The sequence below is a fragment of the Lactuca virosa genome, chromosome 5, assembly GCF_052849685.1.
Source record: "Lactuca virosa cultivar CGN04683 chromosome 5, Lactuca_virosa_CGN04683_v6, whole genome shotgun sequence".
Taxonomy (NCBI): Eukaryota; Viridiplantae; Streptophyta; class Magnoliopsida; order Asterales; family Asteraceae; genus Lactuca; species Lactuca virosa.
In genome coordinates, this window is record NC_136430.1 from 29,896,197 (window position 1) to 29,968,285 (window position 72,089).

A 72,089-nucleotide genomic window follows, 5' to 3' on the forward strand; every position below is an offset into this window, starting at 1 on the left:
ACGAAGAACGACGACCGAAAACCCAAAAGTTCTGTCGAGCTCCACCATCTTCTACTATGGAGGCAGATCCCGTTTTTCCAAATTTCCATTAGATATCTCATTTTTCTGGTGGGGGTGCTAGGTCGTTTGGGTAAGTGATCGTGACAATGGTGGTCTTGTCTTTCGGCAGGTGGTCTCCGACACAATGGAGAGAGAGAGAGAGAGAGAGAGAGAGAGAGAGAGAGAGTTATTGTCTTTAAGAGTGACGAAATTTTTATTTTTTGTTTGTTTTTAAATTAAATATTAAGAATACAATTAAAAGAAATCAAAAAAAGAATCAATTGAGTGTATTTTCGTCATTTCAGGTAGGATATGGACCAAAATCACATAAAAATATTGTAACATCCGGATTCCCAGGTATCTTATTTTAAGTATTTATGTTGAATTTTAGAAAGGGACTCGGCGAGTAGGCGCTCAGACTCGCCGAGTGGGATCGCGCACTTTGGTCTGATTTAATGAAGGACTCGGCGAGTCCATACGTGGACTCGGCGAGTCCACGCTGTTTAATGAAACCCTAATTCTCGGGGCCTGAGCCCTATTTAAGGACCTTTATAGCCACCATTTGCGGCTACCAGACCCTTGAGAGAAACCCTAAGAGTGCTTGAGCGTTTGTGAGAGGGAAGAAGCCATTATTTGATCTTTGTGGGTTGGTTTTGCAAGAAGAAGGTGGTTCCAGCTTAGAGGAGGCCAAGGAGGTTGCATATCTGTGGATTTCAAGCAAAGGACATCATCCTTGAGGTAGCATATCGATCCTTTTTCTGTTTTGTTAAAGAACCCATGGATCTAGGGTTTTAAATACCCTTTATTGGGTTGATTTGTTGGGAATATGGTCCCTTATCATGTTTAGACTTCAGATGTGGACCCATAGTGGTCCAGAGAACTCTATCCACCTTGCTTTATGATGAGTTATGGAAGAAATGGACTTAGGATGTTGTATTTGGGGCTAATTCATCAAGTAGGGTTATTTGGACATTGCATGAGTATCAAGATCGAACCTTTACGTGTTTATTGAGCTTGGGAAGGTCAAATCTATGGATTAGAGGAACAGATCTGACCTCAGAAGGTCATTTGAGTATGAGCATGGCGGCAACTCGCCGAGTCCATAAGTGGACTGGACGAGTCGAGTCGGGGTTGCCCCGCGATTCGTGTCAGGTGTAACTCGTCGAGTGGAAGGATGACTCGACGAGCCAAGAGAGGCTGAAAGGATTCATAGGACCCACATGGACTCGCCGAGTCGCCCATGTGCACTCGACGAGTCGGGTCAAAGTTTGACCGTTGACTTTCGTTGACTTTAGGGTTCTGGTCAAGACTGATTCAGGAGAGTTCAGGGAAGGGTAGAATGGCCTTCTACCCAGTTTGTAGAGATGAGATCATGAGAGAATATTGATCAGGATGTTATTTGAATAATAGGAGGAGGCAAAGTCGGGACGTTGAGCACGAGAGTTTATCCGACTTCATTGAGGTGAGTCTTCTCACTATACTGCACCTGGAAGGGTACTTATGTGTGACCGGAAGGTCTTGTATGCTATGATGTATGTGCTGTATGCGGTTATGTGATATGTATGTGCTATGTATGATTATGTATGATATGGACTGGAAGGTCAAGAGGTTACGGATCGGAAGGTCTACCGGGATTTGGGACGGGAGTCCCCTAAGACACATGGATCAGAAGATCCTACAGAGTTGTGGCCTGGAAAGGCGTATGTGTGGCATGTGGTATTTTGGGGAACTCACTAAGCATTTATGCTTACAGTTGTTATGATATGTGTTTCAGGTACTAGCGAGGACCGTGGGAAGGCGCCGGCATGATCCGTACACACTTATGGAGTTTATGTTATTGAGATTATGGGACATGTTTTTGTTATGACACAGTGACACATTATGTTTTGTGATTATCATGTGAATGAAAGTATGATTTAAAAATGAAAAATTGTTTTGAAAATTTACGTTGTTACAAATATCAACCATAGGAACCAAAAGCACAATCATTAATTTTTTTTTGAACAAAAGTCACAGATTTTTGACAAACATAAGGATCATTTTTTGCAATTTTGTCTTAAATATATTATAAAATGTTAAAAGGTTTTTTATTTACTTGTTTTTGGAAAAAAATATAATATTTTGAAGCTTATGAAAGATAAATATGATATTTAGATTTTTGGCTGAATAAATATGATATTTTAAAGTTAAAAAAAATAAATATGATAGATTTTTAACTATGTAATATTTGAATGTTTAACCATCGATTTTACCTAATGTTAGGCTCATTTTGCAATACAACATAGGAAATAAGTTTATTAACGGAATTTTATTTAATTTTTTTTAAAATAATTAAGAGCTGTTTTGTATGTTATTTATTAAAAAACGAAGAGTAAATTACACGAACGGTCCCTATGGTTTAGGGTAATTTGTGTGTTTGGTCTCTCTAACTTACTTTTTTAACTCGGAGAGTCTCTACTGTTTGTTTTTGTTACGCACTTGGTCCCTACTGTTTGTTTTTGTTACGCGATTGGTCCCTGTCTTACCTAAAAAGACTATTATTTAAATAGGAAAAAATTATGGAATAGGTAAGGTAAGGTGAGGGCGTTGGGGTTGGGGTGTGTTTATTTAAATATTTTAAAAAATCAAGGGCAAAATAGTTTTTTTAGGTAAGACAGGGACCAAGCGTGTACCAAAAACAAACAGTAGGGATCTTCCGAGTTAAAAAAATAAGTTATGGACCAAACGTGAAAATTACCCTAAACCATAGGGACCATTCGTGTAATTTACTCAAAAACGAATTAAGAATGATAAATAATTAAAGGAGCAATTACTAATCTAGCCAAATTAAGGAAGTCATTAGCAATTTATAGCCAAAAATTAGTAAATGTCCAATTATAGCCCACGAAACCGTAGGTTTCGATATTCGTCTAATGTTTCGCCAAATCGTCTACTGTTTCGTGTTTTGTATAAAAAAAATTCATTTTTAGGATACAAAACCGTAGGTTTTTTAAAACCTACGGTTTCCTCTCGAAACCTACGATTTCCCAAACCGTAGCTACGGTTTTGGGTGAAAAAATACGTTTTTTTTTTTTTTTTTTAAATCTACTGTTTTGGGGGTTTTAACTACGGTTTTGGGGAAACCGTAGGTTTTCGAGAGGAAACCGTAGGTTTTAAAAAACCTACGGTTTTGTATCCTAAAAATGAAAAAAAAAATTTATACAAAAACGAAACAGTAGACGATTTGGCGAAACAGTAGTCAACCTACAGTTGACTACTCTTTTGTGGGCTATTTTTGACAAAGTGGTTTTTTTTAGCTAATTTTTGTTAAGTAATTAAGGATTTTGGCTAGATTTGTATTTTCCCATGCTTAAATATGTTGTTTACATGATGCAAGTTGTGATGTGGAACGAGCCAAAAAGTTGACCCGACTACTTTTGAAGAAAAAGGGTGAAACGCCAAAGCACCTCTGCTACTAAAACCCTCCAATCACTCGCTAGAATCGTGTATAATCAAATCGACAGACACGTGATCGAAGAAGATGGCCGGCAGGTGTCCTCCGATACCTCTCCGGCCGACACGTAACGTCGGTGGTTTGCTGTTTATCACTCTCCTGCACTCCACTCTGTTTTTGTTTTGTAGCAGTTCTTCAATTCCAGACTGCCGTCTATCTTCAACTGGAGCCTCTGCGAATAGCCCAATATGGTACTCTTTCTCCCTATATTTATATATATGTATGTATATATAACTCATTGATAGCTTTGTGAATTTTACAACTGAATCGTCTCTTCAAATTTCCGTTTAGATTTCATATATCGTGGTTGTTTTTGCTATTGCTGTTGTAGATCGTATTTTATTACGGTGTTTATGTTCCCAATTGATTTAGAATCAGCTTTGGCATGATTAGTCAACCAAACTGTTCTGAATTCACCACAGTGTTCGTTGTTAGAGAGCTAGCAGCAATAGTTTCTGCATATCACATTATTGTTCCCAAAATGATCTATTGTCAAATTGTCCTTGCTTTTCATGCCTTTTTCGTTGCAGTTAACTAGTTTTGGTCTCGATTTTATTTTGGAGTTGATTCCAAAGCGCCTTTGTCATTTGGGCATAGTACTTCCTTGTATTTTTTATGCCAATTTTTACGTATTAATTATACTTTTTTTGAACGAAACTTACTCAAAACTTTCAACAGTCTTTAGATCAACTAGAATCATACTCAAAAGTTATTAACACTTGCTAATTGCTACCAATGACCTTAAGAAGCCTTCATTTTACACGATCACAAGTTCATGACAATGTGAGCTGATATCTCAATTTTTCTTACATAGCGATTGATCTGTTTTTGGTAGTGTACGTACGTATACAGATTGCTGTGGTCTCCTTCTCTCTACTATATTTCTGAATTTGTTCTTGAAACTTCTTATTAGTGCAGTTTTTTCCTTTATACATGACTACCTAAACTCCCACAACAGTTTAATACTGTTAAAGTTAGTATAACTACTAAGATTTACAAGAAAACATGAATAAACTCTCATCATTATTGCAAAAAGGACTCATGAACACGTATTATAACTTCCAGATAGATGAAAGAGACCTTTGAGAGAGTTATTCGTGTTTAACAGATGTATATCATGTAAAACGGAATTTGTGTTTGTTTTTATTATTATTTACACTGCAGCTCCTCAAGTCTTCAACTTCTAGTTCTTCTCAACTTCATTCTTTCAGAAAACAAGACACCATCCACAAGAACGAATTAGTTAGATTTTAGCCCCTGAATTTATGAAAATATCTCTAGTTAATCCTTAAATACTAACAATTTAATTATTCTACTCCAAGATTGACATACCAATGTTAAACTATACAAACTCCTGGTTCATATCATTTTTTCAATTTCATGTTGATCTTTTCCTTTATCCTTCTCATTTCCAACATCCCTTTTAATTGCATTGCTAAATTGTAAATTTACAGCATTAAAGTTAACCAGTTTGGGTGCCTTATGGAATCTTTATATACATCATGTCTTTCCACCATGTTTTGAGTTAATTTTATTTTAATAAATGTGCAGTCTCTCTCTCTCTTCCTTGTATTTTCTAATTCTCACCATAAATGAACACCTGTACTCCTGTTTATGATACGTCCCATACTCCATGTCACTAAATTCCCTGCATCAGAATTGACCAGTTTTTGGTATACTACAAGTACAGGTGAGTACCTATAATAAAATAGGAAAAATGTTGTTTCAAAAAGCTCCAAGTCTATCTAGAACCATTTTATCCAGGTAATAAATGCATCCGATAGGCTGCTGTCACATATTTCATACTTTTCCACTAAATTTGATTATCTTTCAATCAGGACAGTGCAAGTCCTGAGTTATCTATCCAAGACAAAAAATCCAAAAACACGGATGATGCTTCATGCCTTAAACGTGGTTTTAGTATGTTGGATGCAGAGTTCTTTAATAACAACAAGGTAATGTTTACCTTTTTGTGTGTAATGTGTTGCGCCTTTTTTCAATACTAAAAACGTTTGCTATTTTTTCAAATTTAGATGCTTGAAATCGAGAAGGGTGCCAAAGAGCTCAACATTCCTATAATTAAAGCCAATAGGAAAATAGTTGCTACCACCAATGGTGGATTGCACTACCCTTCTTCATTGGTTTTCAATTCCAAATGGGAACACGAAGAAACACAAGATGATGCTAAAAAATTCAGTTATCCTTCGGTTTCTGGTGTCATGAGGCCTGAAAATGAAGAAGATATCGCCTTCATGACTGTAAGTTGACTGTCACTAAAGTACATTCAACTGTTGCTAAATATCATACTACCTTTGCTTATCGTTTCTTGTTTTGTGGAAAATGTGGGATAATATAGATTCTTGAACTCGGACATCTTATAAGAACAAAACAAGTCACCTCAGAGGAGCTCGTCCGGGTTTTTCTTAAGAGGCTTAAAAGGTAATTTTGTGCCTTATGAGTTGTTTCTTTATTCTTTTCTCATCATGTATGAGTAAATTAGTTTCTGAACCCATTAAGCTCATTATTAAAAAAGAAACAACCCCTTATGTAATGGTGTGCAGGTATAATCCAGTGTTAGAAGCAGTGGTGACCATCACAGAGGATCTTGCCTACAAACAGGCAAAGGAAGCTGATGAACTACTAGCACAAGGCATAGACTTAGGTATTGCTAAGATGATTGAATTTACTTATGTAGCCCTTTATTTATGAGAAGATAAATTTATGAAACAATATATATATATATATATATATATATATATATATATAGGTCCGCTTCATGGGATACCATATGGGCTAAAGGACATCATCGCGGTTCCTGAATATAAAACCACTTGGGGCTCAACCGCATTCAAAAATCAAGTCCTTGACATTGAGGCTTGGGTGTACAAGAGGTATGATCCAATGTGGCCAGTTGCACCATAAATGTTGATGCACTTGAGTTGAGTTGATGATTTCTCTGTGACTATGAATGCAGATTGAAGGCAGCAGGTGCGGTTCTTGTTGGGAAACTGGTTACAGGGTCATTAGCATATGATGATATCTGGTTTGGTGGTCGAACCAGAAACCCATGGAACATTGAGGAGTTTACCACCGGTTCATCAGCTGGACCCGCTGCCTGCATCTCAGCCGGCATGGTTCCATTTGCAATCGGGTCTGAGACAGCCGGTTCCATAACTTACCCTGCGGCTCGGTGCGGTGTGACCGCATTGAGACCGACTTTCGGTGCAGTTGGTCGGACAGGTGTCATGAGTGTGTCCGAGAGCCTGGTAATGATCAAACCTTTGCTTGATGCTTGATTTTTTGTGTTGTTTTCTTTTATTAATAATGAAGTCGTTATTTATTTATTTATTTTTCCTATGAAAGGACAAACTTGGCCCATTTTGTAGAAGTGCAGTTGATTGTGCGATTGTTCTAGATGTTATTCGGGGTAAAGATCCGGATGACAGGTCGTCAAGAAAGATCTTTCTTGATGACCCGTTTTCTGTAGACATCACGAAACTTACCGTTGGATATCTAGAGGATGCTGAGATGGAGGTGGGATTATAAATTACAGAAAAATCATTATATTTTGGGCAATGATTGATTTTGTGGTGATGTGAAATTGGCAGGTGGTGGATGTGCTTAAATCAAAAGGAGTGAAGATGGTAGCGTTTAATCTGAGCTACAGTGTTGAATCTGCTCAAGGGATCTTAAATTTCACAATGGATGTGGATATGCTTGCTCACTTTGACAAGTGGCAACGATCTGGTGAAGATGACGAGTACGAGGCCCAGGATCAATGGCCCACAGAGCTTCGCCGTACACGCATAATACCAGCTGTCGATTACATACAGGTATCTACCTTACCATATGTTTTTGCATTACACATAATTTGTATAATTGAGAAATGAATAAAAAAATGTCAAACAGTCGCAAAGGGCACGTGGGAAGTTGATTGGAGAAGTAAAGGAGAGTTTCACGGTGGATGCATTCGTAGGAAATGCGACCGATTGGGAGAAAGTCTGTGTTGGTAATCTTGTTGGGATGCCGGTTATGGTTGTTCCTGTTGGTTTTCAGAAGATTCCGGATCCACCAACTAATGATACCCGAAGAAGAAGCACTGTCACAACTGGCATCTATGCTCCACCCGATCATGACCACATTGTAAGTTGTCTTTCTTTGATCCCATGGTTTTCAATTCATACAGTTTTAGAGTTGACTTCTCACATCTGTTTGTAGGCACTGGCGTTGACAATGGCATACCAAACTGTTACCAATCATCATAAACAACGACCACCTATAGACAATCTTGGTCCCGATGATGTCATCCCAAATCCACCCAAGGCAATGATACCTCCCAGGATACTCAAAGCTTAATCAATCATATACTTTATGTGTGGTAGACTCGATTCTCTTCCATTGCTGGTCTATTTGATCTTCCTTAGGTTGGTCAACATCTACAACATATGTACGTGTGCATCTAATGTAAAAGTGCATCTATTCGCTAAATGAATAGAAAGCTTCAAATTTTTGGTCTACTTTTAGTTCATGATCTTGTTGCACAACTTTCCACATCTTCATGCATGCCAGAATCTTCCACGTGATCTTTTATTTTCTGCTTTTGAATCCAGTCACACAGATCCTCATCTTGTGGGGATAATGATGTTTGTATGGACTATGGATAAAACCTTATTTACATAAGGTTTGTTTGAATGAGACTAACATTTAGATTCCGAGTCTTATATAAAAAGAGAAGTGAAAGGAAGTGGATGGAACCGGGAAGAAATGAGAAAAAGTTGATATTCTTTGAGTTTTTTAATGGAATGAACTGGAAACAAGAGAAAGGTTTCCTTCAAATTTAGAAGGGTTTGGAGAGAAAGAAATTCGACATCAAAATAATACTTGAATTTAATTTCTTCTCTCTTTCTTTTCTAGATCATGAAAAATAGATTTGAATTTAATTTATTTTGTTCCTTTTTTTTTCACTTATGTTAAAATGTTTGTTCCTCTTTCATTTTTTTCAAACTTAGGAACATAAAAATATAATTTTTTTTTAGTCGTACCATTGAAAGAAAAGCTAAATTATCATTTTAAAAATTATAATCATGAGTTTTTCAAGTTTAAATATTATTAAATAAGAATTAAAGTTTTTTCGTAAAACATTGAAACAATCTAAAAAATTTCTTTTAAATTTAAAAATAAATTCTAACATATCAATAATTAATTGTATATCCAATATTGAAGCAATACATATAATAAATAATAGTATAAATTGGAAACAAGAAAAAAATAAAAAATCTAGAAGATAAAATAACAAAACTAATCTGTTAAATATGTCTCAAGAAATAGAAAATTCACCAATCATTATTAATAACGAAGAAAATAAATCTGGATACATTTTTGATGCTTTAATTAACAAAAATAATATTAATAAAGATGCTATAAAAAAATCAAATTTTACACTATCAGAAAAACATAATTTTAGAAATAACCCATTAAAAATTTTCTTTTCTAGAAAAAATATTATATATTATGGAAAAATTATAGGAGAAGAACCAATACCTATAGAATCAACTCAAGGAAATATTATTATACCCATAATAAATAAACAACAAATTAGAAATAGATTATCTAATATTAAAGAAGTAGATAGAATAAAAATTGCTTATATTCATATATCAACTATTCAAGTAATTTTAAAAAGTACTTTTAGCGATTTAGATACACCAATAGAATTAGAAATCAGAGATGATCGTATAATTAATAATCAAGAAAGTATTATTGCAAAAGGAAAATGTAATTTAATTGAAGGAAAAATAAAATTTAATATTAATATTCAACTAGGATTAAGTCTTAAAGATAAAATCTAAGTAATAGTATTACTGTACGATATAAATTATTAAGACAAAATTTTATGTTAAAAGGTAATCATCCGTTTACTATTACATATCAAATAAATTACAAATTCTAATCATAGTATTACATTTAAACAAAAGATAGAATTTATATAGATAAATTATTTAACCCTTTATTGTCACTTGAATCACCAAATATAACTAATAATAGAATATTTAATGAAACTAATTTTCAACCAATAATAACTACTCCGTTAATAAAAAGAAATCCAATTATAGAACCTCCAATTTCAACTATAACAAGTAGATTCTCCATCTTGGAATGTCAACCTACAACATCTACTGAAAATCAAAATGAAAAATTAGAAGATATTAAAGAAATGATTAGATCATTAAGTTTAAGAATATGACAGAATCATCTAGTAATTCTTTAAAATATTTTAAAACACTTGAAGGTTCATATCAAAATACAAAACCATGCATACCAGATAAAGAAATGATTATAGAAATACCGCAAAATTTACCACAAGGAACAATATATAATATTGGCCTTAGTTCTGAAGAAGATAAATCAATAGGAGATAAATTAAACATAATTAGTCAAAAATTAAATAATATTATAGAAGTAGAAAGTTTACTTGTATTAAAACAAATTCTTGAACTATTACAAAGTTTAACTCAACAGAAAATATTACTTGAAAAATATTTAAAAATAAAAACTATTAAAGAAGAACCACTTAAAAATGAACCACTTAAACAAAAATCACTCACTATTAAACCACCTTTTACATGGTAAAAATAAATTATGAGCAATAAAACCCAAATATATTGTAATTTCGATAATAAATATAAATTTAATTTACTTAAAAAATTATGGAAAGATTTAGAAAATTCCACAAAACATTTAAAAGAAAAAGAATGTGAAGCACACGAACTAATTTCTAAAAGCAAGAATTATATTGCATATCAATTAATTAAAATTGGAAGATTAAGAACTCAAATTAATCATTTTAAAATAGTAATAAAAAACATTAACAATTCAATTAATTTTCTTTCAGACGCTTTAATAATTTGTTAAAATGAATTCAAAAGTACAAATTAATTCTTCAAAAGATAACGTGTTTTGGACTAATATATTAAAAACCATTGGAAAATAAACTCTAATATCTCTAAAACTATTCAATATTTAGAAAATACTTTATTATATGAAGAAAACTACTTATTAAAATTACAACCAGAGAAAGAAGAGTATAAAAAGCAGCAAAAAAAGATATCTCGATTAAAAGAAGGGATTAAGAAATATAAAAAATCACAAAATCGTAATTTAGAAACAATACACAATGTTTCAACTATCCTAACAAACACAACTTGTTAATATAAAAACATTAAAAGTAGAAACATTAATAAAATACAGATATAGAAATTTATAAACTAACTTTAATGAGTAAAAGAAAAACAAATATTAACCCAAACAGTACCTTTATTACAACTAAAATACAAGATAAAGAACTAGTTTCGTATATAGATACAGGAGCTACTTTATGTTTTGGAAGAAGAAAGATATTAAAAAATTGGGAAAAATTAGAAAAACCATTAAAAATTACAATTGTTAATAAATCAATTCACAAAATTTGGTTCGTAGGAAGAGACATAGATATAGTAATTGAAAAAGCACCATTTAAAACTCCAACTATATATCAACATCATTCAGGAATATATTTAGTAATAGGAAATAATTTCCTTAAATTATATCAATCATTTATACAAATAAATGATCATATAAGTCTCAATCATCCGACAAAATGTATTATAAAAACTGCAATTATCAAACATTATGATCTTATTAAAATAATCAAACAAGAAGTTGGTTTTCAACTACGTATATTACTAACGTTCGCTAAAGAAATTGCTGAAAAACAACTTGAAGAAGTATGTAGTGAAAACCCGCTAGATCATTTGAAAAGTAGAAATAATCAAGAAATAATAATATTATTAAAAAATTCTAATGATGAAGTTAATATTCCAAATAAAATTCTATATAGTATAAAAGATGTTTCTGAATTTAAACAAGAATGCACTGAACTACTAGAAAAAGGAATCATTCGACCTAGCACAAGTCCCCATTCTGCACTTGCATTCTATGTAGAAAATAATAATGAAATAAAACGGGGAAAACGAAGAATGATGATTAATTATAAAAAAATGAACGATGCTACTATAGGAGACTCATATGAATTACCACGAAAAGAATATATTTTAGAAAAAATAAAAGGAAATACACATTTTAGTATATTTGATGCAAAATCCGGATATTGGCAATTACGCTTACATGAAAATACGAAACCACTAACCGCTTTTTCATGTCCTCCTCAGAAGCATTATGAATGGAATGTCCTTCCATTCGGTTTAAAACAGGCACCAGCAATATATCAGCGATTAATGGATGAAACTTTAAATGGTTTAGATCATATTTGTCTTGCATATATTGATGATATAATTGTTTTTACAAAAGGAAATGAACAAACACACATTGATACAGTCATCAAGGTTTTACAAAGAATTAAAGAAAAGGGTTTAGTTTTATCAAAAAAGAAATCAAAACTTTTTCAATCTACAGTTGAATATCTCGGTTTAAAAATTGGAGAAAATGGTCAATTATCGTTAACAGACAATATACGAGAAAAATTAAATATGTTTCCTGATAAACTTGAAAATAGAAAACAAATACAACAATTTCTTGGTTGTTTAAATTATATTGCAGAACAAGGATTTTTGAAAAACTTAGCAAAAGAAAGAAAAGTTTTACAAAAGAAAATATCAAAAAAAATACATTGGTCTTGGACCAATACGGATACTATTTTGGTACAAAGTATAAAACAAAAAATTCAAGTTCTCCCCACTTTATATAATGCAAAAATCGACGATTTTCTAATTGTGGAGACAGATGCATCACAAGACACTTGGGTAGGATGCCTAAAGGCAATTATACGTGGAAAAGTATTATTGGGATTAGATAGTGAGGGAAACCTCATATCTAACTCATCAAAAGTAAACAATGATAAAGTATACAGTGATATGAAAATATCACCAAAAGCATACACTGATACGGATGTATCATTTGAAGTATTAAAAACAGATAAATGTGAGCAAAAACTATGCAAGTATATATCGGGAACATTTTCCCAAACGGAGCAAAATTACAGCACACATGAACGAGAAACACTAGCATGTCTCAGAACATTGAAAAAATTGAAAGTCGAGCTTCTTCAAACCAGATTCGAATTACGCACAGATTCCAAGTATCTACTTGGCTTTTGGCGATATAAATTACAAGAAGATTATTGTCGAGGACGATTGATTCGTTGGCAATTACAATTACATCAATTTCATCCATACCTCAAGTATATCAAAAGCGCCAACAATCATATAGCAGACACATTGACAAGAGAATGGAAGCCATCATAGAGAAACAACTAAAAACATCCCAACTCGTATATGGAAGAAACACCGTTCATGGAAAACTAACGCCAGCAATGACCAAAGCACACATCATTCAGAAATATCTGTCCTTTCGGTGGCGGGAGGAATGACGAAAGCAATGACGTATTAAAGACATTATTGAAGGCACACATCCTTTCATTGTGGAAGGAATTATAATTATTTGTCATTGTAATTATTTGTCATTTGTCTTTTATAATTATTATTGTCAATGTAATATAAAGTAGTGTAAGTGTCGGTAGAATAAAGTATAAGACCCTCAATAGTCTAGGGGGATATATTGTAAATATATATGTCGTATTGCAATCAAACGATTGCAACTCAATTATGTAACTGGCTCTCTTGAGCCTATAAATAGGGCCTTTGCCCATATGAAATAAACAAGTTAAGTTTGAGTGTCTAAGACTTGAGTTGATCTCAAAGTTCTTCCTCTGTTGAAATAGTTGTTCTATTTCTGAATAGCAGAGCCCTATCCAAACATACCCAAGATTATTCATATAATCATTCATACAATTTAAACAATCCATCATCAATCCATCCCGACGCATCATTCATGTATAATCTTATCCTAATCTTTTTATTAATTCCGTCATGTCGTTAATTTTGGAGGAATGACGGAATGACGAAAGCAATGACATATTAAAAACATTATTAAAGACAAGCGTCCTTTCATTGTGGAAGGAATTGTAAATTAAGTGTCGGTAGAATAAAGTATAAGACTCTCAATAGTCTAGGGGGCTATATTGTAAATATATATGTTTTTCGTATTTCAATCATACGATTGCAACTCAATTATGTAACCGGCTCTCTGTGTCGGTAGAATAAAGTATAAGACCCTCAATAGTCTAGGGGGCTATATTGTAAATATATATGTTTGTCGTATTGCAATCATACGATTGCAACTCAATTATGTAACCGGCTCTCTTGAGTCTATAAATAGGGCCTTTGCCCGTATGGAATAAACAAGTTAAGTTTGAGTGTCTAAGACTTGAGTTGATCTCAAAGTTCTTCCTCTGTTGAAATAGTTGTTCTATTTCTGAATAGCAGAGCCCTATCCAAACATACCCAAGATTATTCATATAATCATTCATACAATTTAAACAATCCATCATCAATCCATCCCGACGCATCATTCAGGTATAATCTTATCTTAATCTTTTTATTAATTCCGTCATGTCGTTAATTTTGGTATCAGAGCTAAGTATCGTTCTTATTATGAATATTCATCTTTTTATAAATATATGTTCATCATGCATCATCATATATATTACTATGAATATTCATCGTTACAAACATTCATCGTTATAAGTTATCATCATAAACTCATTATTAAAATCAAATACTACTATCCACCTACAATTTAAACATATGTCGTCAGAAGGTTTTTTACAATTATTACTATGTACCAAGAAGTTAGAAACACATTTCATATGTCAAAAAAGTTTTTAATTCTCTGTATGAAAAACTGTAAGTATCATAAATATAATAGTAATAACAAACCCAACCATCAAAATCTTATTAGAATTTATAAATCGTAACTTTGAAAGAAAAAATAAATTATCATTTTGTTTCTAAAAATTATAATCATGAGTTTTTCAAGTTTAAATATTATTAAACAAGAATTAAAGTTTTTTCGTAAAACATTGAAACAATCTAAAAAATTTCTTTTAAATTTAAAAATAGATTCTAACATATCAATAATTAATTGTATATCCAATATTGAAGCAATACATATAATAAATAATAATATAAATTGGAAACAAGAAAAAATAAAAAAATCTAGAAGATAAAATAACAAAACTAATCTGTAAAATATGTCTCAAGAAATAGAAAATTCACCAATCATTATTAATAACGAAGAAAATGAATCTGGATACATTTTTGATGCTTTAATTAACAAAAATAATATTAATAAAGATGCTATAAAAAAATCAAATTTTACACTATCAGAAAAACATAATTTTAGAAATAACCCATTAAAAATTTTCTTTTCTAGAAAAAATATTATATATTATGGAAAAATTATAGGAGAAGAACCAATACCTATAGAATCAACTCAAGGAAATATTATTATACCCATAATAAATAAACAACAAATTAGAAATAGATTATCTAATATTAAAGAAGTAGATAGAATAAAAATTGCTTATATTCATATATCAACTATTCAAGTAATTTTAAAAAGTACTTTTAGCGATTTAGATACACCAATAGAATTAGAAATCAGAGATGATCGTATAATTAATAATCAAGAAAGTATTATTGCAAAAGGAAAATGTAATTTAATTGAAGGAAAAATAAAATTTAATATTAATATTCAACTAGGATTAAGTCTTAAAGATAAAATCTAAGTAATAGTATTACTGTACGATATAAATTATTAAGACAAAATTTTATGTTAAAAGGTAATCATCCGTTTACTATTACATATCAAATAAATTATGCATTAACAAATTCTAATCATAGTATTACATTTAAAACAGAAGATAGAATTTATATAGATAAATTATTTACCCATTTATTATCACTTGAATCACCAAATATGACTAATAACAGAATATTTAATGAAACTAATTTTCAACCAATAATAACTACTCCATTAATAAAAAGAAACTAAAAGATTTGTTTTCAAAAAATTAGTACCAACAAATCTTATTAATATGGAAACTTTATAAGAAAAAGTAGAAACACTAACTAAATTATTCGCAGCACTAGAAATTCCATCCGAAATTCAAGAAAATAATACAGAAATAGAAAATAATTCGGATAATAATGATGTAGAGGTAATATATGATTTTTCATCCGATGATGAAAACCCTTATTCAAATCCATATAAAGAATCACAAAATAATTTTGGATTAAAACGAAAACAATCGTATGTTGAAGATGATTATCAAAATCAATATATTTATGGACCACCTTCATTAGAGGAAAATTTTTTATATAGACAAGGAATGGTTAAAAATAAACAAAACAAATGTGAAAAAATACCTCCACAATACATACCCAAATTATTTACTTTTCCAACAAATTCATATATTCTTTTTATTGATTGTGAACAAAATCCCGAAGCAAAAATTCAAGAATGGAGTAATCAAATGGGAATTCAAATTCAATTAACTGAAGAGTTAAGAAATCTACATCCAAAAAAATTTTCTTAATTATATTATACATAAAACACAAGGTAATGCATATCGTTTCCTTTCATCTCTCGATGAAACAGAAACAATGATGATAGCTACCACTGACGCTATGGAAACATTTAAAAATGTATTAAATCGGCTTATTCAAGAATTCATAGGAAAACAAATAGAAGATAAAACATCCCAGGAAGCCTTTCAATTAGAATCATTATGGCATTTAACTAACCTACGAATTTGTAACATGTGTTATCTAGACCCATTTATATGTGAATATTCTGAACATTATTATAATCTAGATTTCACTAGAAAAGATAGCATTAGACATGTTTTACCAAAAATTACCATCATTAGTAAGTCAAAGTGTAATAAAAGATTTCCAAGAAGCATTACAACAAAATAAAATTGCAGATACTTTAGGAGTTTAGGAGCACGAATAAGTATATTAAAAGCATGGATGCGGAAAAAATGTTTAGAACAAAAAACAACACAAGATGCAAAAATTGATTTATGTTGTGATACCCTTTGTAACAAAGTTAATCAATATGGTTGTAAAGACAATAAAAAACAACAATATAAAAAGAAAACTTGGAAAAAACAAACTTATAAACCTAAATATAAACAATATTATGTGAAATAAAATATTTTCGAAATAGAAAACAATATAAACAAAAATATCAATCTAAAACAAATTATTGCCCATCGAATAAAAAAGATTGTAAATGTTGGATAATTCAAGAGGACGGACATAAATCTTATGAATGTCCAAAAAAGACTGAAAGAGAAAAAGAAACAAGTTTATTAAAAATTGCATATGATCTAGGATATAAACCTATAGAAGATTCAAATATAGATTCAGATATAGATATTTATGCATATACAACTGATTCTGATTCAGATGCAGATAGATAATCCTATGGAGAAAGCATTTAGAACGTGAGAGAAACCTTATATCTAACTCATCCGAAGTATACATTACCAAAGCATACAATGGTATGAAAATACCACCAAAAGCATAGAAAAATCAAGTATACAGTGATATAAAATATATCACCAAAGCATACATTGATATGAAAATTCTCATATCATCATTTGAAATATTAAAAACAAACAAATATCATCAATCATTCAGGTACCCAAGAGACGCAAATATTTAATCAGCATATATATTGAAATGGAAGCAATCATGAAGCAAATCAAACACCAGTTCAAACAAAAAGAGGAGCAAGAAGCATCATTAATCAGACAACTTGAAGTAGTCAGACGTGAAAAAGAACAACTACAACAAACATTACAAATTTTATCATCCCATTCGGTACCTAAAGAAAAAACAGCTAGTAGTTCAACAACGAAGCAACCAAAGGAAGAAATTCAAGAAATATCATCCGATGATAGTCAGCCACAAATAATACTCAAAACAGAAAAACAACCTATGACGCCAAACCAGGAAGAATATCCACCACTTCAAGCCGATCATAAAAACATAAAGAAATGGTATGTGATTTTCAATGGAGAAAACAAAGGAATCTACGACGATTGGGGAATTGCCAATTCATATATTCTTGGAAAAAACGTCATTCACAAAAGTTACAAAATAAAAAATGAAGCAGAAGCCGCATACAACGAAGCATACAAAGCAGTCATAAACAATAATGTCGAATGTTCGAAAACAGTTCTCCTTACACCACAAAAACCCATATCCAGCTTTACCCCACAAAAACTTGTATCCATCCCAAAATCCCTTAACTAACTAAACGCAAAAATTGCCCTTGAAGCCATTCCATCAACTAAAGAAAAAGAAGCTATGAAAAAACCATCTGCTCAAAAATTTGCCAGATTATGGGACAGCCTCATTAAATACACCGAAGTCCATTCTTTAATGGGCTTTTACCCAGTAGCCAGGCGACCAAGCCCAAAAGCAGTATTCCTAGCAGATCTCACTGACCCCATGACTTTATGGGACTATTTCAGCCATGGATTCATAGACACTATCTATCTTGATGGAACAAATTTACATTGCATCAGCGAATTCCCATCAGCTGTTCAAACAGTAATCAGAAGCTAACACGATTTGCAAAACAAGAAAGAGGGTTATTTATCAAGATGCATTCAAGTTACCCAATTTTTGATGAAAATTCTCAATTACTTGTTCCAAGCATTACTTTCGCAAATATGAGGATAAGCAACGGCTCAAAACCAACAAGAGATGACCTACCCCATGAAATACCTACACAAGACCATTTGATTTTCGCACTTGCCGGTGTCTATTTAGCATCATCTCGCGTAGGCAATGGTAAAGATCAAAAGTCAAGAATCATAGTAAATTATGCCAGTAAAACCTTCGTTATCTATTCTCTAATAGACAGTGAAATAACCCCGGAAGCATTAAAAGCAATTGAAACTTTCGAACAGCCGTTCGAAAAATTTTCACATCATTTAGCTGAATTACCCGCTGATTTAAAAAAAACAGCTTTGTAAACATATCATGGATGCACCACGACATAATTGCAGCCATTATAAAGACAATATGGAAGAAACACCGTTCATGGAAGACTAACGTCAGCAATGAACAAAGCACACATCATTCAGAAATATCTGTCCTTTCGGTGGCGAGAGGAATGACGGAATGACGAAAGCAATGACATATTAAAAACATTATTAAAGACACACGTCCTTTCATTGTGGAAGGAATTGTAATTATTTGTCATTTGTTTTTTATAATTATTGTCAATGTAATATAAAGTAGTGTAAGTGTCGGTAGAATAAAGTATAAGACCCTCAATAGTCTAGGGGGCTATATTGTAAATATATATGTCGTATTGCAATCAAACGATTACAACTCAATTATGTAATCGGCTCTCTTGAGCCTATAAATAGGACCTTTGACCATATGAAATAAACAAGTTAAGTTTGAGTGTCTAAGACCTGAGTTGATCTCAAAATTTTTCAACAGTAATAAACAAGTTAAGTTTGAATGTCTAAGACTTGAGTTGATCTCAAAATTCTTCCTCCGTTGAAATTTGTTTTATTTCTGAATAGTAAAGCCCTATAAACATCCCAAGATTAAACAATCCATCATCCTCGTCATCCTGTATAATCTTATCCTAATGTCTTTATTAATTGCGTGTCCTTAATTTTTGCGTTCATCGGCTTCTTCTTCTCCGCATCTGCCGCCGCCATGACGTACTCTGAGGCTTATTCTTCTTCACCGTTTTGCTTATTCCTCAACCGCCTCATCACCGCAATCTCCGGTGACACCGCCTCTACCACAGCCTCCGTCGGTTGGTTGGTACTTACATATATATGGTTTCCGGATTCCTTTCGTGGAAAACATGTATCGGAGGATCACTTGTAGAGAGAAACCGGAAGAAATTGGAATGTTTGTCGCTGATAGTAAGTTAAAGATCGAAAGAAGCGGTGTATTACAGATTTCTGATTCTTTAACTACTTATAGCATCAACACGTTTCAGGTCAGTGAGGTTCTCCTTTTGCTTTGAATTTTTCATACGCTATGAGTACATCCCTAAACGGGATGACGTTTATCCTTGAAAACACAATTTCGTAATTGTATTTGGCGAAAAGCTTCCTATTCCTCAGATTGTAAACATTGGAGGTCAGTCTGATGGAAAGAGCTCGCTTCTCGAAGCACTTCTGGGATTCCGATTTAACGTTCATTAACGAATCAGTAGAGTGTCACTACCTTCCTTAAGTCCTTTTCCTTTCTATCAGGTTCCTTTGCTACATGTTTTCACTTATACAATTTCATGTCGTATCTTTCTTCATTTGTTCTTTTGTAATGTTATCAGGAAATGTTTTCTCTTACAAACTGCTTCTCTAAATAACCTTACAACCGCTTGCAGGATGTTTATGAATGGGAAATTCTTTCCTTGAATTTCAGCTTACCAATTGAGAACACAGACAATTCTACTGAGGATTTATAAAGCTACTATTTTCTTGCTTTAGGGGGAAATGATAAAATGATACATCTTTCTGATGTAAACAGGTTTGACTTGTGGCAGTAAGTTTTTCATGGATTTTCTTTCATATTTCTATATCCCAACTGTTGGATTAATACCTATAAGACTTCACTATATGTTTATCACAGGTATGTTTTGATTTTTGAAGGATTTTCAAGACAAAGTGATAGGGAGTAGGTTGAAGCCCAAGTTGAGGCTGATTTCAAGTCAGCAACCGTGTTGATTTTAATATGTAGGAGCAATGATGGCTTGCAATTATACAGCAGGATACAGCTACTTGATTTTCATCTTTTTGTGATTGCAATTTATCGTTATATTAAAGGTTAATAGTGTGTGCTCATCATGTGTTTGATGAAATGTGTCAAAGAATGTTGGATGTATATTGTGTTGTTTTTTTTGAATTTTTTTGGTTAATTGATGTCCGGTTATGAATTCTAATGTAATCACCAGGTTGAAGTGGTTAGTAAGGTGATAGAGGTAGAGGTTGGTATTTTATGGATATTGCAAGGTATGTGACGTTCCCATCTTTGGTTAGTATTTTTTAAACCTTTTTTCTGAGTCAAGATTACTAACTGAGGGTATTATTGTAATATGTGATGCCCTATTTTAAATATTAATTAATTGTGTATGTATATACATACAGTTATTAGTCATGAGAATCAGAAGCATGCATTACGTTCATGTAAACAATAACGTTAGATGGCGAAGATGGTTATGGACTTGTCCAAGATTGGGATGCTCTGAAATTTTGTTCATTCATGCCTCATGATTTTTTGAATATGCTAACAACAAAAGAAAAAAAAATTCCGACACGGGTAAATGGAATCAATATACACAATCTGGTTTGATATATTTTTCCTCATTTTCTTAAAAAGATCAGCTGCCTTATTAGTTTTAGGCCTGAAATGATGTTTTTTGGTTCCATGTTAAATTTCTTTCCTCTTAGTCTCCTCTTTGTCGCTCACACTAATGTTAAATTTCTAATTTTGTTTATTAGTTATTTGTTTTTTGTGGCTTTCAGTATGGCATGAAGAGTTTCGTATAAAGAGTTATGCAAATGAAGGCTTCAAGGTTTGAAATCAGCAAACACTAAGATTTATACAGGTCTGTTTTTTTATTTTACTATTGTTTTTGTTTTTATTTTGTTTTTCTTATGAATAAAAGGTTTGATTTTTCTGTTTTAAGGCTTTAAGGTTGACCTACCAAATAGATTTGCAAATAGGTATCATTTTCTGTTTCTTTATCTTTTTTTGAGTGGATTATATATATATATATATATATATATATATATATATATATATATATATATATATATATATATATATATATATATTCAGAGCTTATTTTAAGATGGGTAATCTTTTTGACTGAAAGATTTTGATGAATGATAATTAACATTTTTTTGTCAGTTTTTACTTTTGGAAGGTGATATTTTGTAATTTCAAGTCCACAAATATGTTATTGAATGGGAAATCTAGCATGGTGGTTTCAGATTTTAGTATTTGGTAGTCTTTTTACCACCTGAAACAACACGACTTTGTTCCTTGTGTATGTTATGTTTGCACTTAACTTTCATATGCAACTTCTGTCATTACTCTGAAAGGGTAACTCCTAACATACAAATACAATGTGTTATTGTTGATTCTTTTGGGAAAGGTGGGAGGATGAAACTTTAAGGAGATACTCTGCCACATGCATGTAGTGGGTATCGGGTAAGAAACACTTTGATGGTAAAATAAAAACCTTCTTCATTTTGTATGTTACAATAGTCATTTTTAAATCAGCGTGCCTGTTTTGATTGATCGTCATTGATATCTATTAGTCTTTATAAGGGAAAAGGTAGATGGTTTGATTTTTTTACCCAGTTTAAAAAACATGAAAGATGAAGGCTTCCATGTCCGTATGAAGTGCGATGGCTGCAAATGAAATTGTTCAGGTAAAAACAATCACATTTTTATCTATTTATTGTCATCATCTAATCATGGAAAATTCATTGACCCAAACCCGATCAGTTTAACTATAATGTCATGACCAGTTCGTATCATAAAGGAAAGAAGGATTGTAAGTTTTTTTCTTGGATTGACCCATTTTCCACTGCAAAGCTGATTCACGGATTGTGAAAAAGACGAAACCATTTACTTCAAAAGAAAATTTTTGGGGTACAAAAAAGACAAACCGACTTCGAATTTCATATATTACAAATGAAAACACCGGTCTTCATAGGCTTTTTTTTCCTATACGCTTTCAATCTTTTCCTAGATGTGGGTTTTCTTCGATCAACTATTATCCCCTAAAATCACAAAAGGGTTTATTCACATGTTCGATGATGACACACATGACCGATGTTTGAAATCCGGACCGGACATCGAACCGGCCGCCATACCGGGTCGATGGGTCAACCGGTTCAACCGGTCGGACCGGTCCAAAAAACCGGATGACATCATGATTACATCATTTTTGTATTTAAAATTTTAAAATATTCCAAAAAAATACAAAAATAAACTTTAAACCAAAAATACCAACAAACATAAGTTTTCAAAATTAAATAAAAGTACCAAACATACAAAATACCATGAAAATAATTCTCCACATCTTGATTCTAGTCTTCAAAAAAAAAAACAAAGTTCACAACACAAACATCAAAATACCATGAAATGTATCAAAATCCGAACTTCAATCACAATTTAATTTTCATCTAAAAGAATCCATGTCAATTTCTTCTAACGCAACTTCATCATCTTCTTCATCATCTTCAATATCAAATACAAAGTATTTTAGCAAAACTTAGACTCAAATAGAAGAATAACAAAATATTGATAGAATAACATAAAATACTAACCTTGAGAAGCTTGGGATCCAAACATTGTTGATTCATTGTAGTTTGGTGGTTCTTCTTCAACCATATTTTCCAATTCATTATAACTTAGTTCACCTTCCGGTATTTCATCGACCACCCAAAACTCGATTTTATCAATACTTTCATAATCGATCGGATCATAAGGCTTTTTGTAATCCTTGAGCCTAGAAAAAAAATATTAATATACTTTTACACATAAATAAAGAAAGTGAAAAAAAAGTTTGATAGAATAAGTTACCTATTTTGTAGACGCAAATTATAATGAACATAAACGAGGTCATTAAGCCTTTGATGCTCCAACCGATTCCTTCTTTTAGTGTGGATTCTCTCAAAGACACTTCAATTCCTCTCACACCGGGAAGAAGAAGCAGTTTGGCTTAAAATTCGAATTGCAAATTTTTGCAATTCCGGAGCATCTCCACCATGTAATTTCCACCATTCATCTAATGGAAAATAACAAAATAATATTATAATATTTTTACTATAATTCACTATTAATAAAATTTTGAAAAAAATTACCTGGACGAGTAGTATTGCGAGAAGCAAAAGCAAGTTTTCTACCAAAACTACCTTCATGCTCACGAAACAACTTTAGTTGGTCCATGAGAGTTAGACCATCCACAGTACCAGCACTACTATAACGCTCAATCATATCCATAACCCCCCCCCCCCCCCCCCAAGCACCTCTGGTTTCTTAGAAAAATTTTCTTGATCATATTGAAAGACTGGATTCAACCGGTAAGCAGCAGCATAAAGGCTCTTACGCAACATCCTATCCCCCGATTTTTAATGATGTTAGTATACGGGGTGTACAACTCTCTGTTGTTGTGAAAAAGTTTCTTAATTCCTTTTTTTGCCCTGTACATCCCTTCGTATACATAACCTAAAAAAAGAAAAAAAAAACATCAATTAAAATTATAAAAATGATAATATATTTGTAAGCATCATTAAAAAATATTAAAAAAATTATACCTAAAGCCGGCTTCTCTCCGAATCACAAATCCGTAAAAGTCTCAACATTGAAGTCATCACATTTACTATGATAGCACAATTATTCCAAAAGCTTTCGTTCAATATGATAAGCTTAACTTCTTTTGCTTTTTCTAATCTAATCACTTTTTTATAATCCGGGGATGTAACTATAGCTTGCAAATCATGTTTGTGATCACACAAACTCTTCAATGCAATAAATGCAGTACCAAAACGAGTAGCACCCGGACGAATAATCTCTGTCCAACCTGGTCTTTTTCTTAATCAATTTAATGGCCATTTGTGGTTATAAACAAAAACTGCAACCCTCGATGCAAGTGCAACCAAATCAGCGACTTCACGCATTTCCGACATGTCCTTCATAATCAAGTTCATACAGTGTGCTTGTAACATCCCAATTTTCAAGACCAAAAATTTCGTTTTTAACTAAGAAATTTTAATTAGAAACCATTTCTGGAAAACATCATCCATATCATTTCAAACTAATAACTCATAACTCAAATGTCATAAAAACATATCCTAGAGTAATAATAATGTCAGAGTACAATCCCAAGGTCATCATAGTGCGGAAATCGTGTGTGTGCGATGCGCTGCTACCGGGCCGGCTCCTTCCCCTTCACTGAAGAGGTACCTGAAAAAAAAACTGTAAACTGTAAGCACGAAGCTTAGTGAGTTCCCCCATCATACCACATACCATACAATAAACAATAAACATACTGTCAGACATATCTGGGTGCCCGACCTACCCTGCTAGGCATACCGGGGTGCCTAACCTACCCGTGTCAGACATACCGGGGTGTCCGACCTACCCCTCCGGTTTATCTCAACCGGTTACGGGGACTATTTCACCCCCTTACTACTACCACACAATAACATGACATAATCATATTGTCTGGCATAGCCGGGTACCATACTACCCCTTCGGCCCTATCGACCGGTAACCAAGACTATTTCCCTTACTACCACTATCACATAACATCATATTATACTAGCATGTAAAACACATCAGATAATGGCAAACCCAAGTAATTATCACAAAGACAACTACTCGACAAACAATCCCTACTAGCGGGCCGACATTGTGGCCGTAGACCCACCTCTACTGGAAGGTAACTCACCTCGTAAAGCTGAGTGTCGAATCTCACGGGAAGTAACCTCTATCAGCTGCTCCGATGACTCCCAGCTATCATAATTATAATAATACTCAATCAGAATCCATAACACTGCTTAGGGTAAAATGACCATTTTACCCCTTGGTCCAATTGGAACATTCATAAGTCCCAATTCTAGCTTATGAAGCCCAGCCGTCTTATGGCCTAACAAGGGCTCCTTAAGAGCCCACTAATTGCCCAATTTCTGAATTGGGCCTTAATCCCCAAATGGGCCCAAAAGTTCAAGTCCTAATATAATAATTCCAAAGGGGTCCAATTATGGCCCAATAGGCCCAATACTCTAATTCCATATTCCCAAGTCTAGAATTATACTTCACAGTGGGCCACGGGGCCCAAAAGTCCAGGCCCATTTTCTTAAGGCCCCAAAAGCCCAAAACATTCATTCTGCATGCGTACGCGCGGTATACTTGGCACGTACGCCCAACGTACGCTGGCCTTGACCAGAACGGGGAGTTGACCCAGTACGAGTGGCGTACCAGGGAGTACGCCCAGCGTACTGGCCAGCTTCTTTGGGACTTCATTCATGACTTAATCTGTTAAGTCTTTACGTCCAAAATGCAGATCCAGGTCCTTTAAGACCTCCTAAACCATAAAGTCACGAACTTTATGTGCTTGCATGCAAGGTTGGGGTCAAAACATGATTTTGGTCCTTTTAACAAACTTTAAGGCCCATTAGCACTTGCATGGTTGTGGCTTAACCATCAAGGTCCGATTTTTATGATTCTTAGTGCCTCTAAGAGCCCAAAAGGACAGCTATTATGGTATGAAATCATTAAGATGCAAGAAGCCTCAACAATGGAGTCCAAAAGTAACTTTAAACACCCCCATAAACAAATCTAAGAATATAATGGCCAAGGTTGCCTCAAATAAGTCAGAAATGGTGCTAATCTTCTGGATCTACAAGCTCTTGGTGGATCCTTGCTCCTTCTTCAAGTTCCTTTCTCTTCCAAGGCACCAAACTACACCAAAATACTCTCAAATAGCTCTCAAATCACAAGAACACACAAAAGTAGGCTAGGGTTTTCGTGGAGGCTGTATAAGGGTGAAGGGAGGCTGAACAATCAGGGGTAATGTTCTTTATATAGGGTGTAAACCCTAAATTTTAGGGTTTAATGAGCTGCACACGTACGCTGGGCGTACTCCTGGTACGATGGGCGTACGTGCTTGGCCTCCGTGTTTCCTTTCCACGAGTACGTTGGGCGTATATGGCAATGTACGCCCCCCGTACGCGGCTTCCTCGGCCCACTAGCAAGGCCCAAAGGTCAAAGCCCACACCAAACCACTCCACACTCAATTTGGATGAATAGTAATAATACTTGGAAAATCTTGGATGCTATAGTGCTGCACAAGGAGACCAAACAATGGACGGATACTTCTTACATAACAATCTTCCTGCAGCCTTATAGTTTGCAGCATTATCAGTGACTAAATGAACAACATTCTGACGACCAACAATCTCAACAATCTCACTAAATAAATTGCATAATGTTTGGGCATTACTCTCAATGTCTGATGCATCAACCAATTTAATGAAGGAAATTCCTTTTGCACAATACACCATGAAATTGATAAGGGGTCTTTGTCTTGTATCCCACCACCCATCACCCATAATTGTACAACCATTTTCTGCCCAGTAACGTCTATAAGAATCAACTATAAGTTGTACAGTCTGTTTCACATCTTTCAACAACGTGACACGCATATCATGATATGAAGGCCCCGTGTATCCATGACCCATACTAGCGACTTTGCTCATTGCTATCTGGAAAATGGGAGAATTCACGACATTCATAGGTATGCAAGAATCATAAAACCACATAGCAAGAGCTAAATCTGTATCATGCCACCTTTCCTTACTTTGCAATGTTGCCTTAATCGATGGTTGAGAAGGATCATGCATACCTCGTTTGAAAAAAGGTGGCACAGTTTGTGTTTGAGAGGTAGGAGGAGCTTTTCTCTTTCCATCTTTTTTTTTTTTTGAGTTGATTGTTGGGTGAGTACTTGCACGTCATCATCATCATCATCATCAACATCATACATGTTATCTACATTCACCCCCAAGGTATCACCAAGCACACCGACACGTTTCTCTTTTGTTTTTTTTTGGCATTATCATCCAATGAACTTTTCATGACAAACTTTATATCTCCTGGACAACTCGGACATGCTGAAATAGCACCTGTCACTCCCAGCAAGGTGTTGTTTCATTCTATTGATACCTCCACCGTTATACATTTTTTACAAAAAATACAAAAATATGCATGTTTTCCGCCTCCACCATCAAGTAGAGTAATATACCTCTAAGCATGATCCTTTCTTGCTCGAACATTTGGTTTAGTAGAAGTTTGTGAACTAGATGGGACGGTATTCGACTGTGCTTCTTCAGGCGGTTGAACCGGACAAGTTGGACCGTGGGTCAAGAAAAACCGGCGGTTTTTTCCGGTTTGAAGGACGAACGGTTTTTGGTGCAAAAAGAACCGGAACCACCACCAGTTCAACCGGAAACCGGCCGGTCTGGTTTTCAAAACAGTGGTATTCAACAATACGACTCCATTCTAATGAATCAACACATAGGATGCCATGTGGATACCATTTTAAATCTTTGACGTGTAAAAAGCGTAAGTAATGAAATTTCAGCACACAATCCCCGATTCTAGATAAGAATTTCTCTCATTTACAACGTCATACAAAATAAACTTTTTCCCTTCCTTCTACACCCCACAAAATCTTTTGTTTAACAAAAAAAAGAAAACCAAAGAAATAAAAACATGTAATTAGATGATGCAAATACCCCAACTAAACACTACATTCTTCTACCAATGCGAAGCTAGTTCAATAATCCGTCGTCTTTCTTGTTTTTCAACTTCCATTCATTACACATGACATGACATCAGATATCACGTCTTGTCCTTCTACGTGGAGCAGCAGCATCCTCATTTTGCTCATCATTCTTCTCTTCCTCTTCAGCTGCTGCCCCTGTGTTTGATGATTCACCTTCTTCCTTCTTTGCTGGTTCAGCTACAGTCACCTTTGGAGTCTGTACAAACAACAATTCCATTCCATACATGAATAAATAGTTTTAGGTTTCCTAGTAGAATAAATGCTAAAAAAACAATGTACTTTCATTTACTAGTTTTCAAACTGTAGCCAGTTATAGCAGTGAATAGTTTTGTATTCTGACACATTGCTATGATTTTACTTGTTTCTTTTTTCAAGTATAATGTTGTAACAAAAAGGGAAAAGTTTGGTACTCACAGCTTTCTTTCCACCAAACAACAACTTCAACAAGACGCTAAAGATCACCACAACAATCGAAACTATGACACCAATTGTAATGTTTGGCTGTTTTTCAGCCTTCTCAATAAGTTCCTGCAATAATAATAATAATAAATAATTACATACATGCCAAGTGGAAAAAAGATACAAACAAACATTCAGATATACTTACCAAAACCTTGACCTTGTGGTCTCCCAAGAAAGGCAGGTCGGCAATCTTGTAAAGGACATCAAACACCGCTTTCTGCAACATTTCCAAGTATATATTAAAAAAAAAAACTAATAGAACAATAATGGAATAAGAAAAGAGCTTCTTGTATGCAAGTTGGTTGGTTGGGGTAAATTACCTGGATGCCCTTGAGACCATCAAAACCAGCTTCCTGTTCTTCAGCTTTCTGTTTCTCTTCCTCCACTTTAAACTTGGGCTTCCACGTCGTCTCCCTGATAGTTTCTGCGGTCTTTTCATCACTTGCTATCAAAACATTATCAAACAAGATTCCATCTTGCATTGTCCAGATCTCAATACCAATAGCAGCAATCGGCTCAAAGTTGGGGGTCTCAAGTTCAAAGTAATCAGGGTTAGGAATCTCACGAGGCTTCCAGATACCCTTGTAAGCAGGGTTATCAATAAGAGGAGCATGCCATTTACCCTTGTAAGCCGGGTTCCTTTTCAATGGCCTCTTCCACTCACCACAACCAGGTGCTGCCTCACATTTCGGGTTGTCAATCTTGGGTGCCTCCCATTCACCATCTTCTTCATCATCCCAATCCTCGGGTTTCACTGCTTCAGGGTCATCAACTTCCTCAGGCTCATCTTCTAACCACCCTTCTGGTTTTTCAGCTTCCTCATCTAAAATATCCATAGGCGCATCCTCATCCCAGTCCTCGGGCTTTGTTGCTTCTGGGTCGGGAATCTTAGCCCGTTCGTCCCAATCTTCGGGCTTTTTGTCCTCCGGGTCGGGTATGGTTTTATCCGGGATCAAAGCGGGCTCAAAATCATCACCAGATAAGAAATTGGCCTTCTTTTTCTCTTCCCCATCAACCAAGATTCTAACCTCATTATCAGGTTTCAAAATGGCAGTGTACACATGGGTGAGTTTATCCGAAGGGACAGAAGGTGGGAACTTGAGATGGTGTTCAACATATTCTCCACTTTTAGGGTTCTTGTGTTTTAAGATGAAGTGGACTTTGTTTGTTGCACCACATTTGTCAGGGCCAAACATGATTGAGTAAGGAGACTCGTTGTCGAATCCTTTAGCAGTCCAACCAGCTTCCTGTGGGCGGAGATATTTTAGATAGGCACCACCACATTCAAGACCGTTTTGAAGACGGACTTCAAACTGGAGAACAACTGTTCCATCCTTGAGTTCAACAGGCTTTTCTAATTCCTTAACAATTGCGTACTTTCTAGCCTTTTCACTCACGAGGAGCCCATAATCATCATGCCCTTCGCTCTTTGAGTGTTTCCATTCACCTAAGGACAACAAATAAAATGATAACAAGCTCAGTGATTGAAATTGGAAAGAAAGTACGATAACATATCAGAAATAACAGCCGCAGTTACTGCACAAAACAACATTAGAACAAAGGGATCACATTAAATTAGGGTTTTGAACCATTGAGGTAACCATTGAGCTTTTTGATGAATACAATAATATGAAACTGAACGATTATTTACACAAAGCTAAGCATACCCTCTCACAAATTCTTTTAGTCTGGCCTTGCTTAATAATCTCTATAGCTAATTCGGAAACTTTGATGTGTGAGCAAAAGCCAAAAACCAACTAGTGTAATCTACATTTTTGTTGGTGGAATGCTGTATCCCTTGTCGAATACGGTTAGGGATTCTAACAAAGCTATTATTGCATCTTCTTAGCTATAAGTTGGGTGAAATGACTCGAGCTTCATCAACAATCAATGTAATTATAAATGGCTATATTAACGCAGCATAAACCGACTAACAGCGCACTAGAACATTAGTCAATACGAGCCCTAAATGCTACTTTGTAATCTGTAATCCTGATCAAGTCCTTACTTTTTCCCTAAACAAATAAACAGTTGCATAAAATTCACGCTTAAAATTTCAATAGTTCAATCAGATAACTGTCAATCAATCCCTTCCCCTTCCAACTTCCAAGTTTATTTAACAGTTAAACGGCTTCCATAACTACTTAAACACCAATACCAAGTTCAGCAATAAAGTAATCGCACAGTATAAACTTAGATCCAAACAAAACTTACCAGAATACTCTTCCTTCTCAGACACGATCCAACTCCCCTCAAACGATTCATCAAATGACTCGTAAAATATCTACAAAAACCAAACAAATCAGTTGCTAATTCCGACATTACAGATCCATGAACCACACATCAAATTAGTTTACTCACAGCGTCGGAAGAAGAGTAAATGGTTGAAACCAAGCAACCAATCAATAGAAAACAACACAACTGCAAAGAAGACATCATCCTTCTGTTTTCCTCCATAACCTAACAATCAAATTCCACAAGCAACGCTTCTGATCTAAACGATTTCAGTTGATTTAGGGAATGAGCATAAAGAAAGGAGACTGCGCTCTTCGTTTAGTGAAGTTTATTGTCAATACATATATAGATCTGGCGAGGAGTTGTGTCGAGTTGGTGCGACCAATGATATCGCAAGCCACGTAGAAACTGCCAATGGAAGATTGACACGTAGGATCTTAAAGCATGGTTCGATTGTCTGCGGTGAAGTTTGAGATGAACGGCTATGATTCGTGGATTATGTTTTCGGTAGGTCTAACGCTCAATTCACCCGTTGACTGTGTCACCGTTCAACACAGGTCATTTTATTGGCAACGCCTCCTTCGTTCTGTTGACACTTTATTCATTAGCTGTATTTTGTGTACATACGAAAAAAAATTTAAAATCATCTGTCACATTATAATTCTGATTATTAACTTTTATTTTTTTATTATTAACATGTAAATTTAATATATACTTTTTACTTTCAACATATTAGATTAATTTTTTTAATTGTTATCATATTTTTATAAAAAGTTATGAAAAACAAAAATAACTTTTGATTTTGATTTAGCCATATGAACATTAATATAATCCATAAACATGTTTTTTCTAGTGTTAAGAAAAAAAATATAATTGATGTAAACTATTTTTTTCATAACTAATTCATTACGATTAAAAAAACAAAAACACAATTTTTTTTTCTTTTTTAATAGTATATACCTTCACCACATTAAGACACTAAATAATTTGATTGATTAGATCAAAAATAAAATAAACATTTCGTTGCTCTTATTTTTATTACTTTTATGAAAAATAAAGATGTAATAAATAGACTCACATTTCAAAAATAATAAGTACTTATATAAAATATATAAATTTTGACTAAGTTTTTCCCAAAAAAATAACCTATATATAATAAAACAAATTAATAAAAGTAGGTTTTGACCGATATAACTTTCAATAATTTTTTTAACTCCTATAAAAAATGCCAAGAATAACACCCTTCAACATTTGAATATTATTTATTTATTCTAGAACGACGGATATAGGGAAAATGACTTATATGGGTAACTATGTTTCAAAATCGTTCAAAAAATACCGTTCAAGTTTGGTGTGTCCAAAAAACACCATCCAAATAAAACATTTGTACAAAAAACACCAACGGAGTACATTCTTTATTCAAATTTGACCTTGTGCTAACTGGCAATTACCGGTAAAAAATAAGTAAAGAGAAATAAAAACAAGAGGAAATGACTCAAAGGAGTAACTATGTTTCAAAATTGTTCAAAAAACATCATCCAAGTAAACTTTTTGTACAAAAAACATCAACAAACTATATGTTTTATTCAAATATTACCCACTGGTAACTGGTTCTTACAGGTTAAATAATGACTTGGCTTAACTATTATCACATGACATAATAATTATTGACAAAACAATAAATGATATATTCATCCTTTAAAAATCGATTTAGGGTTTCTTCATAAACGAATGACTTCTTTTTCTCCTATGATTTCTCTTCTTCTTCTAAAGTGATGATCTCGAACTCAAGTCCAAAACCCTAATTCTTGACTTAAGGCAAAAAGGGCTCCTTTACCCCTGCCTCGATGGGCCTCCCTCCCCCTAAGGCCCAAATCCATAAAAAGCCCAAAAAGGCATCCAAGCCCAACTACAAGGCCTCTTGTAACATCCCGAACTTCGCAGGTACATTTCGAATCCCTCGTCTTTTATTAGCTGCCATTTGTAGTCCCTGGAGTTGGTTGAGTTGGACCATGAGAAGTATAAGTACTAAAGTTGCAACTTTAAGTCAGTAAGGAGTACGTTGCGCGTACATAAGGGTACGCTGAGCGTACTAGGGCGCGCCCTAGTACGCTGGGCGTACACTCATGTATGTTGGGCGTACTCATGTCAGGTGAAAACCCTAATATTTGGGGTGTGGGGACTATATAAGCACCCTTATAGATCATTTCCTCTGATTACCCTCAGCCTCCACAACCTACATTCGTCCTCCCCAAACCCTAGCTCTTCCTTTGTGTGTTTAAGCTTATTTGGTGTGTTTTTGAGTGCTTCAAGAGGAAGGTATTGCATCAAAGTGTTGGAGAAGAAGATCAAGTTTGTAGATCTGATGTTAGTTTTTGCTCAAGAAGCTCCAGAAGGTATAAAGTTCCAAACTTTATACATATATGCTTAGATCTCATCATTTTACTTTATTAGAAGCATTTCTTGTCCCAAAAGCCATAAATTGGTGCATGTTGTGTTGTGGATGAAAAGAGTTGTCCTTCCAGGCTCTTGAAGGGACCTTGAGTGATAAAAATAAGGTCCCATTAGCTATAGGTGTCCCATGCAAGAGAAATAAGGTCTTAATGGATTAAGACCAAGCATTTAGAACTTTATGGACGTCCAAAGTGATAAAGTTCGTGACTTTATGGGTCCTAGGCACATTTAGTCACTGGATCTGAAGTTGGGGCTTAAGTGCTTAAGTCATTAAGCACTTAATAAGGATTTAGCAAAACGATATGTACGCCCATCGTAAGTCCAGTACGCCCAGCGTACCGGGTCAACCACCCCGATGGTGGTCAACATCAGAACGAGTACGCCCAGCGTACCAGAGGAGTACACCCCGCGTACGTCCTCTGTTGGGCCATTGACAAATGGGCTTCGGGTTTTGGACTATTTATGGACTAAATGGATTTGGGCCTTTGCTGGACTTAGTAAATAAGATTTTTTGGGCCAGTTAGTGGTAGTGGATCATGGGGTTAGGCCCAATAAGGAGGTTGGGCCCAATTTAGTAAATTGGGCCAATAGTGGACTTATGTATATGGACTTCCAAGTTAAGGGCTTGGTGTGGGACTTTGGCCAACAAAAGGGAATGGACTTAATGAGTTATGAGGACACTTAGTTAAGGGAGTAATGTTGGATATTAACCTAGTATTTATTATTATGTGACAGTTCGGGATTACCGGTGAGACATCAGTCAGAGATTTACAGTATTTCAGCACTACTTGCGAGGTGAGTTATCCTCACTATACTATGGGGTCTAAGACACCAAGGCCGGCCCACTGGATATGATATCCTAGAAGTTGGTAGTATGTTGAGTATGAATTAGTATTGCATGCTAGTTGCCATACCAGTTAGGTAGATCTGTAGGACTACCTGTGATATTATGTGATCATCTGTATGTGCATTAGTTGTGTTATATGTCGACATATTATGTGGGGTGGGTTGAGGTAATACTGCTCCGTATGGTAACCAACAAACCCGAGAGCATTCCAGATACGAGCTGAGGGCCAGGTGGGGCATGCCAGACTAGTACTGTGGGCTCAGGAGCATTCCAGATACGAGTTGAGGGAGACTCGTACTGTGGGCTCGGTGGCAATCCAGATGTGAGCTGTGGGCCCGGAAGGCAATCCAGACTCACACTGTGGGCCCAAGGGTAATCCAGTTTGTAAAGTTGTGGACCCAATACATGCTGTTATTTGTATATGTATTATATGCAGTATATCGGTATTTTGGGGAACTCACTAAGCCTCGGGCTTACAGTTTCAGTTTATTGTTTCAGGTACATCAGGGGATCGCGGCAAGGCGAAGGCGTGATCGTACAACTCCTCATATTTATGTTTATGTTTCTGGGATACTCTGATATTATACATTTTGAAAACAAGTTTTGTAATAACTAATGGTTTTTGGATTGTTTAAAAAGTTTTAAATTGGCTTGAATTTTATGGGTGTTACAAGTTGGTATCAGAGCCTTGGTTTGAGTGAATTGGAGGAACATTCGTGTGAATCCACTCTCAAATAAAGGAAAGATTTTCAAAATGGTTTTCAAAAGGTTTTCAAAATAAGTAAAGGAGGATGCAGTATGTACGATCAGCCGGAGCCAATAAGTAGATCCCAAAATACCATACAGTTGTTTGATTATGTGATATGTTAGAACAACATGCTAGTACTAGGCTAGGGATCTCAGGAATTGCATGATAGAATTGCATGATTACATGATGCCTGCTAGCCTAGGGTTTTCTCTATATGGAATTGACATCATTACTGTAGTTGCTTGTGTATGCATCACAGCTGTATATAATTAAGATCTTATAGCCTGAGAATGTTTGATTTAGCCTTATGTTCTGTTCTTATTGACTGGGGCTTAGGGTAGGATTGGATATTCGAAAGTCTATAGGGTCCATCGTTATGTATGGCTACCATACATTAGTGCTACAGGGTTGGTGGAAATTTCATGGATGGGTGGGTCGTGCGAGGTCGGGAGGCCAGTTATGAGATATTTAGCATTCCTCTAGGAGTGAGGATTGGGTGCTCGCTATGTTTATATATATTTGGTTAGGGTGTTATGGTGATACTTGAGACAAATATGGGTAGGTGTGGAAGGTAGTACGGGCCCGTACTGCTGAAAGCACAGGACCCATACGCATAACAAGGAAGTCACAACCCCCAGGGTTAGTCGGGAGTTGGTTCCCAGTTCTTTATGTGGATTATCTGATATTTTGTGGTATGTTTCAGAATGGTGATGACAAGACGCTTTGTGACTGGATCCGGTTCGGGATCAGGATCAGGAGACGGATGCCAGGAGGGGCCAACAACACCTGAGCCTGTGGTACAGATGGGTACAGAGGAGCTGGATGCCAGGATTCGAGAGATCCTGCATGATAAGGTTGCTGCTATGTTCCGGGTGCAGCTACCGGAGATGTTTGGGTCTATTAAGACCGCTATGGTTGAGTACTTTGACGAGCGTTACGTAGCCCTTGCAGAGACGGCTGCCGCTGCAGGTGCATTGGCTATAACAGTGGCAGGAGGAGGTGGAGCCAGTCGAAGCTTCCAGTACCGGGACTTTGATAACACGAAGCCCCCGACATTTGATGGTACCCAGGATCCGATTAGAGCTATGAGGTGGTTATCCGAAGTGGAGGGCTGTTTCTTCACGTGTTCATGTCCTACTGACCAGAAGGTCAGATGTGCCCTGAACATGCTGCGGCTCGAGGCCAAGGACTGGTGGAGATTGACGACAGGGTCGTACACTGATGATCAGAGAGCTGTTGTTACTTGGGAGCAGTTCAGGGATATGTTTCGCGCTCGATACATTCCTCGGGTTGAGCGGGAACGATTGGTTTAGGAGTTTTTGAGTTTGATACAGGAGGGAGAGTCGGTGACGGAGATCACCCGAATGTTTACAGAGAGGGCGATGTTCTGCCCGGAGTTTGCATCGGATCAAGCTCAGATGACACGTTATCTGAGCATGCTCAAGACTGACATTCGTCAGTTTGTTGCCACACAACGATGCGATACTCTACTGGAGTTACAGAAGGCCGCTAGGCGGCATGAGTTGGAGATTGAGCTGCAGATGAGGGAGCAGCAACAGGCCCCGATACAGTCGCAGCCGGTGCCAAAGCGGTCTAAGACCGCTGATTCTAGGGTTGGGAGCCAGCAGAGCCGCACTTGTGGAAAGTGCGGCAAGGGTCATTCTGGGGTTTGTCGAGCGGGTAATGGGTGCCACAAGTGTGGCACGGAGGGTCATTATGCGAAGGATTGTCGCCAGCCCGCCCCGGTTCCGAGTATGAGGTTGTGTTATCACTGTGATCAGGTTGGCCACATGAAGGCCAATTGTCCGTTGCTTGCCGCTAAGCCGGCGTAGACTCCCGCTCTAGCTACATTGAGGATTGCAGATGGGAGGCCAACTAAGGCAGAGCCTCCGAAGGCTCAGGGGCGTGCCTTCCAGCTTACAGCGGAGGAGGCCAGGGTAGCACCAGATGTGGTTGCTGGTATGTTTCTATCCTTTATTTTATTTATTATATTTGTTTTATGCTTATCCGTTGTACCTGTGATTAGGTACGTTTTTAGTAAATTCCTTGCCTGCTTTGGTTTTATTTGACTCGGGGGCGAGTCGGTCTTTCGTATCTCAGACATTTAGTAGGGAGTTTGGTGTGCCAGTGGGCGAGCTAGAGTGTCTGTTGCGAGTCTCTATCGCCAACGAACACAAAGTTGCTGCTTCTTCGGTCTACCGAGGATGCGATTTGGAGATATTCAGAGTGTCCTTTCCGATAGATTTGATACTGATTCCCATAGGGGAGGTGTGCGTAATCGTAGGGATGGATTGGCTTAGCCGTTTTGGTGTCATGATAGATTGCGAGGGTCAGCGAGTTGTAGTTCGAACCCCAAGTGGGGGATAACTGATTGTTTATGGCGAGGGCACCAGGTTGGGTTCAGGGTTTTGTTCAGCTGCCAGGGCTCGGCAGTATATTCAGCACGGATGTGCGGGTTATCTAGCGTACGTGGTAGATACGCGGACCAGAGAGCAGGTTTCAGTTTCAGAGGTTCCGGTGGTCAGGGAGTTTGTTGATGTGTTCCCGGAGGAGTTACCGGAGTACCTCCGGAGAGCCAGGTCGAGTTCAGGATCGACCTAGTGCTAGGTGCGGCCCCTATTGCCAAGGCGTCGTACCGGTTGGCACCACCAGAGATGCAGGAGTTGTCATCACAGCTGCAGGAGCTGCTGGGAAAGCAATTCATACGTCCGAGCAGTTCTCCATGGGGAGCACCTATCCTCTTCGTCAAGAAGAAGGACGGCTCGTACTAGATGTGCATTGATTATAGGGAGTTGAACAAGTTGACGGTGAAGAACCGTTATCCACTTCCGAGGATAGACGATCTCTTTTATCAGTTGCAGGGGCATCTTGGTTCTCCAAGATAGATTTGAGGTCGGGGTATCATCAGGTCCGGGTCAGAGAGGAGGATGTGGAGAAGACCGCGTTCCGGACTTGTTATGGTCATTACGAGTTCGTGGTGATGCCGTTTGGGCTCACCAATACGCCGGCAGTATTTATGGACCTGATGAATCGGTTCTGCAGACCGATGCTGGATCGCTCGGTCATCATCTTTATAGATGATATCTTGGTGTATTCCAAGACTCGAGAAACAGCACGAGGAGCATCTCAGGGAGTTGTTGGAAGTTCTGAGACGAGAGCGGCTATATGCCAAGTTCTCGAAGTGCGAGTTTTGGTTACGGGAGGTCCATTTCCTCGGGCACCTCGTGAACCAGGATGGGATTTTGGTCGACCCGGCCAAAATCGAGGCAGTCATGCAGTGTGAGGTTCCGAAATCTCCCTCAAATATCAGGAGTTTTTTGGGCTTGGCAGGGTACTACCGGAGATTCATACAAGATTTCTCCAAGATTGCAATACCCCTCACTCGTCTGACGAGGAATGGGGTAGATTTCCGGTGGGGCCCTGAGCAGTAGAGGGCGTTTGAGACCCTCCGTCAGCGTTTATGTGAGGCTCCAGTTTTGACACTCCCGGAGGGAGGTGAGGATTTTGTGGTGTTCTGTGATGCATCCATCACAGGTTTAGGGGCGGTCCTCATGCAGAGAGGACGAGTGATAGCCTACGTATCGCGACAGCTGAAGCCGCATGAGACGAGATACCCTACGCATGATTTAGAGCTGGGAGCGGTGGTGTTCGCTCTCAAAATATGGAGACATTACCTATATGGGTCCGTTGTACCATTTACACGGATCACAAGAGCTTGAGACATATCATGGATCAGCCGAACTTGAACATGAGGCAGCGCAGGGGAATGGATGTAGTCAAGGACTACGAATGCGAGATCCTTTACCACCCTGGTAAAGCAAATGTGGTTGTGGATGCTTTGAGCCGCAAGTCGGTTGGGTCTTCCACTCCAGCGAGATGTATGAGGATAGCAGTGGATTCTCCGCTTGTGAGTCTGATCAGAGATGCTCAAGCCGAGGGCATGCGGCCAAAGAACTGGAAGCTGGAGAGGATCAGGGGTGAAAACACCCGGTTTGTGCAGGATAGTCGGGGATTATTAACCCGATGCGGTCGGGTATGGGTTCCGATGTCTGGTGGGATCAGACAGACAGTCATGGAGGAGGCTCATAAGTCTCATTTCTCTATTCACCCGAAGGCCACCAAGATGTATCGGGATTTGAGTTTGAACTACTGGTGGCCGTGCATGAAGCGAGAAATCGCTTGGTATGTCGAGAGGTGCTTGACCTATAGGATGGTCAAGGCCGAGCATCAGAGGCCGCATGGCAAGCTGCAGCACCTGGAGATCCCCATGTAGAAATGGGAACATATCACAATGGATTCTATTACCAAGTTGTCGAGGACGGCGAAGGGGTTTGATGCTATATGGGTCATCGTGGATCGATTGACCAAGAGTGCCCATTTCTTGGCCATACGGGAGAGTTCATCGGCCAAGAAGTTGGCCGACGTGTACGTCCGCGAGATCGTGGCTCGCCATGGGGTTCCGGTCTTCATCGTCTCCGACCGGGATGTTACGTTTACCTCCCGTTTCTGGCAGAAGTTCCAAGAGGAACTGGGCACGCGGCTGCACTTTCGTACATCATTCCATCCGCAGACCGACGGTCAGAGCGAGCGGACCATACAGGCCCTAGAGGACATGTTGAGGGCTTGTGTTATTGACTTCGGTGGTGACACAACTAGCATTCTAGCTAGGAAATTTTGTACTCTTGTAAACATTATCTACTGTAAACTCGTAAACCCTAATTCATGTTATGCTTGAAATTCAACCTATGGAAGCACATTCAAACCTAGATTCATCAAGTAAAGTTGAAAACCCTAGAAATCCCGGTTTAAGTCCATTATGGATTAGGATTTCCTTATTGGGCCTAATGGGCCAATAAACTTCCAATGTGACTATTTTGGGCTTAGAACTCGTAATTGGGCTCTAATTCAACCCACTTTCATAAAATTTAACATTTTGGGCCATAATGGGCCTAAAATGAAATAAATTACCTTAATGGGCCTTGTTGGGCCATAACAAATCCAATAAGCCCTAATGGGCCATAAAACTCATTCTTTTATACAATTTGGGCCGTAAACTACCCTAAGGGTCCAATGGGCCGAAAACCATCAATTTGGGCTTCATATTATGGACTCTAGCACAAAAGGCCCAAGCCTTTCTTTCCCTTCTCTCTCTCGGCCCAACTACAAAAAAAAGGGAGAAGAGTTGACTTTTAAGGTTGCCACCTCACTATTACACTTCATACTCCCATGCAAGACCCAACATGTATCCAAGCTAGTCATTCACCACTCTCTCTCCCCTCTCTTCTTCTACTCTCAGCCGAGGATCACCAAAACACACACACATATCACAACAAACTCTCTCAAATTCTCTCAAGACTCATCCATATTCTTCATCCAAAATTCTCAAAACTTTTGCTTGTGTTTCAAGAGGTTTTCACAAGATAATCATCATTCTTGGTAAGTCTTTACACCTCCAAGTTTTATCATTACATTCTCTTGATTGATCACTCTTTTAAGCAAAGTTTTGGTGATTTTGCTTCCTAGAGCTTCTTAAGTTCGAAATCAACTCTAGGAGGCTTGCTAGGACCAAAAATCTCCTTCACACCTTCTTCAAAACCGAAGCAACTAAGCAAAGGTGAGTTCATACCCCTCTATTTTCGGTTTTCATATGATTTATGGGGGAGAATACAAGTAAAATGTGAAAATCTATGTGTATTTGTATGTTATGTGTGATTTCTTGTGTTTTTGTGGTAAATATGTGCTAAAAATGAAAGATATTTCGAGATCTATAGTTCAAGAAGGAAAAATATGTGATCTAGGTCATATTTCACTTAACATGTCAAGATAAACTACTATACAAACTTTAAAATAACACACTACAACATAAAACTGATTATTGGACTATTTTTGTCAAATAAACAAAAGTTTGAGAAAAAGTTGTCATTTACGGTTTTTTTTACAAGGCTCAAAATGTCAAAACAGTTAAAATAGAAGTTTCTATGAACATTCTGTTTTTCAAAGGACTAAAAATGAAATTTGTAGCTTATTGGGCTAAAATTTTGGGCTTTTCGACCCATAGGCCCAAAGTTGCAAAAAATATGGTTTTAAGGGGCTGAAATGGTAAATTTCTCAAAACAGTGGGTAGAAAAGTAAATGAATCTATTTCTGGGGTTAAAATGACCTTATTTGCTAAAAAGGATTGAAAATGCAAAGATTTTGGATTTTGGGTAAAAAGTGTAAAAATTGCGAAAAATGTGGATTAAAATACAAGACTTTTAACCAAAGGGTTGAAACTTTCCGAAAATTTACTTTTGGGCTTAAAACATTATTTAAATAAGTGTTTGGGTCAAAAATATCAAGAAAAATAGTTCAAGGACCTAATATGTCATTTCTTTTTAAAAAGGACTAAAATTGACAACTTTACAAAATAAGGGGCTGAATAGGCCAACTAATTTTTGTTCAATTATGTTAATAATAATAATAATTGGGTCAAAATATACAAAACTTTATAACTTATGGGTTTTAAATAGAAAAATAACTATTTTTATAAATCTATGAATCGTTATAAAACAAATGCGTGATTTTTTACGACATATCGATTAAACAACTCGTAACTTTAATACTATACAAAACAAGTAAACATTCAAATGGTTGGGCTTGAGAGATTCTAATCATGCTTAATAGGCCTTCGTGACTCATTAACATGACTTTTGGGCCCAACATAAATAATACATGTTATTGGGCCTCCTGTGACCCAATTACATGCTTAAGGGACCCTCAATGGTTTTTACATGCTATTGGGCCTCAGTGGCCCATTTGCATTACTAGTAAGGTCCAAATAAACCTTATGCGAAATGGGCCAACACGCCTTTCGTATACTCGACAGCCTTAAATAACATACGAAATTAGTAAGGCCTAGTAGTCCTCTTCTCCTCGTCTGTTAGGCTTACCTTCTCTTCAAGTAAACTAAAATCAAATCATTAATCAAGGTTAATCAAATTCATGTGGATTAAGTGAGTAATAACGAGTGACACCAATAAGTGTCGGTCGTAGTCTGTAGTTGTAATCAAAGTCTCCTGGAGGGAGAGCGAGAGTTTGTGTATAGATCTATACGGGGGTGACTCCCCCATACCTAAGCAGTTCGCTACAGTTAGACTCGGCTAGTCTAGGGTGACAAAGTCTTAAGATCAAATTTCGGTGTTCATTAGAATGCCAAGACAGACGAATTAGTCATTATCATGCATGGTTATAACGACTCACGTAGAAATCCGATATCATTTAAGTAATCAAGGGAAATCATATTCATTCGATGTAACGATACAATAATGCAAAACGATCATAACTTTTTATCGGAAAACATCGGGTTTTCCGGGGGAAACCAATCTTACTCATTTGTACTTTCAAAAAAACTATAATGCAAAACCTCTCATTAATTCACGTTTTGAAATCATTCACGCACATACTTACAGGATCATCACAACATTTTCAAGAAAAGTCTTAATACAAAAAATATCGGATTTTCTGGGTTTTACGAACGACATAAACTATTTTACATCAAACACACACTTATGAACTCACCAACATTATATATGTTGACCGTTTTCAAAATAACTTGTATTCTCAGGTAATCGTTAGACAAGGAAGCATCCGGTGTGTTGAAAGTTTCTTTTGTAGTTGCTAATCACCAAACACTTTATATTTTGGGATCATGTAATGTAAACCATGTACTTGATGTAAACAATGCCAGTTGTACTATGTAATGTTTGGTGATGAATGTGTTATGTTTCATGTATATTCATTGTGATGATATTTCAATTTAAGTCACGCGAGCCCTCGGACGTTTCCGCCGTCTGGTTCGGGGGTGTGACAGGTGGGAGCTGGGATTCCCACCTACCCCTTGCAAAGTTCGCCTACAACAACAGCTACCATTCCAGCATTGGCGCTCCGCCTTTCGAGCTGTTGTACGGGCGGAGATGTCGCACCCCGGTTTGTTGGGGAGAGGTTGGCCACAGAGTGATGGGACGGACAGAGGTAGTTTTGCAAACTACCGAGAAGATTCAACAGATTAGACAGCGACTACAGACCGCTCAGAGTCGGCAGAAGAGTTACGCCGACAGACACCGATCTGAGTTGGAGTTCCAGGTAGGTGACATGGTGCTACTGAAGGTTTAACCCAGGAAGGGCGTGATTCGCTTCAGGAAGATGGGAAAGTTGGTTCCCCGATACATTGGACCATTTCGGGTTATCGCGAGGGTTGGCAAGGTTGCATACAGATTGGATCTGCCGGAGGGACTCCGTCAAATACACAACACATTTCACGTGTCACAGTTGCGAAAATGCCTTATGGATCAGGAGGCAGTAGTACCGTTAGATGATATTCAAGTCGATGAGCGCCTGAATTATGTGGAGAGGCATGTGGCCATTCTGGAGAGAAAGATGAAGGTTCTACGGAACAAAGACATACCTTTGGTAAAGGTACAGTGGGAGCATCAGAGAGGATCCGAGTGGACTTGGGAGCCCGAATCCGAGATGCGGGAGCATTACCCGGATCTATTCGTTGCAGCAGACTTCGGGGACGAAGTCTAGGTCAAGTGGGGGAGAATTGTAACATCCCGAACTTCGCAGGTACATTTCGAATCTCTCCTATTTTATTAGCTGCCATTTGTAGTCCCTGGAGTTGGTTGAGTTGGACCATGAGAAGTATAAGTACTAAAGTTGCAACTTTAAGTCAGGAAGGAGTATGCTGAGCGTACATAAGGGTACGCGGAGCGTACTAGGCGCGCCCTAGTACGCTGGGCGTACACTCATGTATGTTGGGCGTACTCATGTCAGGTGAAAACCCTAATATTTGGGGTGTGGGGACTATAAGCACCCTTATAGATCATTTCCTCTGATTACCCTCAGCCTCCATAGCCTACATTCGTCCTCCCCAAACCCTAGCTCTTCCTTTGTGTGTTTAAGCTTATTTGGTGTGTTTTTGAGTGCTTCAAGAGGAAGGTATTGATGAGTTTGAGCCATAAGAACTTTCCTATGTGCACATGCAAACCCTAATTGCTTGGATCTAGGTTTCTCTAATTGAACATGCATTGAATCCAAGACTTGCAATACTAGATCTAATGTAATATATTGAATCTAATCATATGAAATCAGATCTGAAAGAATACCTTGAATTACTTGCTTGATACTTCTTCTTCTTAGAGCTTAGAGTCACAATTGTCACTCCTCTAATGGCTTACAAACACCAACTAGCAAGAAGATGATCTTGAGAGAGAGAGAGGAAAGATGGAAATCGGCCCTAGGGTTCCTTGGCTTGCAAGAGTGTCGATTTCTCCACCCCAAGGGTTCTATTTATACTATGAGCTATTAGGGTTTCTCCTTTAACCCTAATTGAATGACTTAGGCCCTAAGCAATCCAACATCCTTCTAGATACAAGGCTTGGACGAATTTAAGGTTCCCAAACCCTAAATTTCGTCCACCCCAATATCCATAAGGATACATAGCCCAAAATACAACTATCACACATTTGACAGTTTATGCCCTTTATTCAATTAACCTCTTTAAGTCACCAAATTAATTCTCAATTAATATATGACTTATATTAATCAAATAATATTATTATTCCTTAAATATATATTATTCTCATAATATATTAATAATATCTCTTTTCTCTTAACAAATCATCCTGTCAAGTTGCTATGGTGAAGGCAACCCAAAATGACCATGCATAACCGGGTCAAGTACTTACCAAATATAGTTACAGCCTTAGACACTAATCCAACAGTCTCCCACTTGGATAAGTCTAGTAACTATATATGCAAACACAATCCGATTAGCAATCGTAGCTCTCAAAGACGCTGTCAACTCTGATCTTATTAGTATCCTGTCCTTTAGATAAGGGATCGTATAATCCTCTGTTCTAGATATCGTGCGGACAATTACATGGAACATGGTCATACTTATTGTCCTGCAATTTGTTTCTCGATCTCAGATTCATTTGACATAGAACTTAATCGAACACATCAATTTAGTTCTGACCGGGCCCGGCACATAAGTCAAATCAAATCATCGAGGGGCCCTGATATCGCTTTTACCCTCTTAGGATAAAAGGAACAGATAAACTTCGACTTATATGCATTTATTATCCACTAATCAAATTACACACAACAATACGTTTTATAACATCAAGTTACTGATGCGTTTGCGTATTATCAATGCACAACCAATTAACAAACAATAAACCATATATCTAGGTTTTAAGACTATATGATATTACCATCTTGTGATCACTCGTGATAAATTCCATGAAGTGATTCCAACAAGTGCGGGTTTATTCCAATGCTCAAATCAAGTTCATAAGCACTCATGAACGTTGCAGCAAACCTTTGCAATGTCTAATACACTTTAGACAATCTACACACCAATTCATGACAGTCTTCACTCATACCTACTTCCAACATATGAACGACTGTGGACTATTCGAATAATTCGATTATTATCAAATAATTAATTACTCAGGAAGTCAAAACATGCAAAATGAAACAATAGTTAAACAATTAACATAAGACAATAGCTTTACTTATAAATAATACTCCTTTATTTAATCATCAAATGTCAATTACATTTATCTATTACACGTTTCCAAACTATCTAATCTAAACTAATATCGTCCTTTAGCCCAATGCTCCTAGCGTGATGCAAATGCTTAACCCTGCTAAGTCCCTTCGTAAGCGGATCTGCTGGGTTATCCTCTGACGATACCCTTTTTACCACGAGGTGTCCTTCTTCTACTCGATGTCTAATAAAATGATATTTTCTGTCGATATGTCGAGATCTACCATGATCCCTCGGTTCCTTGGTCAAGGCAACCACTCCTTCATTATCACAGAAAATTTCCATAGGCTCCTTTATGGTAGGCACAACTCCAAGATCACCAATGAAGTTCTTCAACCACATAGCCTCCTTTGACGCTTCGCTCGCTGCAATGTACTCTGATTCGCACGTTGAATCAGCTACTGTTTCTTGCTTGGAACTTTTCCAAGTCACCGCTCCCCCATTAAGGGTAAAGACCCAGCCCGACTGCGAACGGTAGTTGTCCCTGTCGGTCTGAAAGCTGGCGTCACTATACCCTCGTACCTTTAAGTCATCACTCCCTCCGAGGACTAAAAACCATTCTTTGGTCCTCCGAAGGTACTTAAGTATATTCTTGACTGCAATCCAATGAGCTCTACCTGGGTTCCCCTGATATCTACTGACCATGCTCAAAGCAAAGGCCACATCAGGGCGAGTACAAGTCATAGCGTACATGATTGAGCCAACTGCGGAAGCATAGGGTATTCGGCTCATCTCAGCTATCTCGGCTTCTGTACTCGGGTTTTGAGTCTTACTCAATTTGGCATTACTCTGTATCGGTAGTTCTCCCTTTTTCGAGTTTTCCATACAAAAACGTTTTAGTACTTTATCCAAGTAAGTATTCTGACTAAGTCCTATTAGTCTCTTACTTCGTTCTCTCACTATCCTTATTCCTAAAATATAGGAAGCCTCTCCGAGGTCCTTCATAGCGAAACACTTCCCGAGCCAGGACTTAACCTCCTGCAGAGTCGGGACGTTGTTTCCTATGAGCAGTATGTCATCGACATACAAAACGAGAAAGCTAACTATACTCCCACTGGCCTTGACATATACACATGATTCATCTTCACTTCGTACAAATCCAAACTCTTTGACTTTCTCATCGAAGCAAAGATTCCATCTGCGAGACGCTTGCTTAAGCCCATAAATGGACTTCTCAAGCTTACACACTCTATTGGGATGCTTTGGATCGACAAAACCCTCTGGCTGAGCCATGTAAACATCCTCAGCCAACTTCCCATTAAGGAAAGCGGTTTTTACATCCATTTGCCATATTTCATAGTCATGAAATGCAGCAATGGCTAGCATCACCCTAATAGACTTTATCTTCGCAACTGGTGAGAAGGTTTCGTCGTAGTCAACTCCAGGAGTCTGAGTGAAACCCTTCGCAACCAATCGCGCCTTATAAGTGTGCACGTTCCCATCCACGTCGGTCTTCTTCTTGAAGATCCACTTGCACCCGACCGTCTTACGACCTGGTACATTGTCAACCAAATTCCAAACTTGGTTGTCATACATGGACTGAATCTCGCTGTCCATCGCCTCTTTCCATTTTACAGACTCTGGGCCTGCCATGGCTTCCTTATATCTATTAGGTTCATCTAGATTTATTAGTGTACCATCACTAATATACGTGTCCCCTTCGGTAGTAATATGAAAACCATAAAACTGGGGTTGAACTCTAACTCTTTCGGAACGTCTAAGAGGTAAGGACTCGTCAATTGGTTCAACTGGAGTTTCCTCCTCGGGTTGAGCGCTAGTGTTAGAGGTTCCTTCATCGCTAGATTCTTGAATCTCTTCAAGATCGACTTGCCTCCCACTGTCTCCTTGGCTTATGAGTTCTCGCTCTCGGAAAACCCCTCTCCTTGCAACGAAGACAACATTGTCACTCGGCCTATAGAAGAGATATCCAAAGGATTTCTGTGGGTAGCCGATGAATATACATCGCTCACTACGAGGTTCGAGCTTGTCGTGAGTTTCTCGTCTTACGAAAACTTCACAGCCCCAAACCTTGATATGTGCCAACGAGGGAGCTTTCCCTGTCCACATCTCGTGAGGTGTTTTGGCAACCTTCTTTGTGGGTACTAAATTAAGGATATGGGCGGCAGTCTCTAAGGCATACCCCCATAATGAGATAGGTAGTGAAGCACGACTCATCATGGAACGAACCATGTCTAGCAAGGTTCGATTACGCCTCTCAGCTACACCATTCAATTGTGGTGTCCTAGGTGGCGTCAATTGTGAAACTATTCCACATTCCTTGAGGTAGTCGTGGAATTCAAGACTTAGGTACTCTCCACCTCGATCAGATCGAAGTATCTTGATTTTCCTGCCCAATTGATTCTCCACTTCTTGTTTAAACTCTTTGAACTTTTCAAAGGTTTCTGACTTGTGCTTGATTAAGTAGATATACCCATATCTGCTATAATCATCTGTGAAAGTCACATAGAAGCGATTTGCATCCCTTGTGGTGGATCTAAAGGGTCCACATACATCTGTATGTATGAGATCCAATAAACCCTCACCCCTCGCACAAGTGCCAGTGAAGGGTGACTTGGTCATCTTTCCAAGTAAACAAGATTCGCACGTGTCATCTTTCCTAAGGTCGAACGACTCCAACACTCCATCCTTTTGGAGTTGGGCTATGCGCTTCTTGTTGACATGTCCAAGACGACAATGCCACAAGGATGCTTTATCCATACCATTGGAAGAATCCATACACAACACATCATTTCCTAGGTTATCTACAACCATAACAGTTTCATAAATTCCATTACAAGACATTGCTTCAAAATATAAAACACCATTTAGATAAGCATAAATCGAACCATTCTCATTATTAAACGAATATCTAAATCCTTGTCTAAATAAACCATGAAAAGAAATGATGTTTCTTGCCATATCTGGCGAGTAGCAACAATTATTTAATTCTAAATTCAAACCATTCCTAAGCTCTAAAGAATACACTCCAATCTTGGTGACAGGCGACGTTCTTCTGTTTCCCATGATCAGATTTATTCTTCCAAGCTCCACATCCCTATTTCTTCCTAGTCCCTGCAAATCAGAACAAATGTGGTAACCACACCCTGTATCAAGAACCCAAGAAATAGTATGAGATGAATCATTAGATTTAATTGTGTAAATACCTGCGAAAGATGGCTTGATCTTCCCATCCTTGATGGCTTGCAGATATTCCGGGCAGCTTCTCTTCCAATGCCCTATTTTGTGGCAATGGTGGCACTCTGCCTCCTTTGGGTTTGGGTTGGGCTTAGCAGGATCAACCTTGGTCCCACTAGAAGAGGAACCATTTTGGGACTTTCCTTTGTGGTGGTTCTTTGAAAAAGCCTTCCTCTTCTTGCCCTTTCCCTGTCCAATAGCCAAAACAGGAGCAACGGGTGGATTGGGAGTTGGTGCAACAGACTTGTCCTTAAGGTTGCTCTCAGCAGTCCTCAGGAGCCCTTGGAGTTTGCTTAGGGTGACCTCTTCCTTGTTCATGTGGTAGGTCATCCTAAATTGGTTGTAGCATGAGGGCAAGGAGTGAAGAACAATGTCGATAGCCAAATCTTCCCCAAAGTTGACATTCAACTTGCGAAGACGATCAACATACCTTTGCATCTTTTGTAAGTGCACAGTAAGAGACTCCCCACTTCCCATTTTAGCAGTAATCATATTCGTTATGATTTCATAGCGCTCTTGCCTCGCGCTTTGGTGATACCTCTCCATCAAGTCTAAATGCATCTCATAAGGATACATGTCCTCATAGGACTTTTGGAATTCTGTGTTCATTGTGGCTATCATGATGCAATGGACCTTCGTTGCATCACGCTCATGGTTCTCAAAGACAGCCATTTCTTTAGGAGTAGCAGTTTCTGGATTGATCTTTTCGAGCTTCTCATCGAGAACATACTCTTTGTCCTCGTAACGCGCGATTGTGCGAATGTATCTTATCCATTCGCTAAAGTTCGTTCCATCGAATGTCACTTTTTGACAAAGGCTCATTAGAGGAAATGAGCTAGCAGCTGCGTTGTTTGCGTTAGACATCTACAAATAGAAAGAACAAAGTTTGATTAGATTAAGTCCCTAATTAACACCCAAAATGAAAAATTAGGGCTAGGACCCAACAATGTTATTTACACATTAGAAAAGGGATGCCGTAATCCAATATGCAAATAATTTTGGAGGTAAGTGAATGACGATTCACTAATTCTTCACCATAAAAACATAAGCTTTAAGTTTTTTAAGTGTATTGAGAATTCCTAGATTTCTTTGAGATTCATTGAACCTTTCAATGGCATGTTTAAATCTCGATATGCCCCTCTCGTTTGTGACTGGGATGCCGAGGATCACAAAGTGGGTGTGAATAACCATGCAAATGTACAAGGCGCCCCCACTGTTACAGTTACCTATTCAATGTGCTGGTTAACCACACACGCTCCATTGAACTATAACAAACAATGAGTCACCCTTTGCCACCTTTGCTTAGAGCCCAATTAATGTGCCGGTTAACCACACGCGCTCCATTAATGTCTTAGCAAGGGTGCAAAGTGTAATTTCATGGGATTGCATCAATTCACTTTTCCTAAAGTAACTAAGATTGGGAATTTTATAAAACATGTTTAGTTACTTTATATAGATTCATTATACTTATTAATGAGAGGAGGTTTTGCCCTATCCTACCCGTTCGGCTAACGACCCTCCACCAGTCAAGCAAGCGGTGGGTGTGAATGTACACCCATTAAGCGCCATTTTATAGGCAGCAACCTTATACCCACCTTATAGACCGGCTTCGTGAATGAGGCCTACTAACGGTAAGACTAGCATTGTAAATCATACACACACATATATATATATATATATATATATATATATATATATATATATATATATTAAGCTTGTAATAATATAATAGTATAGGGTTGAATTTTAAACTTGTAAAATTCTAGGGATTGAAATTTAAAATTATCCAAATTAAACTTTTAATCACAAAATTTGAAATTTCAAAGCTTGAGGACAAGTCTTGAACTTTTTCAAAGCATAAGGATCAAATAGCAAATAATATAAATCATCTAATTAGATTATCTCAATTTGATCTTATTTAATGTTACTTGCAAAACAATTTACCAATTCAATTCAAAATAATCAACAATTATCATATAAGGAAATTATTATTCAACTAATTGGTAATTATCTTTTGTTAGGTCAAGAATATACTCATATATATGATTAAAATCGGATTTTAATGACCCAAAACAGTTAAGGCAAGTATCCTCAAGTAAAACAGCAAGAAATCCCGAAACTTCCTCCTTCTGACGCTCGAACTCGCCGAGTACCTCTATGGACTCGCCGAGTTGGAGCTACTCGCCGAGTCCACAGTGGAACTCGCCGAGTACAGCAGTCAGAATCACAAAATCGAATTTTTCAAGCAACAAGCAATCAACCAATGCATCAATTCAATAGAAATCAATCAAAGCTCTGATACCACTGATGAGTTTGAGCCATAAGAACTTTCCTATGTGCACATGCAAACCCTAATTGCTTGGATCTAGGTTTCTCTAATTGAACATGCATTGAATCCAAGACTTGCAATACTAGATCTAATGTAATATATTGAATCTAATCATATGAAATCAGATCTGAAAGAATACCTTGAATTACTTGCTTGATACTTCTTCTTCTTAGAGCTTAGAGTCACAATTGTCACTCCTCTAATGACTTACAAACACCAACTAGCAAGAAGATGATCTTGAGAGAGAGAGAGGAGAGAGATGGAAATCGGCCCTAGGGTTCCTTGGCTTGCAAGAGTGTCAATTTCTCCATCCCAAGGGTTCTATTTATACTATGAGCTATTAGGGTTTCTCCTTTAACCCTAATTGAATGACTTAGGCCCTAAGCAATCCAAGATCCTTCTAGATACAAGGCTTGGACGAATTTAAGGTTCCCAAACCCTAAATTTCGTCCACCCCAATATCCATAAGGATACATAGCCCAAAATACAACTATCACACATTTGACAGTTTATGCCCTTTATTCAATTAACCTCTTTAAGTCACCAAATTAATTCTCAATTAATATATGACTTATATTAATCAAATAATATTATTATTCCTTAAATATATATTATTCTCATAATATATTAATAATATCTCTTTTCTCTTAACAAATCATCCTGTCAAGTTGCTATGGTGAAGGCAACCCAAAAGGACCATGCATAACCGGGTCAAGTACTTACCAAATATAGTTACAGCCTTAGACACTAATCCAACAGGTATTGCATCAAAGTGTTGGAGAAGAAGATCAAGTTTGTAGATCTGATGTTAGTTTGTGCTCAAGAAGCTCCAGAAGGTATAAATTTCCAAACTTTATACATATATGCTTAGATCTCATCATTTTACTTTATTAGAAGCATTTCTTGTCCCAAAAACCATAAATTGGTGCATGTTGTGTTGTGGATGAAAAGAGTTGTCCTTACAGGCTCTTGAAGGGACCTTGAGTGATAAAAATAAGGTCCCATTAGCTATAGGTGTCCCATGCAAGAGAAATAAGGTCTTAATGGATTAAGACCAAGCATTTAGAACTTTATGGACGTCCAAAGTGATAAAGTTGGTGACTTTATGGGTCCTAGACACATTTAGTCACTGGATCTGAAGTTGGGGTTAAGTGCTTAAGCCATTAAGCACTTAATAAGGATTTGGCAAAACGCAACGTATGCCCATCGTAAGTCTAGTACGCCCAGCGTACCGAGTCAACTACCCCGATGGTGGTCAACATCAGAACGAGTACGCCCCGCGTACGTCTTCTGTTGGGCCATTGACAAATGGGCTTCGGGTTTTGGATTCTTTATGGACTAAATGGATTTGGCCTTTTCTGGACTTAGTAAATAAGATGTTTTGGGCCAGTTAGTGGTAGTGGATCATGAGGTTAGGCCCAATAAGGAGGTTGGGCCCAATTTAGTAAATTGGGCCAATAGTGGACTTATGTATATGGACTTCCAAGTTAAGGGCTTGGTGTGGGACTTTGGCCAACAAAAGGGAATGGACTTAATGAGTTATGAGGACACTTACTCAAGGGAGTAATGCTGGATATTAACCTAGTATTTATTATTATGTGACAGTTCGGGATTACCGGTGAGACATCAGTAAGAGATTTACAGTATTTCAGCACTACTTGCGAGGTGAGTTATCCTCACTATACTAAGGGGTCTAAGACACCAAGGCCGACCCACTGGATATGATATCCTAGCAGTTGGTAGTATGTTGAGTATGAATTAGTATTGCATGCTAGTTGCCATACCAGTTAGGTAGATCTGTAGGACTACCTGTGATATTATGTGATCATCTGTATGTGCATTAGTTGTGTTATATGTCGACATATTATGTGGGGTGGATTGAGGTAATACTGCTCCGTATGGTAACCAACAAACCCGAGAGCATTCCAGATACGAGCTGAGGGCTAGGTGGGGCATGCCAGACTAGTACTATGGGCTCGGGAGCATTCCAGATACGAGTTGAGGGAGACTCGTACTGTGGGCTCGGTGGCAATCCAGATGTGAGTTGTGGGCCCGGAAGGCAATCCAGACTCACACTGTGGGCCCAAGGGTAATCCAGTTTGTAAAGTTGTGGACCTAGTACATGCTGTTATTTGTATATGTATTATGTGCAGTGTATCGGTATTTTGGGGAACTCACTAAGCCTCGGGCTTACAGTTTCAGTTTATTGTTTCAGGTACATCAGGGGATCGCGGCAATGCGAAGGCGTGATCGTACAACTCATCATATTTATGTTTATGTTTCTGGGATACTCTGATATTATACATTTTGAAAACAAGTTTTGTAATAACTAATGGTTTTTGGATTGTTTAAAAAGTTTTAAATTGGCTTGAATTTTATGGGTGTTACACCTCTAAGGCCCAATATGGCCCAAGAACCCCCAACATGGCCTTAAGCCCAAAAAATGACCTGCTACAATCAGGTGGGCCTGAGGCCTAACTTAAACAAGTCCATGTATACGCCCTGTTGAAGTCTCTGCGATCCGGATTTCAAGCCAGTACGCCCGACGTACTCCTAGCGTACGCCCAGCGTACTCGACTAGGTCAAGAACCGCCAATCTTCCAAAGGCCATAACTAATTCTTTTTGATAACTTATTTATGAAATATTTGATTTATTATCAGAAAATGTTAATTGTTATTCTATTATGTTGTTTTCTTTTAAAACAATATTTCCTATATTATCATATTTTAAATATTCATTTTCACTTAGTTGTTTATTTAAAAACATTTGATCTTCTGTTTGAAGAAGTTATTCTTTATTTAATTTAATTTTTAATTCTTTTGGAAATATAATTTTTCTTCATTTTTTGGTATTTGTATATTGACAAAAATACTTTTTGGTTCTTGTTTCTGTTTCTTCAAATTCTTGATTAGGAATTAAGTTGTAATTTGAAAATCTGAAGCTTGTTTTTTCTAATCTATTTGTATATGTTACTGCTTCACTTGGTACTATAGTAGGTGAATTATCATAAACAAATTTACTAATATCTCATTCTAATCTAGCAAGAGTTTTTGTGAAAAATTATTTGGGTTTTACCATTTTAATACCTTTACTACTTATTAAATTTACTACCTTATCTGTAAAGATTTTGTATTTTGTAGTGGATGTGGATGAACATCTTCCTAAAATTCCTAAAGCTATTAGTAAATTCTCCAAATTCAACTTCTTCATATCATTTTGTTTGAATTCCTAATTTTATATATTTATAAAAATCTTTGATTGTTATTAAAAAATATGGGCTACAATATATTATTCATCTATTACTATTCATATCTACTTCTGTGCTAGCAATCATACTTTCTGTTATATCTTTAATTCTATTATTAAATAAGGTAATAAGAACTTTGCAACCTAATTTTTTTTCTCATTAATCCTTTAATTCTTATAACTATTACTCCTAAATTGATAAATTTAAAATTTATTTGTTTTAAATTATTTTCTCCTTCTTTGGAGATCATATTTAATATTTTAATCTGGTCTTTTATGCACCGAACAGTGGTTTAATAACTATTTTATAAAATTGAGTATTATTTTCAAAATATCCTTTATTATATAAAATTTTTGGTTTTAATAATTGTAAACCATGAGTTAGAAATCTATTGCAATCTTGTTCAGGGTCAATTAATTCTTCTAAATTAACATCATATTCTTCGCGTTTACTTGTTATTCTATTTATAATATTGGGAGAATTTCATATATATCCTTATTAAACGACTAAATATCGTATTTTCCCGATCTAAATTCTAAATATCATATTTTCCCTTATTAATGTTTTAAAATATCAAATTTGTCCAAATCTATTATTTTAATAGTTTTTATTATTTAATAATCTTTTTCTATAATTTGAAATCAATATAATTGTAAGAAAAAACACTATATAGACAATAATGTTCTTACCATCTAAATGGCTTGGCAATTAAATAACACGATCATACTATCACTCTCTTCCTTTCCCTGTTGCACCTTTCTTCTTGCAAACAACTATTCACAATAGGTAATGGTAATTCCTCCATATTTCCTCCATATTCCTATTTGCCCAATCTCCATCGCAATTCATGCCTTTGATCAATTTTTACTAAGCTAATAAGCAACGGCTAATTATGTTTACTATTTATATTTGCGTTTGATCATAAACTAATAACGAGAGCTAATAAAACTTAGTGTAAAAGATTCCTGCGATTTAGAATGGAAGGGTGTTATGGACCATTTACCTTTTTTTTTTTTTTTTTAGTTTTAATGGTTTAAAATTATAAAAAATGATTATTAAATATTAAAAGTGATTAAAAAAATTAATTTGGGAAAATTTGATATTTTAAAACATTAAGAAGGACAAATATGATATTTAAAGTTTAGGTCGGGCAAATACGATATTTAGACGTTTAATAAGGGTATATACGAAATTCTCCCTATATTTTAGAAGCTATATTCAAACTTTTTCAAGATGATTTTGCCATTAATCTTTTATTGTAATACAAAAACTAAAAGACTGTGTTTTTTCTGTTTTAATAGTTTTTCTTGTTATTCTTTCAAATCCTATTGGTTTTAATGACAAAGATTGTATTTGTTCTGTTAATATTTTAATATCGTCTTTTATTTCATCTGATTCTTTAAAGTTTTCATTTTCTATTTAAAATGAAATTGTTTTATCTAATATAGTTTTACTTTGATCTTTAACATAATATAATTTTTATCTAATTATAAAGTAATGCTAAATTACTTTGAATCTTTTCAATTTTATTTTTTCTAGATTATCTGCAATATTAATAAGTAGGTCTGTTATTGTATTTAAACAATGATCAATAGAATTAAAACTATGTTGATGATCTTTATCAAAAATAGCCATCAAAATCGCAGAAGGACTCAGTCCAACTGCGATTTTACTTGTTCATCTGCGAACATACAAGTCGCTAAAGCACATCTATGCTTTAGCGACTTGTACGTTCGCAGATGGACTCAATCCATCTGTGATTTTGCGTCTATCTGTGATTTTCCCTTTTTCAGGGGTATAAAAACGTAATTTCTTTTTTCTTCTTTCATTTTTCAAACTTTTTTTTGAGGAAACTCTTTCTAGGGACACTATGGACGATTTCATTTTTCAAATATTTTTCAAAGTTTTTGTTGGAGAATTCATTTTATTATAGATGTTTTAAACAAATATTCTAAAGAAATAAGAACTAAATTGATAATTTTTTACAAAACTTCATATATAATAAGGTTGTTTCGTAGTTAAACTCTATCAATTTTGTAGTAAAAAAAAAAAATCACAGGTGGGATGAGAGGTTCATCTGCGATTTCAGTCAAAGATTGGGGTATTTATACGGAAAAAATAAAATAAAACTAAAAAAACACCTGCGAACGTACAAGTCGCTAAAACACAACTGTGCTTTAGCGACTTGTACGTTCACAGATGGAATGCTAAAATCGCAGATGGGCTTAATCCATCTACGATTTTCATGGCTATATTTGTAATTTGGATTTTTTTGGCTATTTTCCACAAATTAATTAAGGAATTTGGTTATATTTGCAATTTTCTCTTTTATTTTTATGAGTAATAAGAAGAGACCTTTTAGAACAAGTGTTGAGTTCTAATCCTAAGGTGGCGTTTGGTTTGCAGAATGTTTTTCAAGAATTGGAATCTGTCAGGAATTGCAACCCAATTCCATAAAAAGTTTGGTTGGCAGGAATAAAATTTGAATCCAATTTCATATTATGTTTGGTTGGCAGAAAATGAAATTGAAATAATATAAAATGACATAATTGCTTTTTTTTTTTTACTTATTTTTACTTTGTTTTATAACTTATATGTAAAAATATATTATATAAATTATAAAATTAGTAAATGATGGTGATGGTGGCAGTGATGTTGACGGTGGCAATAGTGGTGATGATGACGATAGATGTGATGGTAGGTAGTGGCGGAGGTGATGACGGTAGCAATTGTGATGGTGATGGTGGCGGTCATGAGTAGTGGCAGAGGTGGGAATGGTAGTAGTAACGATGGTGGTGATGAAGGTGTTGGTGTTGGTGGCGGAGGTGGTGGTGGTGGTGGTGGCAGTGATGGTATGGTCGAAGTGGTGAGTGGTGGTGGAGGTGGAAGGTACTGTGGTGGTAGAGGTGGTGAAGGTGACGAGTGATGGTGACGGTGGTGGGTGGTTGTGGTGGTGGTAGAGGTGGTGTGTAGCGGGTGGTGGTTGTGGCAGAGGTGGTGGTGGAGGCGATGGTGGTTGTGGCAGAGGTGGTGATAGCAGTGGTGGGTAGCGATGATAGTGGTCAGTGGTGGTGGAGGTGACGGTGCTAGTGGGTGGAGGGTGGTGGCAACGTAGGTACCGGTGGTGGTGGTGGTGGGCTGCGTGTGGTGATGGAGGTGGTGGTGGTGGTGGTGGCGACAGAGGGGTTTCATATGTAGTATTAAAAGTAAAATGGGTAATATGATAACATTCAACATTCTCACTTGAAATGAATTTTAATTCCTTTAGTTTTTAGATAGAATTTATTTTCCCTCATTGGAAGGAAAATTTGAGTCATTTAGGTGCTGTTTGTTTTTTCTAAGGCAAAATGTCTGCAGTCTGCGGACCACATCTGTAGACCTCTACAGTAGAAGAGGTGGACCAAACGTCTGCAGTCTGAAAAAAGAAGATTGTTTGTTTTTTTTAACATCTGCGGGCTACTAAAATAAACTGAAATCTATATAAACTGTTTTTTTTTAACTTCAAAGTGATTTTTTAATATTTTTATGACTTTGTTATAAATAATTAACGAATCTAGATCAACTTTTATGTATTATTGTATAAAAAATAAAAATAAAAATGGTATAAATTAATGTATATATTTGATAAAAACCAACAACTTTGGTTTGAAAATTTATAACTAAACATTATAATTAGTGATCAAAGAATGTGATATATAAATGGATGGAAATAAACTTCGATTTTTTCAATTAAATTCATTAAAAACGTACCATAAATATTTTCTCGAGAAATTGACGATACTATATTACAAAATTTGGCAAAAAAAATATAAGAATATATTTTAAATTTTTTTTTCATATTTATATAAACAACTTCAACGACTATTAATGTAATAAATCTTTATTTATAAATTTGTCAAAAATATCATGTTTGTATCGTCGAACGTTTTTTTTTAAGTTTTCTAATTTTTTTTTTCAAATTGTTTATCATTAATAAAGTTGGAAAAAATATAAATTAAAAAAAAACAAAGATATATATGTTTTTTTAGGCTAGAAGATGTCTGAAGATGTTAGAAGACTCTGGTCCACATCTGCGCCAAGAAGAGGGCGCGCAGACATTTTTAGGTTTGCAGTCTTCAGAAAAACAAACAGTCTGCAAAGGCTAATGTCTGCGCGTGGTCTGCGCGGCGCAGACAGAAGAGGCCACGCAGATCTGCAGACAAAAAACAAACACTACCTTAGAAATCTAATTCCTTTTGAAAGCTTGAACCAAACAAAGGAAAGTGATGGAATAAAATTTCAATTCCTTCTAATTCCAATGAATTCCAACGAACCAAACGACACGTAAGTATTCTAATTATTTACTAGTAATTGGTTCTAGATTATCTTCAAAATTGGTTTTGATGATATGTTCTGTGGCGTATAAAATTGATTGGGAATATGTTTTACCAATGTAAACAGTTCCGAGGGTGTTAAATGTAATGCTAAAAAGATCAAATGTAAGGGTCAAACTAATTTTTAACATCCTAGTGAGTATGAGGAATACAAGATATGAAACCCATGAATTCCAATACTAGGTGAGTGTATGTCGATGACATGGTACAAAGCTTCTAGAAGACTTGGATCTTGTATCAGAAGATAATTCTATAATGCCACGTCATTTGTCTTTCTTTGTAAACAATGCTACACTCCATGTTCCGGATATATTAAATGGTGCCAATTGCCATATATATAATCCACGACCATACCTACACATCAAAAACTACAGGGGTAAAATGTAATAACCTAATAAACAATACTAATTACACTCTTGTTTATGTCTCAAAAGTTACCAATTAAGATGGCTTTTTCTTTAGACTCTGTTTTGAGATGCGCCTTAGAATCTGTGTGCCCTTTCTCATTTCTCTGCAACATCATATTATAATTGTATTATATATAGACTATCTATAGTGTGTAATAAATAATAAATAACAAGCAGAAGAAATATATGTGAAGTGATGTGAGCACCTTTGGTACAGATATACAATGAGATAGAAAATTGGGAGCAACATCAAAATCAGTATTGATATAGCAAAGTAAAAGATGTTGGTATGCTTCTGCAAACAAAACAAAACAAAACACATATAAGTCATCATCATTTCACATTTATATCAACAAGTCATAATAAAATTCATTTCACTCATTAAAAGAAAAAAGAAATAAAAAAGTGAATTTTCTTTACCTTGCCTCCTCTAGAAAAGGGCTTAATGCGGCCTGAACAAGTATGTGCATCACAAAATTGGCGTAAAAATAGTTCTGCAAACAATTGGAATTCAAAAATTTTCCTTCAATGTTATGATTTATATAAAGTTGATAATTTATAATTTATAAACATCAAATGTTACCATGAAGTCGGCCTGCTGATGGACCCTGATGTACAGGAAAACAGCTGTCTGCAAGACTCTGCAATTAAATAAAATATTATTTTAAAATATAAAACTTTGTAACAATTTTAAAAATATATATATAATAATGATATATGATAGCATACAACCTCGCATAAGTGACGATTTCTTGCTGCAGCTGCAGGATTGCACTTTGATTTTGGAACAACAGAATTTATTACATGATCACAGTGCAATGCTCCACATAATTCTGCCAAGCAATTGCCCTCACTCTGAAATTTAAAGAATATATATTATTTAAAACTTCTATAAAACAATATATATATATATATATATATATATATATATATATATATATATATATAAATGGTGAAATTGATTTGATTGCACATACAACATTTAGAAGATTGTAGTGTCTGTTGTCAAAATGTTGGTCAAGAAATTTCTCTGCTCGAAAGCTTTTCTTACAGTATCCACAACGCCATTCATTTACATCCACATGAATCTTGTGATCTTCTTGATCTCTAAATATGTCATTTCGAGGATGAAGCTTACACTTATGTGACATTTGGTAATTCTCTTGTTCAACAAATGGAATCAAATACTGCATAATTTAAACGATACAAGGACATGTTGTTTCACATTTGTTTAGGGTTTGATGCATAATAATTGGTGCTTAAAACTGTGACTATTGAACATGAATGATGAATATCAATTGCTAATAGTAATACCTCCTCAATAATATTGTATGCAGCTCTACTTCTTTCTCTGGAACAATGAACTTCTTGAGCATGTTCTTCTGAACTCTAGTGCAAAAGCAATTGTTAGAAAATATATGGCAGTATTCACAACTTGTCTCAAACAAGAGAAAGAAACAAGTATCCTACTGATTCTTTCACTGAAGGATTTTATCCTTCCACTGAAAAGATAATATATAGACAATTATACCCCTAACTTTAGCTTGTAAATATTTAAGAGAGAGAAAGATCTTTTTGTTTCCAAACACACGGTTTACTCCTTCCTTCAATTCAGCAATACGTTAGTACCTCTTCCACACTTTTAACGGTGAACATGGGCATTTGCAAACCTCCATTGCGATAACCGATTGCTCATCAGTTTTGAATAATATTGTTTGATTTGGATATCAATATTGTATCCATTCATCTTCTTCATCAATATGACCTTTGCAGTGGTCATAAAATTGGGGACTGTTCTTGTATGTGCATTGAAGGTCCATAAGTTAATAGAACAATCAAAGCACCGAATTGAACAAGTACCCATGGATGCTGATTTTTTAGAGAAATATATTAACTCCAATGGGATTGAGAAATAAGCTAGTGCAATGAAGAAATCTGATATTTCATCAGTAGAAGTTAAACCCATTAAAGGGTTGGTGGTGATTACAGCAAGCTTATCGCCAACCAAAAAATCAACTCTAGAAGGGGGAATCGAGATTGAAAGTGAAAAGTTGTGCTCAGCTCTCAACATCCCATGGCTTGGCTGACTCATCGGCACTCCAGGTCTTGAATCTCTCGCACAACCAATACAAATGGTTAATCAGTTCAGTTATTATTATCTATTGATCTGACACTTCACTTTCTTTTGCCTAAATAGCTTTAGAACTCCGCTGATTCTACCCCCACCCCCCTTCACCGAGGTGGTTTTTTCTTGGCAAAAATCGAACAAAAGTTCGTCTCCAGCCTTCTTTTTACATGTCGGATTAGTAAGAGGACGATGATCCATTCCCATTTGTTGAGTCAATTTAGTGACAATATATTCAAGTTTAACAGAAATCAGACATCACCCATGGTTAAAATCTCAAATCAGATATCAGAGATGGATTCAAGTCGAGAGTGGGACGAAGAAGCAGCGCCCAAGGAAACAAAAAGGATATTTCTCTCGTGCATCGTTTGGAAACAAGAAGAATGATCTTTCCTTAATCAGGGGTATAATTGTCAATGTATTATTTTTCAGTGGAAGGATAAAACCCTTCCAGCAAGACCCTTTCTTCTTTTATGGAACACCAAACTTGTTGGAGCTATGATTTCTTTTCTTTCTATCATATTCATAGATACCAAGAATCAACACCTTAATCTTGAAGGTGCCCAAAGTTCATACATTTCAGATAGTTATCACCAGAACAAAATAATCCACAAACTCTCATGTCATTAACTCTTTGTAATTGGTATTTAACCGAACATAACCCTAATTGATCAGGTTGATACCTATCTTGATATTTCTAATTCTAATGAGGCAAATGACTCGTAAAATATCTACAAAAACTAAACAAATCAGTTACTAATTCCGACATTACAGATCCATGAAACACAAATCAAATTAGTTTACTCACAGCGCCAGAAGAAGCGTAAATGGTCGAAACCAAGCAACCAATCAATAGAAAACAACACAACTGCAAAGAAGACATCTTCCTTCTGTTTTCCTCCATAACCTAACAATCAAATTCCACAAGCAACTTTTCTGATCTGAATCGATTTCAGTTGATTTAGGGAATGAGCATAAAGAAAGAGAGACTGCGCTCTTCGTTTAGTGTAGTTTATTGTGAATACATATATGTAGATCTGACGAGGAGTTGTGTCGAGTTGGTGCGACCAATGATATCGCAAGCCGCATAGAAACTGCCAATGGAAGATTGACAGGTAGGATCTTAAAGCATGGTTCGATTGTCTGCGGTGAAGTTTGAGATGAACGGCTATGATTCGTGGATTATGTTTTCGGTAGGTCTAACGCTCAATTCACCCGTTGACTGTGTCACCGTTCAACACAGGTCATTTTATTGGCAACACCTCCTTCGTTCTGTTGACACTTTTATTCATTAGCTGTATTTTGTGTACATACCAAAAATTTGTTAAAATCATCTGTCGCATTATAATTCTGATTATTAACTTTTATTTTTTTATTATTAACATGTAAATTTAATATATACTTTTTACTTTCAACATATTAGATTGATTTTTTTTAATTGTTATCATATTTTTATAAAAAGTTATGAAAAACAAAAATAACTTTTGATTTAGCCATATGAACATTAATATAATCCATAAACATGTTTTTGCAAGTGTTATGAAAAACAAAAATATAATTGATGTAAACTATTTTTTTCATAACTAATTCATTACGGTTAAAGAAACAAAAACACAATTTATCTTTTTTTTTTTTTAATATTATATACCTTCACCACATTAAGACACTAAAATAATTTGGTTGATTAGATCAAAAATAAAATAAACATTTTGTTGCTCTTATTTTTATTACTTTTATGAAAAATAAAGATATAATAAATAAACTCACATTCCAAAATAATAAGTACTTATATAAAATATATAAATTTTGACTAAGTTTTTCCAAAAAAAAAACATATATATATATATATATATATATATATATATATATATATATATATATATATATATATATATATATATAATAAGGAAATCTCCAGAAAAGTCCTAAAATTTTACTCTAATTTACGAAAAAGTCCAAAACTAAATTTTGTTTACGAAAAAACATGAATTACCAGTAAAAATGACGTTTTGACTTCTTTTTCCGGTTTACCGGTGTTATTACTTATCTGTTTCACTAAAATCTCATTATTTTACCCTAATTTGCGAATAAATCCCAAAATAAAATTTACTGATGATTTGACCCATTTTTCTATGTAACATACATTTACCGGTTTCATTGCTGACCATGACGCCTAGTCATTAAATGAGATGATGAGATGGATATGTTGAGTTATATAATGCTATGTTTAGCATAAAACTTGATATCCTGATGTATTGTATATCTTTTTGGAACATAAAAATGCATCCAACGAAGACTACAATAATTACATAAACTAACAACAACTGCGTTATTTTTTACGTTTATAAGAAATATCAAATTGTCTATCTAATCTTATGTAACCCAATATATCCATCTCGTCAGACATCAACTCATTTTCTGCCATTTTTTCTTGGAAACACACATTTTATTGGTTTCATTGCTGACGTAGATACATAGTCATAAATGAGTCGATGAGATGGGTATCAAATTTTATAGTAAATGTGGCGTTATATAATCCATCGTATTCATCTTATCAGCTAATTTAATGACTAGGTGTCTAAGTCAGCAATGAAACCGATAAAATGTATGTTACATGAAGAAAATGGCCAAATCATCAGTAAATTTTATTTTGGGACTTATTCGCAAATTAGGGTAAAATAATGGGACTTTAGTGAAAAATGTAAGTAATAAAACCGGTAAACCGGAAAAAAGGGGTCAAATCGCCATTTTTACCGGTAATTCATGCTTTTTCGTAAACAAATTTTAGTTTGGGACTTTTTCGTAAATTAGGGTAAAATTTTAGAACTTTTCTGGAGATTTCCCTATATAATAAAACAAATTAATAAAAGTAGGTTTTGACCGATAGAACTTTCAATAAATTTGAACTCCTGTAAAGAAAGAATGCCAAGTATAGCACCCCTCAACATTTGAATATTATTTATTTTTTCTAGAACAACAGATATATTAGGACACAAAAAAACACGAACTTGCTAACAATAGAACGGAAGAGTTACAACAAACATTTATTATAGGAAAAGTTACACCACTAAAACCAATCTAAACTATATAACTTCGCCTGACACTTAATCCAATTAAAGGTACTAATAACGATGACATCCACCGTCTTCAAACAAGCAAATCTCTTCTTTTGAAAATAATGGAGTTTCTCGTACCTTGGTTTCCGTAATCACCACAGTACCAAATAAGATAAGTCTTGTCTCAACAAAACCTAGTTCTTACGCCCAAGAGGATCCTATAAAATGACGAAAAAAATCCACATGACTTATTTATATATTGATGAGGATCCTATAAAATGCCCGCGAAATAATAGAACTATAAAAAAAAGGAGAAATCCCGCACTCTGCAGGGTCCTCGTCAATTCTAGGAATGGAAAGCCAAGCATTGAGAATGAATTTGTTAGTACATCCACAATTACACCCACATGATGGTTCGCGGGATGGGTTCGACATGAGTTGCTTAGTGGATGTGGTTTACCTTATGTTTTTATGTTCTACAAGTATATATTATACCTGTTGGAGCATGAAAATGCTCTACAAATAATGAGTGATAGTTAGGTTATTTATTTCCTTTTATTGTATTTTTATGTGTATTTTCTCTCCCTCCTATATAAATGGAGAGTTGGTCATTTGTCTAGGTGTGCACTTCCTGAAAATGTAACTTTTCTAGAAAGAGAAAGTGGTGGGATCTCTCCCACCAAGGGGGAGTCTTCTCTCCCACCCTGTCACAACTAGCATTTTTGGCTAGGAAATTCTGTACTCAACTCTTGTGTAACTTGTAATCTAAGTTGATGTTATGTACTATGCTCATTCAAAATCAACCATTTGAATCAAAACTCATAAGTGAAGTTCAAAACCTAGTTCAATACATCTCATATGCTCAACTATGGGTTTGAAACCCTAATATCCTGGTTCAAACTCAGAATGGACCAGGATCCTCTTGTTAGACCTAATGGGCCAGTAAACTCTCAATTTGGTCATTTTGGGTCAAGGAACCCTATTTGGGCCTTAAATAGACACATATTCATTAAATAATAGCATTTTTGGGCCATAAGACTTCTCATGGGCCTAAAATGTCTCACTTTGTTGTCATGAGCCTTAATGGGCCGTAAATGGTTTCTTGAACCTTAATGGGTCGTAAACTCCCTTTCCTTATCATTATTGGGTCGTAAACCCTCATATGGGCCCAATGGGCCGAAAACTTTCAATTTGGGCCTCATAATTTCGAATATAAGCAAACATGGCCCAAACTCTTCCTTCTCTTTTCTTTCTCCCTCCATTCTCGGTTTTGGAACAAAAAAAAAGAGAAAAGATAATAAGGATTAAGTCTTGACACCTCATAACTATTTAATGGATTTCCATGCAATTACCCAACAATTATCAGGGCAATTATCATACTTCCATGTGTCACACCCCCAAACCAGAATGACGAAAACATTCGGGGGCGGAGGACGTTATGTACAGTATCATAACAATGCACAATAGTAAAACAAGCAACAACATCCATTGCATTAATAATATAGTTAATACAAGAGTGTCCTACGAAAAGTTGTAAGACACAAAAAATTATATCAAAATAAAAAGACGAATCTTGAACATGCTCCGTCTTCTCAAAAACCTGGTCATCTGTACCTGTCTACTGGTGACCTGAGAATACAAGTTATTTTGAAAGAGAGTATCAACATAAAAGTTGAGTGAGTGCATAAGTATTTTCTTTTCAAATGTTTGCATTTGTTTCATGAAAATGTTTGTATATGTAAAGTAAAAATGTTTGTATCTTTCCATAAAATCCTATATTTTCTAATTAAATGAAAAGTAGTCTTCTACCAAGACTCAACTGTTTGTATGCTCTGTTCTCTTGAATAAACTGTAAAATGTATGTTTGTACTTGAAATAGCATAAATGAATGTTTTTCCATATTGGTAACTATCTTTACTTGAAAAATAGTATGCGTTTCTCTTGTGAGAATATCACTGTATGAATGTAAATGGAAAAATGAAGATTTACAGTAGTATTGTATAAATTACACTACTGAAGCATTAACTACCTTGTAACCAATTTGGTTAATTTTAAGGTTAAAATGTGATAAATTTATAACCATGCTTGCTTGACTAGTGTGAAACACGACGTTCTTCAGGCGACAAAAAGTTATGACATTTGTCACCCGTAGACCTGCTGGTCCTACTGTAGCTAGCAGCAAGGTGTAGGATTGTCAATCCAATATAGATCTATACACAAACTCACGCTCTCCCTACAGGAGACTCTGGTTATAAGAGTGTGACATAGCAAGTATATTGCTATGTCCTGAAATAGTTTCATCACGTTTTAGTTATCTTGTTCTTGTTATAGTATGTATGTTCCTTCCTGTTCTTGTTATAGTATGTATGTTCCTTCATGTTCTTGTTATAGTATGTATGTTCCTTCTTGTTCTTGTAAATGTATAGTGATAGTATGTATGTACTGACTCATGTATGTTTTCTCTGATCTAGAAATAGTATGTAGAAATCCTCGAAACTATACATATTATAGTTTACTAGTATGTTTGTTTGAATTGTTACTGATTTGTAGAAAAGACTCAATTGCTCAACATAAGCAACCGAGTTAGTATGTTCCTTAAAATGGGTTTAATATTCATGTATGTATTCAATGAATATAACTATGATTTAGCCGACAGCCGGACTAGTGATCCTACCCTAAGCCCACAACCAAAGAAGGAACAAGAGTCAAGGTATTTAGCAATAGTCCTAAGTCTGTTAAAGCATACTTATACGTAAATAGATACACGAATATGAATTTGATAAAAATAGAAATCTAAGAATAGTTTTAAAATGGTTTTAACAAGTATTTGAGTATAAGAAATCCATTCGTTTGATGTTTTCACACGTAAGTGTTTTAACACAATTATATCGTGTTCTACTTGTATTCTCCCCCTTAAAAGCATTTAAAAATCATTTAAAAGCATAACACTGAAATTTTTAGGGGTATGAACTCACCTTGTGTGAGTGATTCGAATGAAAGTTCGATATAGAATGTTTGATTTCACTAGCTAGTTCCCGGGTCAAAACAAGTCCTAAATAGTAATTTACATAGCATATACATACACAATTAGTGAATATGACCTCTAAGGTATTAGGAAAACAACCTAGGATGCAAGAAACACTTACAAAAGAAGTGTTATAAGCAAATATGGGAGGCTGCAAGGAGTTCACGACCTGATGAAGGGTTCACGGCCCAAGAACACTTGATGTTGTTGAGTTCACGACAGAAAACTGGGTGTTCATGACCCAAAGATCTTGAAGATTGATGAATGATTGAAGGTCCTAAGCAAGTTCCCTTGAAGAAGAAGAGAAAGAGGATGATATTTGAGAGCAAAGGGGTGTTTACGGTTGAAGATCTCTGAGAGAGAAGGGAGGTGTTCACGGTCAGAAGTGTAGAAATGATGATAAAAATCAGTCAAACTTCTATATATAGGGGTGAGTTCACGGCCGCAAACCGAGGTTCACGGCCCGAAGCCTGATCACGGCCCGAAGGTTGTTCACGGCCCAAGGCTCAAAGGGTTTTCTCACTTAACATTCAAGACTTTAGAATACTAGGCTTGAACACATAAGAATTCATCTCATTAAACTAATCTAACCATAAGATAAAGTCAGAAATAAGTTGACCTTTATTGGATAAGTTTGACTTTTGTTGACCAAGTTTGACTTTTACAAGATAGAAATTTCGGGTTGTCACATCATCCCCCTGTTAAAGGGAATTTCATCCTGAAATTAGGATTACAGAAATAAACATGGACTAAGGGAAAATATGAGGATACTTATGTTTCATTTGATCCTCCTGCTCCCAAGTGAATTCAGGTCCTCACTTTACATTCCAACGAACCTTCACTATCGGAATACGGCTTTGTTTCGTTTGCTTGACTTCCCTATCCATGATTTTTGCCGGTTCTTCCACGAAGTTGAGGCTCTCATTGATCTCGATTTCATCGAGTGGAATAACAAGAGTCTCATCAGAAAGGCACTTCTTTAGGTTCGATACGTGGAAGGTAGGGTGTACGTTACTAAGTTCTTGAGGTAGTCGGAGTTTGTAAGCTACAGGGCCGATTCTAGCGAGAATCTCAAAAGGCCCAATGTACCTTGGATTTAGCTTACCACGCTTTCCGAAGCGTATCAAGCCCTTACAGGGTGAGACCTTTAATAGGACAAGGTCACCAACCTAAAATTCCAAAGGATCCTGTCTCTTGTCAGCGTAGCTTTTCTGTCGGTCTCTAGAGGCTTTCAATCGTTCACGAATCTGAACGATCTTCTATGTCATTTCCCAAATGATTTCCGGACCCGTGAGAGTGCTGTCAGGAACTTGTCCTTTAGCTAGTTATGTGACACCCCCCTCAGCCCAACACAGATGGGATCTGCACTTCCGACCATAGAGGGCTTCAAATGGTGCGACCTTGATACTAGAATGATAGTTGTTGTTGTATGAAAACTCGACCAGTGGCAAATGGATATCCCATGCTTTACCAAAGTTGATCACACAAGCTCTCACCATGTCTTCCAATGTTTGTATCGTCCTGTCACTCTGTCTATCTGTTTGTGGGTGGTAGGCTGTACTCATGTCCAACCTAGTTCCCAGGGACTTTTGTAGCGACTGCCAGGACCTTGAAGTGAATCTACTGTCTCTATCAGAGATAATAGACATGGGAACACCATGCAGTCGTACAAATCTCCCTAATGTAGGTTCTTGTCAGTTTCTCCATCTTGTCGGTTTCTTTGATTGGTAGGAAGTGTCCGGACTTAGTTAACCTGTCTACGATCACCCAAATGGTATCGAGACCACCCGTTGTCTTGGGAAACTTGGTTATGAAGTCCATTGTAATCTGCTCCCACTTCCACTTAGGTATTTCCGATTGTTGTAGTAAACTTGAGGGCTTTTGGTATTCGACCTTAACCTTGGCGTAAGTAGGACACTTGCCCATGAAGGTAGCAATCTCTGCTTTCATGTTAGGCCACCAATATAACTTTTTGAGATCCAGATACATCTTATCTGAACCTGGATGAATGGAGTATCGAGTATTGTGCGCTTCGTTCATGACCACGTCTCTGAAACCACCGAGCTTCGGTGTCCAGATCCGATTCATGAGGTAATAAGCTCCGTCACCCTTGACTTCTAAGTTCTTATCCATTCCTCTAAGGGATTCACCTACCACATTTTCAGGTCTTAAGGCTTCCTGTTGAGCCTCTTTAATTTGTGTGGACAGATGAGAATGGATCATCATAGTCAATTCCTTGACTCTGCGACCTAAGTATTCTTTCCAACTTAGGGCGTCAGCTACTACGTTGGCCTTACCGGGATGATAACGAATTTCACATTCGTAGTCATTTAGTAGCTCGACCCACCGTCGCTGTCTCATGTTTATCTCCTTCTGGTCGAATATATGTTGAAGGTTTTTATGATATGTAAATATAGTGATTTTCGTACCATACAGGTAGTGTCGCCAGATCTTCAGAGCAAATACCACTGCTCCTAACTCAAGATCATGTGTAGTGTAGTTGACTTCGTGTGTCTTGAGCTGTCTTGAGGCATAGGCGATGGCCTTTCCTCGTTGCATAAGAACACAACCAAGCCCTTGGTTGGATGCATCGCAATACACCACGAAATCTTCTATCCCTTCTGGGAGGGATAATATCGGTGCGGTGCATAAGGCTTGCTTCAGCGTTTGGAACGCCTTCTATTGTTTCTCTTCCCAGTCAAAGGTCACACCTTTCTAGATCAATGTGGTAAGTGGTTTCGCAATTCTTGAAAAGTTCTGAATAAACCTGCGATAGTAGCCAGCGAGGCCTAAAAATTGACGAATTTTTATAGGCATCTTTGGAGCTAACTAGTTCTCAATGGCCTTTATTTTGGATGGGTCCACGTGAATTCCCTCTTCGCTAACCACGTGGCCCAAGAATTCGACTCTTCGAATCCAAAATTCGCATTTAGAGAACTTCGCATAAAGCTTCTCTGCTCGTAGTGTTTCTAAGATCTGTCGTAGGTGTTGACTATGTTCCTCCTTACTGCGAGAATAAATGAGTATGTCATCAATAAAAACGATTACAAACTTATCTAAGTAAGGGTGGCACACCCGGTTCATCAAGTACATGAACACCGCAGGCACATTGGTTAATCCAAAAGGCATCACTACAAACTCGTAGTGTCCATAACGAGTTCGGAAGGCTGTCTTGGGGACATCTTCCTCTAAAACTCGTAACTGGTGATACCTGGATCTTAAGTCGATTTTTGAAAAGTAGTTCGCTCCTTGAAGTTGGTCAAACAAGTCATCTATAAGCGGTAGAGGGTATCGGTTCTTGACGGTAAGTTTGTTTAGTTCTTGGTAGTCGATGCACATACGGAACAATCCGTCTTTCTTCTTCACGAACAAGACCGGTGCTCCCCGGGGTGAGGAGCTTGGTCTAATGAATCCCTTACTTATCAGTTCGTTCAGTTGACTGGATAGTTCCTGCATCTCAGCTGCTGCTAGTCGATAGGGCGATTTAGCTACAGGAGTAGCTCCTGGAATTAAGTCAATTCTGAACTCGACTTGACGTTGTGGGGGTAATCCTGGAAGTTCTTCGGGAAAGATGTCGGGAAAGTCGCGTACCTCTAGGATGTTCTTTATGTCTTTCCCCTCTTGGCTCATATCAAACACATGAGCAAGGAATGCATGATATTCCTTTCGTAAGTACTTTTGGGGTGGTATACTTGAAATGATCCGAAGGTTCGTGCCTAGTTTGTCGCCATAGATAACTAGGGTTTCGCTATTCGGTAGATTAAGACGAACGACTTTCTCAAAACACATGATGTCAGCACGATGAAGACTCAACCAATCCATTCCGATAATGACGTCGAAACTTTTAATTGAGACTGGCATGAGGTCGATTTGAAATGAATGGATATCTAGAGAGAGGGTACATCCTACGTATATATTGTTAGTGCTCTCAGTCTTCCCGTTAGCCATTTCTACGGTGAACGTTTCTTTTAGTGCTCGTGGTTGTTGTTTAAGTAAGTGTGCAAATTTTTGGTTCACGAAACTCATCTCCGCTCCACTATCAAATAGTATGCATGCATAAGAGTTATCGAGGAGAAACGTACCAGTGACCACTGTAGGGTCTGCCACAGCTTCCTCATGGCCTATCTCCAAAACTCTTCCCACTCCACCAGCATTCCCTGCCTTCGGGCAGTTCCTTTTGTAGTGACCAACCTCACCACACCCGTAGAATTCCTGGCCTACTCCAATGCCAGGGACCTGGGTGATTGGTCTTGTCGGAGCTTTGCAGAAACGGGAAGTATGCCCTTTCCTGTTTCATTTTGCATACTGCATCTCCCGGCAGGGTCCGTTGTGGTGGAAGTTGCACTTGTTGCACTTTGGAAAACTCTCAGCGTACTGTTTCGCCAGCGCAGTGGCAGCATGTGCTGTTGCGGCATGAACAACCACGATCTGCTGCTTCTTGGAAAAGTTCTGCGCCGAGTTGTTTCTCTTCCTGTCCCAAGACTTCCTATTGTTGTCAGTTGTCTTGGCTGGTTCTGGGACAGCATGGGTTGTTGTTGGTGTGCGGACTCCATGGTCAATGAGTCGTTGTACCAATCGTTTGGCACTGTCGAAGGTAGTGGGGTTTGAAGCTAACACATTCCCCTGAAATGGAGGTACCAGCCCCCAGATGTACCTCTCAATCTTCTTTCCCTTAGTGGGGACCATTCCCGGACATAGAGCCACCAGATCACTGAACCTGGCAGTGTAGGCTACTATGTCGGAGCCTTTCATGGTTAGGCTACAGAGTTCCTGTTCAAGTTTCTAAACTTCGCCCCTCGGGCAATACTCCTCAATCATGAGGTCCTTCAGTGCTTCCCAGCCCATCGCATTAGCCATTATGAGAGTAAGTGACTTGACATGGCTATTCCACCATGTGAGGGCTCTGTCCGAGAAGGTGCAGGCAGCAAATTTTACTTTGCTTCCTTCCGGGTAGGATCATATCTCGAAGATCGACTCCGTTTTCTCTATCCATTGTGATAGAGCGATAATTCCTCCGCTGCCATTAAAGGCTCTTGCTTTGCAGTTGGTGAAGTCTTTATACGAACACTCCCTAGAGCGCCCGTGACCATCACCTTGAGTAGAATTAAGAGTCGTTCCACCCCCACTAGTACTGCTAGCGTTGAATTGAGTTA

At 36.6% G+C, this 72,089-nt stretch overlaps 5 protein-coding genes across 30 annotated transcripts; 2 read left to right on the top strand and 3 right to left on the bottom strand.

Moving 5' to 3' along the window:
* Positions 1 to 3,431: 3,431 nt before the first annotated feature.
* Positions 3,432 to 8,110, top strand: LOC145115083 (Amidase family protein). 2 transcript variants are annotated; one of them, XM_079051248.1, is made up of 12 exons: positions 3,613 to 3,723; positions 5,223 to 5,296; positions 5,376 to 5,487; positions 5,566 to 5,790; positions 5,889 to 5,971; positions 6,094 to 6,194; positions 6,300 to 6,423; positions 6,507 to 6,798; positions 6,896 to 7,066; positions 7,141 to 7,365; positions 7,442 to 7,675; positions 7,751 to 8,110. In XM_079051248.1, the coding sequence occupies exons 1-12, from the start codon at positions 3,721 to 3,723 to the stop codon at positions 7,886 to 7,888; spliced, it is 1,782 nt and encodes a 593-aa protein (XP_078907374.1). In that variant the 5' UTR covers positions 3,613 to 3,720; the 3' UTR covers positions 7,889 to 8,110. The 2 variants fall into 2 exon arrangements, with proteins under 2 accessions (XP_078907373.1, XP_078907374.1); XM_079051247.1 differs by lacking the exon at positions 5,223 to 5,296 and having other exon boundaries at positions 3,432 to 3,723.
* A 10,966-nt stretch (positions 8,111 to 19,076) lies between these two features.
* LOC145115591 (uncharacterized) lies at positions 19,077 to 53,075 on the top strand. Of its 25 annotated transcripts, none has more exons than XR_013711618.1 (14): positions 19,077 to 19,474; positions 19,587 to 19,733; positions 19,865 to 20,022; positions 20,110 to 20,489; positions 20,625 to 20,796; positions 21,003 to 21,203; positions 21,391 to 21,917; positions 32,312 to 32,482; positions 32,852 to 32,934; positions 33,728 to 33,787; positions 35,291 to 36,546; positions 42,191 to 43,191; positions 51,462 to 51,538; positions 52,308 to 52,911. XR_013711618.1 is itself a non-coding variant. In XM_079051900.1 (14 exons), the coding sequence occupies exons 7-10, from the start codon at positions 21,894 to 21,896 to the stop codon at positions 35,898 to 35,900; spliced, it is 771 nt and encodes a 256-aa protein (XP_078908026.1). In that variant the 5' UTR covers positions 19,083 to 19,474; positions 19,587 to 19,733; positions 19,865 to 20,022; positions 20,110 to 20,489; positions 20,625 to 20,796; positions 21,003 to 21,203; positions 21,391 to 21,893; the 3' UTR covers positions 35,901 to 36,546; positions 42,191 to 43,191; positions 51,462 to 51,538; positions 52,308 to 52,791; positions 52,918 to 53,075. The 25 variants fall into 25 exon arrangements, 14 of the variants coding, with proteins under 14 accessions (XP_078908031.1, XP_078908032.1, XP_078908036.1 ...); XM_079051900.1 differs by lacking the exon at positions 32,312 to 32,482 and adding an exon at positions 52,918 to 53,075 and having other exon boundaries at positions 19,083 to 19,474; positions 32,858 to 32,934; positions 52,308 to 52,791; XM_079051899.1 differs by lacking the exon at positions 32,312 to 32,482 and adding an exon at positions 52,918 to 53,075 and having other exon boundaries at positions 19,083 to 19,474; positions 32,858 to 32,934; positions 52,308 to 52,367.
* LOC145114673 (uncharacterized) lies at positions 26,334 to 27,008 on the bottom strand (the record flags this gene model as incomplete). The annotated part of the gene is made up of 1 exon (XM_079050741.1): positions 26,334 to 27,008. A coding segment is annotated over one exon (675 nt), but the record flags the coding sequence as incomplete, so codon positions are not given.
* On the bottom strand, positions 27,632 to 30,871 carry LOC145115590 (calnexin homolog). The gene is made up of 6 exons (XM_079051898.1): positions 30,665 to 30,871; positions 30,518 to 30,587; positions 28,624 to 29,750; positions 28,449 to 28,520; positions 28,256 to 28,369; positions 27,632 to 28,037 (listed from the first exon to the last, which is right to left on the bottom strand). The coding sequence occupies exons 1-6, from the start codon at positions 30,758 to 30,760 to the stop codon at positions 27,891 to 27,893; spliced, it is 1,626 nt and encodes a 541-aa protein (XP_078908024.1). The 5' UTR covers positions 30,761 to 30,871; the 3' UTR covers positions 27,632 to 27,890.
* Positions 53,076 to 58,372: 5,297 nt separating the features above from the next.
* Positions 58,373 to 61,904, bottom strand: LOC145115851 (uncharacterized). The gene is made up of 9 exons (XM_079052210.1): positions 61,664 to 61,904; positions 60,045 to 60,119; positions 59,708 to 59,917; positions 59,463 to 59,585; positions 59,314 to 59,371; positions 59,151 to 59,224; positions 58,937 to 59,025; positions 58,762 to 58,834; positions 58,373 to 58,677 (listed from the first exon to the last, which is right to left on the bottom strand). The coding sequence occupies exons 1-8, from the start codon at positions 61,757 to 61,759 to the stop codon at positions 58,765 to 58,767; spliced, it is 795 nt and encodes a 264-aa protein (XP_078908336.1). The 5' UTR covers positions 61,760 to 61,904; the 3' UTR covers positions 58,373 to 58,677; positions 58,762 to 58,764.
* Between the last annotated feature and the right edge of the window lie 10,185 nt (positions 61,905 to 72,089).

Coding starts and splice junctions, on each gene's coding strand:
- LOC145115590 (XM_079051898.1), bottom strand. CDS start 30,760: ATGGAGGAAAACAGAAGGATGATGTCTTCTTTGCAGTTGTGTTGTTTT. Junction 28,521..28,623: donor ATGGTCTCAAGGGCATCCAG/GTAATTTACCCC, acceptor GAAATGTTGCAG/AAAGCGGTGTTTGATGTCCT. Junction 28,370..28,448: donor ACCACAAGGTCAAGGTTTTG/GTAAGTATATCT, acceptor TTATTATTGCAG/GAACTTATTGAGAAGGCTGA.
- LOC145115591 (XM_079051905.1), top strand. CDS start 21,894: ATGGCTGCAAATGAAATTGTTCAG. Junction 21,918..32,857: donor CTGCAAATGAAATTGTTCAG/GTAAAAACAATC, acceptor TTCAAGAGGAAG/GTATTGCATCAAAGTGTTGG. Junction 32,935..33,727: donor TGCTCAAGAAGCTCCAGAAG/GTATAAAGTTCC, acceptor ATTATGTGACAG/TTCGGGATTACCGGTGAGAC.
- LOC145115083 (XM_079051247.1), top strand. CDS start 3,560: ATGGCCGGCAGGTGTCCTCCGATACCTCTCCGGCCGACACGTAACGTC. Junction 6,195..6,299: donor AGCACAAGGCATAGACTTAG/GTATTGCTAAGA, acceptor ATATATATATAG/GTCCGCTTCATGGGATACCA. Junction 7,067..7,140: donor TAGAGGATGCTGAGATGGAG/GTGGGATTATAA, acceptor TGAAATTGGCAG/GTGGTGGATGTGCTTAAATC.
- LOC145115851 (XM_079052210.1), bottom strand. CDS start 61,759: ATGGAGGAAAACAGAAGGAAGATGTCTTCTTTGCAGTTGTGTTGTTTT. Junction 59,918..60,044: donor CATACAATATTATTGAGGAG/GTATTACTATTA, acceptor TAAATTATGCAG/TATTTGATTCCATTTGTTGA. Junction 59,225..59,313: donor ATCAGCAGGCCGACTTCATG/GTAACATTTGAT, acceptor AATTGTTTGCAG/AACTATTTTTACGCCAATTT.